Source organism: Pinus tabuliformis, chromosome J (genome assembly GCF_031772625.1).
Source record: "Pinus tabuliformis cultivar Carrire ecotype Pingquan chromosome J, CPIR1, whole genome shotgun sequence".
Classification (NCBI taxonomy): Eukaryota; Viridiplantae; Streptophyta; class Pinopsida; order Pinales; family Pinaceae; genus Pinus; species Pinus tabuliformis.
Window position 1 is genome coordinate 93,547,423 of NC_142295.1, and position 72,089 is coordinate 93,619,511.

The 72,089-nt window shown below is 37.7% G+C and overlaps 1 protein-coding gene across 3 annotated transcripts; it reads right to left on the minus strand.

Annotated features, from left to right (window-relative positions):
* Positions 1-26,945: 26,945 nt before the first annotated feature.
* Positions 26,946-31,886, minus strand: LOC149225675 (uncharacterized). 3 transcript variants are annotated; one of them, XM_089377259.1, is made up of 3 exons: positions 31,724-31,882; positions 28,870-29,143; positions 26,946-28,351 (listed from the first exon to the last, which is right to left on the minus strand). In XM_089377259.1, the coding sequence occupies exon 3, from the start codon at positions 28,336-28,338 to the stop codon at positions 27,100-27,102; it is 1,239 nt and encodes a 412-aa protein (XP_089233385.1). In that variant the 5' UTR covers positions 28,339-28,351; positions 28,870-29,143; positions 31,724-31,882; the 3' UTR covers positions 26,946-27,099. The 3 variants fall into 3 exon arrangements, with proteins under 3 accessions (XP_089233385.1, XP_089233384.1, XP_089233386.1); XM_089377258.1 differs by having other exon boundaries at positions 28,870-31,886; XM_089377260.1 differs by lacking the exon at positions 28,870-29,143 and having other exon boundaries at positions 31,724-31,875.
* Positions 31,887-72,089: the final 40,203 nt, after the last annotated feature.

The following is a 72,089-nucleotide window of genomic DNA, read 5'->3' on the forward strand; positions in this document are numbered from 1 at the left end:
CCAGCATTATATATATCTTTGCATTTCCTTGCCCTAATCCACACCAATCTTCTCAAGAAATCTAAGCGTTCAGCACCAATCTTCTCAAGATTCCAAAACATTTTTTCAACTATTATTATTATTACTATGGTATTCGAACAATTTATGTAAGTTTTATATCGAAATATTTATAAAAGAACGAACGTTGGTTTAAAAACTTATTCCAAAACATTTTTTCAAAATTATTATTATTATTATTATGGATATTCAGCGAATTGATGTAAGTTCTATACTGAAATATTTATAAAAGAAAAAAAAAAAAAAAAAAAAATTAAATCGCTTTATCTCCGTAAAATTATATAAAATTATATTATTTAACATAATGAAATATTTTATTTTTTCACTGAAATGGTGAGAGTGAAATATCAACTAACAAGTGAACCCAATAAGAATGTAATTATTAATGTTTTATAATACTTTTAATTAAAGCTAACCAAATATGTATACTTATTTATGTTTTATTATAGTTGTCATTACATTGTATTATTATTATTATTATTTATTATTATTATGGATATTCAAACAATTTATGTAAGTTCTATATTGAAATATTTATAAAAGCAAAAGAAGGTTTTTTTTTCAAATCACTTTATCTCCGTAAAGTTATAAATTATATTATTTAACAAAGCCAAATATTTTATTTTTTATTGGAAAAGGACAAGTGAGCTCAATGAGAATGTAATTATTAAAGTTTTATAATGCTTTTAATTAAAACTAACCAAATATGTATATTTATTTATGTTTTTATTATAGTTGTCATTGTTTTTTCATTCAAATTATTTTTGAAGGGGTAGATGTCAACTTCAAATTAAGCACAGACATAATTACACATCATCTTCATATTGGATTGTAGAATAAGCCTCTCAACTTAACAAATACTCTTTCCAATTAAAAGAAAAGAAAATAAACCACTCCTGCCCCCATAATTATAGTATTTTAAATGCTATTTTTTAAATTAAATTAATTTGAGAATATTTTTTTGTTAATTTTATTTAAAATTAGACTAAAAATCTTAAAAAAATACTAGAACTATAAATATTTATTAAAACCACACCATGAAAATATAATACAAATTTTTCAAAACACTAAATCCCATTTATACATGTAAAATACAATTCTTGCAATTTCAATAACAATTATATTTCAAATTTAACATTAAAAAATAAAATATTGAAAACTTACTCTATATAATCAAATTCTATTTTTTTTTTAAATAAGATATTATGTATTACTGAAAAAACTTGAAAATTACATTGTTTGGGTTGTGCGGGGGAGAGAGCCCGACACAAGGACCAACAGAAAAGCCTGATGTGGCCTTAGTATTATCTTTTTTACATAGCAGCCATGGCAAAAATGGGTTTTGTGTTCTTTGATGGAAACAGAGGAGAACCCTTTTTACAACATCCTCAAAAAGGAGAGTATTACTTATAACCGAAGCGGAGCAGACTAGGCCTAAGTCTAATATTTCTGAGACTAAGAAGTTTGCAGTAGTCAGACCTCCGCAGAGGAGAAGAGACAAAAGAGAGTTGGCCGAAGTCATTCTTGGTTGGTGGTCACCAGATCATCATCCAGGCTAATGGGGGTCTCTTGGGTGCTCCCCTCTTGCTGCGCAATAGAGTTTAGGCGACTGGTGGAGGCTCCCTTCTTGATGCTTGGGGTGCCTTCAACTGCAGAATGGACCTTCGTTGTCGCCTTCCTCCTGATGACGTATATTGCGGTGAATCCTGAGTTATGAACTGACAGTGGTGGATGACTTCAACATAGATGACAAACTTCTCAGTAAGGCTGTCAATCTTTGTTTCGAGTACCTTGGTGCGCTCCTCCTGCTCCTGCATTGCAAGCCCCATGATGGTTTTCATCTGCCACCCTGTTTCTATGGTTCGCACATAAAGGTTCTCGTGTGCTCTGGTGAGGGCGGGATCAAGGATTCATGTGAAGTCGGTGTCAACTTCCTCAGTCGTGACCTCTCTGTGAATAACATTTGCTTGGACTTCCAAATTTTCTATGCGTTATTGAGATTTCGGATTAACAGTGTCGCGTAGCGCAGAGTTGCACGCCCCGTGGAGGACTTCGCGCGAGTAGTAGGGGTTGAACCCAAAGAATTCCATCGGGGCCCTCCTCCCCGACTGGAACCAGGGATGGAGCTATTCTTTGGAGCCATGAGAAAAACAGAGGGGTTGGGGAGCGAGAGGAACCAGAGAGTGAATGACGAGCGAGGAGGAAAGAGAGCAGAGGAGAAGATGAGGGGGAGAAAGGGGAGGGGGATATATATAGAGGCCAGGGGATGAAGGGAGGCATGGGGCGGGGAAGAGGGGCGGGAAGGGGAAGCATGCGAAGAACGGATGCTAGGTGGTGGAGGAAGAGCCAAGCAGAAAGGATGTGACGGGGAGGCGGCGTCTGCACAAGGGAGAAGGGAGGTGGCAGTAAGGGCCATGACATCTGGCGAGCCAAGGATGGGTCTGGGCAAGTGCGCCACTATGATGTCCTTCCTCCTATACTTGGAATCGACCTTGAAATGATGAAGGGTATGCGAACAGTTATTGTTCGGTAGATTGGATATCTTTGTCATTAATGGATGCGCAGTGCTAATGGAGGTCACCATCCTCCAGATCCTTCCATGCTCTGGAGTTCAGCCGAAGGGTCCTAGTTGTACCCTCATTTGCAAGTCTATCCACGAGCTTATTACCACTCCTTCTGATGGCCTGAAAGTGGAGGCCTGCCATTCTGTCTATTCTGTTTTTGATCCGTTGTATAATTTTGTTTAGTCGCCAGTTGTCAGAGACTTTTTCCACGTCGATGCCCTGCTGTAACTTTTTGCCTATCTGGGTGGCCAACGTGGAATCTCCTTCCACGATCAAAGGACTGAGCTTTAAGTTGTGTGCGATGGTGATACCATTTTCTAGAGCGTGAAGTTCAGCAACATTGTTTGTGGTTGAACCTATGTTGCCCTCATATATCCAAATTATTTCACCTTTTGAGTTCCTGAAGACCCCTCCAAAACCTGCTTGGCCCGGATTACCTTTTGCTGCGCCATCGTAGTTGAGCTTTAAGGTGCCCAACTCTGGCGGCCTCCAAATGTCTTTTTGATTGTCATGCCTGGAGAAGGAGGTGACTTCGTTAACCTTGATTTGAAGAAGGCCCAACATTGAGAGAATTCTCGCTTCGGAGTTGGTGGGAGGGGCTTTGGAAGTCTGAGTGGGTAAAGAAGTCACAGTTTCCCGGATTTCTCTTTTGATCTTCGATAATATAATTTCCTCCTGAGTGGAGATGCCCCGGAAGATTCTTGCATTGCACTCCTTCCAAAGTGCCCAGCAGACCAGACCAGGAATTAGATTCCATGCGCGATTAACCAGCGGATGTGAGGAGAAGGATGATCTCCAATTCGCGATGGTGTTCTGTATGGAGGAGGGATCCCGATCTAAGTTGTTGAATACCAGTAATATCCAGTCCCAAAATTTGGACGCGTATGGGCATTCATTCAGAAGGTGATTGGGGGTTTCCTCTTCTTGCTGACAGAGATGGCATCTGGAGGGACTGATGAAGCCTTTTCTCCTTAAGTTGTCCCACGTTAAGATCTTCCTGTGCATCACTAGCCATAGAAATATAGATATTTTAGGCCAATGCTTCGTGTCCCAGATGGAATTCCATTTCGAGTCTGGTTGTAGTTGATCCAGCTTGGAATGTATCTATAGGCTTATTTTAAATTTAAAAGACTCGCTGAATTTTTGCCCCATCTGATTTTGTCCTCAGCGGAGTCAAGGAGGATTTGTCTTTTTTGAAGTTCTGAAGAAAGATCAGACCAGGCTTGAGGATTATTATGGGGAGCCTAGTCCTTTTGATCCAACCAGATTCTCCATCTGTCCTCTTCCTCACTCGGTTTCCAATACTAGCTTACTTTAGTCTTCCCTCTGTTTTGCATGTCGGTCTTGATTTGATGGTATTGATCTTGATCAAGTTTTGACCTTTGTTGCCAAGCGTCTTCCCAGAAGAGAACCTTGTTTCCATTGCCAATCTCCCAGAAACTATGTTTTTGAATGATATCCCTATTCTCCCACGCTTGATTCCAGATAACTGATCCTTTGATATTTCCATTTAGCCTCATGATTTTCTCCTACAAAAGGGAAGGGATGTACTTAGATTTCCAAAGGATTCCCCAAGGGGAGTTGGGATTTGCAATCCATCTCCATAAGGTTTTGGCACCCAGGGCCTTCCCCAGAAGGTCTATGTCTCTTAGACCAAGGCCTCCATCTTTTTTAGGCTTGCAAATTTTTTCCCATGCAACGAGAGCCCATTTTTGCTTAACCTCTGCACCTCTCCATAATAAATTCCTTTGCACGTTTCTGATTTTGTTTGAGATCACTTTAGGGGCAGCCAAAGCCGAATATAAGTAGAGTGGGATGGCCTGAAGAAAAGATTTAACAAGGACAAGACGGCCTGCCAGATTGAGGGATCTGAAGGTCCAATTGGAAATTATTTTCTCCAACTTATTGATCGGGTCTTCCCAAGTAGCCTTGGAGAGTGCTATGCCTGTCAAGGGAACCCCTAGGTAGTTGGAGGGGAGGGTGCTAATGGGGAAGTCTAGAAGTTTAGAAGTCTCATATATTCCTAGACGATTTTGTCGAAGGCTTTGGACATGTCCAATTGAATCATCATACCAGGGTTTTTTTTTAGTTTTGAGAGTGGATGAGCTCGTGAGAAAAGATGATACTATCCAGGATTTGCCTACCTTCCACGTAGCCGGATTGGTGATGGGAGATAAGGAGAGGCAGGATGGATTTTATCCGATTGGCGAGGACTTTGGAGATGATTTTGTAAATGACATTGCAGAGGGCTATAGGCCTGAATTTGTCTAGGGAGTCAACAGATTTTCCTTTGGGAATCAAGGTAAGGAAAGTGGAGTTCAGGGCTTTGAGGACAAACTTCTGAATGCGGGACTCTTCCACAAGGGCATGGACTTCCAGTTTGAGGATGGGCCAGCAAGCTTTGTAGAAGTCAATGGTGAAACCATTCGGACCAGGGGCTTTTCCATTAGGCATTCCCATTATCACATCTTCCACTTCCTGGAGGGACACTTTTCTTAGGAGCATTTTGTTATGCTCTTCAGTGAGGATTTTGGGGATATGGTTGGTGATTTTTTTAATTTCCTGAACTTGGTCATTCCTTGGATCTTTGAGAAGAGAGCTAAAGTAATGAGTGAGCTCAACTTCCAACTCCTCTTGAGAGTGAATGAGATGACCCTCTCGGTTCTTCAGAGCCAAAATTCTATTGTTCCTCCTGTGTTGTATCATTGATTTATGGAAAAAAGCAGTATTCTTTTCCCCACATTTCAGCCAATTGATTCTAGATTTTTGTTGCCACAACTTCTCTTCCTGGATGGCTCTTTCCTCCCAGCTTTGTTGTAATCTTTGTTCCTCTTGCTTTCTGCTCTCCATGAGCCCTTCTTCAATTATATTTTGTTGGAGAAGTTCCAATTTGTGCTCCAATTTTTATTTTTTCGGTGATGATGTTGCCGAATGATTCTCTGTTCCATTTTTTTATTTCCTCTTTGATATATTTTATCTTTTGTTGGAATTTGTACATTTTGTTGCCTAATATGGTGGGAGGATTCGACCACCATTGTTTCATTTTTTCCATGAAGTCCAGGTGATCCAACCAGAAGGCTTTGAATCTAAAAGGTTTATTTTTTTGGCCATTGGAAATTTGAATCTTGAGAGAGATAGGCCAATGATCTGAGCCTGCTTGCGGGAGGATTCTCGCCTTTGTTTCCGAAGAGGTGAGATAAGTTGCCTCTGATAAAAGGAAGAGGTCTAACCGTGAGGCTATTTGACGGTCTCCTCCTCTTCTGTTATTCCACGTAAAAATGCCATTGCTGGTAGGTATGTCTATGAGGTTGAGGTTTTCTATGGTAGTAAGGAAAGCCTTAGAGTCCTTATCGAGCTTCTGGATACCACCTCTCTTCTCAGCCAGATTAGTTATCATATTAAAGTCACCTGCTATGATATTGAAAGGAAGGTTTATAGGATCAAGGAGGTTGGAGATGCATTGGAGCATTTTTATTCGGTCTATAACCTTGTGTGGGGCGTAGACATTTGTTATGTTGATACTCTCATTGGTGCCAATAATTCTAAGGACCACTGTTATGGAATGATGAGTGGCCAAGGAGGATATGAGGTCGAACTTGGAGTTTTTCCATAGGGTCATTATTCCTCCCGCTGAACCTCTTGCCGAGTTGGCTAAGAAGTTGTAAGGCTTGAAACAAGAGTTGAGAAGGAGAGGGGGGTGTACCGACTCGAGTTTGGTTTCTTGAATTAGAAGGATATCTGGATTATCAGACAGAATTTTGTTTTTCAAGATTCGTTTCTTCCCAGGACTGTTCAGTCCTCTAATATTCCAAGAAATGCAATTCATTGACATGGAGAGGGATTAAGGGCTAGAGATTTTACCTTCCTTCATTGATTAGCTTAGCTCCCAGTTCTTGGAGGAGCTTACTAGTGGTCTTTCTGTCTCTTTTCCAGCTTGGGCCTTTGAGGTTGAGTCCTCCTACTGGAATATTTTCTAAGATTCCCTTTGAGGTCATACTTTTTTGAATGGGGTGGAGTGCTCTGAGTTTTAAATCTTCTTGGAGGAGATAAGCACCTTCAATTTTTTGTAGTTGGTGTTATGGTATGGATTTAATTCCATTTAATTTCCATGCCTCTGCAATTGTTGCTAAATCTACCCCTTCCAGAGCTTCTTCTATGGCACTTTCCTCTGGTGTTTCTTTTGTCACTATTTTCTCCATTTCTGTATCCTCTTGTGAGTGCTCCTTCCCACTATTTGTATAGATTATGTCCCTATCTTCGTATTCTTTGTCTGCTTGGTTCAGTCCATCTTCTCCTGCTTCATCTCCTGTCAAGTAGTTGGGATCCGTTTGCTCCTGAGTGATGTTCAGTGCCTCGAACTGGTTTTGACTTGCCTCTTTGTATTGATTCTTCTTGGGGATTGCCTTTTTCCTGTTGTTCTTGTTCCTGGAGATGACTTTAGTGAAGCCTTCACTGTCTTTTTTTTTTGCTTTCTTGCTCTGGAGATTGAGGGGTTTTGTTAAGAGGACAGTCTCAAAAGAGATGCCCGTGCTCATGGCACTTCCTACATCTAAAGGGGATATGTTTGTAGTCTATACTTTGAAGCCAGACTTCATCCCTGAATATTAATTTGATTGCTTCTGGAAGGGCTCCAGAGACATCAATATATACACAGATATGGGCATAGGAAACGTAGTGTCTAGTTCTGGTACCTTCAAACATTTTGATATACTCCCCCAGCTAGTCTCCTATACCTTTTAAGACCGAAGGAGCCCAGTAATCAGTTGGTAAGGAGTAAAGGCGAACCCAGACTGGAACTCTTGTGAAATCCTCCTTTTCCGGTGTGAAGTTGTCCTTCCAAAATCTTATGTATAATCCGGCTGAGTTGTAGAAATAGGGTCCTCCTTCAAATATTCTATCTCTATCTTCTAGGAGGTCAAAGATGACTGTGAAGAATCCTTTGGATCCCAACTGAAGTCTTATCTCTCCCTTGGGTGCCCATTTGCTTTGAATCCACCAGTTCAAGGCTCTTTCAGTTGGCCAGATGCCCATAAACTTGCATATTACTGCATGTTCTTGCATGTATTCTCTGTAGACTGCTACTCCTGGGTCCTGGATTTCCAGTTCCGGTATTTTCTTTGCTATGGGGTTGCAGTTGTTCTTTGTTTTTTTCCTATGTTCTTGCATCTGCTCCTGAGATTTTGTTGGATTTGTGTCTGCTAGGGAAGGCATGTCTGAGGCCTTTCCATTTGTTGTTCGAATATCTTTGCTTTTCCCTTTCTCTATTCCTTTATTCCTCTAAGGTGGTTCCTTTTGCTAAGAGTGTATTGTTCCTTCGTTATCCGAGTTTCCTCCAGTCGAGCAGAAGGCCGAGCTGGAGGCAAACTTGATGAAAAATGAATCTGGTCTAGAGGCCTACCATTGACCATGTCATTGAAAGATTGGGCGCCAAGGTTTTAAATCAGTTCCACCATGACGGCCAGGGGACAACGTGGCCCTGACCAGCCGTGCCAAGGGAGGTCGCAAAGAGTGCGAACACAGATTAGGTCACCTTCATCGCGGATGCTTGTAGAGCTCTCTAGAACAAGTATATAATCAAACTCTGTTAATATTACTTTAAAATTTTCAGAAGATAAAACACAAACTTTTTTCTATATTATTATGTTCTTTTTTCTTTTTTTCAAGAGAAAAAAACATAACATCTTTATTAATAAAAATGTTTGATACAATAAATGGAAAATACCAGTGTTCTACATTTTGCATACAGCCATGCACCTTACAATAAACATCCAATAAAATTCTCAAATTTTTCCTTATTTCAATTGAAAGTGCAAATATAAACACAATGGTAGCATACTCCGGATTCAAACAACCATCATATAAAATCTTCAAATTGAAACTTGATATGGGAATGGTTGTGGATGAGAGTTGAAGATAGATGTGGCTATTTCAAGAAATTCATCAATACAAAGCAAATGATTATATGTTTTAAAAAAAAAAGCAAATGATAATATGGTATTTTTTCAGACAAAAAAACGTTGGTTTATATTATGTACTTGTGCATAAGTTTAAAAAGTGTATTTGTACACAAAAACACTTACATAAGTCTTCCAAAAAGCTAAGAATTAAGAAATAGGAAAAGGAGAAGGGTACATATCTGCGATAGTTTTTAGAAAGATCTACCAATGCTTACAATGCACAGAGTGGATTGTGCATATATGCTCTAACATGAGGAAATGAAAGAATTTATGGATTTATATATATCACTGATTGTTACTCATTAAAACTTTATAGTTACCAACTTATAGTTATGATACATATTTTTTAGCATAATATAGTTATGACATATCTTTGTTTATCATTATATAGATAGATTAGAATTGCTTATTTTATATGTGTGTGTGTGTTTTGTTTGTATATTAATTAAATTTATTTTGGGTGATTTGGAGAAATGAATGTTATCTTTTCCAGTGACTCATTTTAAGTATATTGGTGTAATAGTTTTGTGTTTTGTTCTTGTATGGCCTTGGCCTTGGCCCTGGCCTGAGTTTTGCATGTATTTGCTTCATTTACCCATGTGTATACATGTTTTACCCAATATTGTCCCTCATGTTTTACCTAATATTCCCCTCACCCCCATCCTCATGGAAATATTAGGGTACATCTACATGTTTTACCCAATATTTCCATGAGGGCAGCGGCTAAAAATTGGGTAAAACATGCCCAGCCCCCATCATCATGGAAATATTGGGTACAAAACATGGGGTGGAAGGGAAATTTTGGATAAAACAATGTATAGTATTGGAGCATGATGTAGTAGCATCCCCAACATAATAAAGAGGCCCCTTGGAAATGTTGGTAGCATGGCATGAAGGCAATCCACTCCACTACAAGAAGATAATGGACAAAGGTTGCAAGAATCTTAGAGAAGAAAATCAATGTGAACAAGATGGTTGCATGCACATTGCATGTAACCAATAACAACGATATTATGAATGATGAGGTTGAAGAGTGAAGATTTACAAAAGTAGAAATCCATGACGAAAAGAATTGAATCAGTGCAAAGAGATCTCTCAAAAAGATAAGGAATTACTTGTGCTTACTAATGATGAGGTTGTTGAAGTGGGATTATTTGGACATAGAAGATTGAAGTTAAACTATTTTGAATCTTTTAATAAGACTCAAGGAATCCACAGTAACGTGATTGAGTGGAGGCATACAAAAGTGGAACATAGAGCTATGTCAAGGAAAAGTGTAATAGGGAATGTAAGGACTTGGTCTTTAACAACGTTGGACACATTCACTACATGATCACTTCGGTGGTCATTAGCCGACATAGTATGGACAAACTCAAAGATAGATTGGCCAATGGACAAAATAGCTTTGGCACCCTTACACAATGGCAAGTGTTAGGTCCCTATACTACTAGTGTAACCCCTTATTGTTATTAGTGCAACCCCCTTATTATATTGTTGTGCCCATGTAGTACCCATATTGTTAATATTGTGTCCCATAGAAGCCCACTATTGTTGTTGTTGTGCCCTTACATTATTATTTTTATGTCACCTTTGATTATATTATGACCCCTTAGACTTCTATATATAGAAAGGAGGTATTGTCATTTGTATCATCCAAGAATTGTTCATTCGTGTAATGTAAAAGAGGTTGCCTCTCGAAGAGGCTTATTTTGAAGGTGTTTATCTATCTTTTCTATCTTTTTGTGAGCTGGTTTCATAACATTTTGCATCAGAGCTTTGGATTCTAGGGTTTCGCTGGTCCAAACAGGTCATCGTGGAATTTTCGCTATAACTTTTTCACTACGAAGTTTCAGAAGCTAAAAAAAAAACCCATTTGAGAAGACATCAGTCTGAACCTTGGGTCAAAATTTCAGATCTTGTCTCACTATATTTTCGGAGATATGGTATGCGGAAGTTAGGGTTTTTTCAAGCTCCATTTCATCTCAAACAGGGCATTGTGGAATTTTCCCTATAATTGTTTTTCTACGAAGGCTCAGACTCTGAAATTACAACCCATTTGAGCCGCAATCTTGGTGAAGCTCAGGTCCGAATTTCAGATATTGTCTTGCTATATTTTCGAAGATATAATATGAGGAAGTTAGGGTTTTTGTAGACTCCGGAATTACATTCTAAACAGGTGAATCATAACTTTCTCTCTGAGCATCAGATTGAAATTTCGTAAGAAGTTACAAAAAGAAGATGAACTATAGTTTTATGTGTATATTTTTCAAATCCGAATATCGAAACAGCAACACATAGCACGTCGTACACATTCACTCTACTGAAACATTATATAATCAAGTCATCTTAGGAGATTCAACATAACTTTTCCTTGCAGAATCCAATCTTGATCAAACTTGCGGGGTTCGAAAGAGGGCTCAGAGGGTTATTGCAAGACGTAATTTCAGAACTTGGAGATCTGAAATTATGTAGTTACAGTGGTTTCAAGATCAAGCTCCTAAAATCAAGAAAAGGAAATATGAGGAATTTTGATGGCAAGGATCCGGTAAATTGGATACTACAGATGGAACAATATTTTGATCTACATGAAGTGCAACTATTACAAAAGGTACGTATTGCATCTTCATATTTAGAACCGGATCAATTTTTATGGTGTAAAGGGCTTTGTTCTCATAAACCACTTGTTACATGATCAATTTTCACAGAGGAAATGATAGCACATTATGAGGATACAAAGAGAAACACCTTCTTTAGCCAATTGATAAATCTCAAACAAAAGTGTTCAATGGTATAGCACATTGAGGACTTTCAAAAATTGAATATAAGGGAAAATAATATTCCAGAGAAGCAGAGGATTGATGTCTCCAAAGGGACTTTAAAGGATAAAATTCAACATGAGGCTTGTCTTTGGGAACATGATTCATTGGAAAAGGCATTCAGGTTGGCAAAAAAAGTGGAAAGCAAAATTATGGCAACAAGGAAGTCTACCCCTCACAACTATAAAGATGGAAGTGTTGTTTCTCCTAGCCTTCTACAACCTACAAAGTTGACACCAAAACAATTGGAAGAAAAAAAAAAGAGCAAAAGAGCTTTGTTACAATTGTGATAACAAATACATTAAAGGTTATAAGTGTGCTGAGAAGAAATTATTTTACATTGATTGTGAAGAGGAGGAAGAAAAGAATCAAGAAGCGTCAAAAGAAGAGGATATACACCAGGAACCAACCCCAGAAAAATAAGAAATGAATCCGACCATATCTTGTAAAGTATTGGCAAGAATTACCACTCCTCAAACTCTCAATATAGAATGACATATCAAGAAGAAAAATGTTCAAGAAGTGAAAGATCAAATCGAGCATCAAGAAATGAATTCGACCATATCTTGTAATGCATTGGCAAAGATTACCATTCCTCAAACTTTCAAAATAGAAAAACATATCAAGAAGAAAAAAGTTCAAGTAGTGAAATATCACATCGAGCATCAACAACAAGTTCTCCAACTTTTAAAGGATAACGCCACTTCGGTGCAAAATCGAATGAAACAACAAGCAGATCAACATCGCAGTGAAAAAAGTTTTGATGTAGGCAATTGGGTATTTTTACGGGTAAATCCATACAAACAAATGTCCCTCAAGCAAGATATTTATGAAAAGAAAATGTTGGCAATACTACATGCACTTAAGAAATGGCAACCTTACCTAATGGGAAGACACTTCAAGGTAAAAAATGGATCATGAGTCTTAAATACTTTTTAAAACAAATATCGTCTTTGGAAGAAGAGAAACAATGGGTCACAAATATGTTGGGTTATGACTTTGAAATCATCTACAAAAAAGGGAAGCAAAATGTTGTTGCAGATGCACTCACAAGAAAGGATGAGAATGTGGAAGCATTGTTTTGTGCTATTTCTATTATCCAACCAAATTGGATAAACGAAGCAAGGGATGAATGGAAGAAGGACGAAGAAGTGTGGTCGCTCATTCAAAAGTTGCAGAAGATCCTAGTTCAAATAATATTGCTAGAACTTGACGAGGAAGGAAAAATCATATTGGAAACTGAGAAGTCACAAAAACAAAAAATCGACAGCGGCGAAACCGATCAATTTGAGAGTATCTCATCAAGTGGAAGAACTTACCCGCTGAAGATTCCACATGGAAGGATTATAATTTTATACAGAAGCATCCAAAACTACTCAAGCATTGAGGACAACACTTTTTTGAAGGAGGGGCATGTTAGGTCCCTATACTACTAGTGTAACCCCTTATTGTTATTATTGCTACCCCCTTATTATATTGTTGTGCCCATGTAGTACCCATATTGTTAATAGTGTGCTCCATAGAAGCCCACTATTATTATTGTTGTGCCCTTACATTATTATTGTTATGTCAGCTATGATTATATTATGACCCCTTAGACTTCTATATACAGAAAGGAGGTCTTGTCATTTGCATCATCCAAGAATTGTTCATTTGTGTAATGTAAAGGAGGTTGCCCCCCTCGAAGAGTCTTATTTTGAAGGCGTTTATGTATCTTTTCTATCTTTTTGTGAGTTGGTTTCATAACAGCAAGGCACATAACAACTTACCACATGCACTTGCATAACAACAAGGTGCACTGCATACAAGGGAAGCCTCACAGAATGGTTAGAGACACCATGGGAACCCTGGAAAAGAGACCTGTTAAGGTAAGCGAAGTTAGGATTACTACAAGTGACCTTACCCATATTTGTCAAGAGACTTGGGTATCTTGAGTAGTGTGCAGGCGCTTATTGGCAGAAGTTGCTATTAATAAAATGCAATAGGAAATAATCAATAACTAGCAATAATATAACACAACAAGAAAACACCATGATTATCTTAGAAACTCCAAATGGGGAAAACCATATCGTAATAGATCTATTACTCTTGACCAAAAGGAACCTTACAATGGGGGATTCCTAGGCTATTTATAGGCTTCAGTATATGCAATATTATGGGTCACTAATACCATGTGCCCAAAACCCATGTATTATAGATCCCTAACAACTTTGAATCTGACCAAGACAAGTTTACCTAACAATCTCTCTTTCTTCACCAATCCAAGAAACATGCATGCCCCCTTATCACTTCACCAAAGATATGCATGCCTCACCAAGTCATACAATTGTATGCCCATTACATGTAGTTAAAAATTCATCTCCTCATGCTATAAAAAAATCCTTGGTCATATGTAAAATTCCAAGTTGGCCTCAATATCCAATTCAAGCTCTAACAATTACTCTCTATGTACTTTGAACTTCCTATGACATACTCTTACGCTTTCAAAACTACTATGTGTGGGCCTTCTTCCATTGAAACCATAGCTATATACTACATACCAAAGATATGCATGCCTCACCAAGTCATACAATTGTATGCCCATTACATGTAGTTAAAAATTCATCTCCTCATGCTATAAAAAAATCCTTGGTCATATGTAAAATTCCAAGTTGGCCTCAATATCCAATTTAGGCTCTAACAATTACTCTCTATGTACTTTGAACTTCCTATGACATACTCTTACGCTTTCAAAACTACTATGTGTGGGCCTTCTTCCATTGAAACCATAGCTATTTATAGGCTTCAGTATATGCAATATTATGGGTCACTAATACCATGTGCCCAAAACCCATGTATTATAGATCCCTAACAACTTTGAATCTGACCAAGACAAGTTTACCTAAAAATCTCTCTTTCTTCACCAATCCAAGAAACATGCATGCCCCCTTATCACTTTACCAAAGATATGCATGCATCACCAAGTCATACAATTGTATGCCCATTACATGCAGTTAAAAATTCATCTCCTCATGCTATAAAAAAATCCTTGGTCATATGTAAAATTCCAAGTTGGCCTCAATATCCAATTCAGGGTCTAACAATTACTCTCTATGTACTTTGAACTTCCTATGACATACTCTTACGCTTTCAAAACTACTATGTGTGGGCCTTCTTCCATTGAAACCATAGCTATATACTACAACCACTGTGTCACAAGGCACTCCATCATTCTTCAACACCAACATTAGACCACCCCCCTCAAAGAGTCTAGAATAACCCTAGCTTTAATACCAATGTTAAAAATAAAATGCAACAGAAAATAATCAATAATCAACAATAATAAAGCACAACAATAAAACTGACTGTAATTATCTTGGAAACCCTAAATTAGGAAAACCATATCATAATGGATATATTACCCTTGACCAAAAGGCACCTTACGATAGAGGATTCTTAGCCCATCTATTGGCTTCATTACACGCAATATCATGGGTCACCAATACCAACTCGAAAACCATGTATTGTAGATCTAACAACTATGGCTCTATGGTCGAGTCAATTTTTCCCAACAAAAATCACTAAAGGGCATGGAAGCACCATCAAGCACGTGTGGTAAAAGTCTATGTAGTGGCACTTGGATCCACTTTGGAAAGGTGTGGGTTGCAAGGCACCTAGCCTTGAGAAAAGGCATTGACTCCTATATAAAGAGGATGCCTCAAAGTGTTAAATCATCCAACCTTGCTCATTCACACAAGGGTGGACAAAGGGCTCCGCAATGGTTGTAACTCTAGGGTTGGAAAAGAGTTCTTGGACACTATTGGAGTGAATAAAGGAAGAGTCAAAAGGCATGTAGGTATCAAGCCTATAGTGCTTCAAGAATTGGATTGTACAAGTCTATTGAGCATTAAGCAATAAGAAAATTGCCTTAGATTTATTGTATATATATATATAATAGTTGCAAGCAAGGGGTTGTACTCCCTTGTTGAATCTTTGTAACATTATTCATACAGATAAATTTAAGGCCCCCACCTTGGGTGCCATACATACCTTTGTGTTGTGGTCTCTTTGATATTGTTACATGTTGCTCTTTGTTGCATTCTAGTGAATGGCTAAGTGCTAATGAATATTGGCTACATAATAGGTATGGGACGCTTTAAGGTCATAGTTGGAGATGTGCCTATCATGAACTTTGTTGTATTTAACTTAGTTAAAAATCTAATCAATTGTAGCTTAAGGGGTATCTATAGGATAAGAGGTATATTCTGGTTATAGTAGATGTAGATTGACCATGCCCCTTAATCTAGGAAACGTAGTCTTGCACAACATCAAGGGTCAAAAGTGAATAAAAATTGAGCAACATTATAGTCACATAATCATTGGTATCAAAGCAATCCCAATGGCAAACTCAAGGGGTGAAGAAGTCCCATTTAGCTTGTCTCATGAAAATTGTGACAAGAGTCATGCAAGAAAGTTCACAAACACTAGGAAGAGACATCGCATTGTTTTAGTGAGTTGAAGCCATCCAAAGACAACCTGGCTTAATTAGAGAAAGTGGGCGACACCAACACCAAGTCTTTGGAACAAAGGGTGAATCAGATCGATAAGAACTAAAGTAGTATGAGCATTCAGCGCCAAGGCAAGATATTTAGTCCAAGCAAGATAGTATTGCGTTAAAAGACCTATAATGGAGGCAGTAGATTAGACCATGACTTTTAGGCAATTGGTCTAGGATGACGTTGTACAATGCCATTAGATAGTCTTAAAACAAGTCAACTTAAATATTGACTCTTCATCTCATAGGTTCGAAGCATGGTCATAATGTGAGGAGATGTTTAGTAGCAAGATAGGAGATAATGCAACAATATAACAAAAGTTGCATTTCTTATGTGGCCAAAACCATTTCTTTGCCTTGGAAAGTTGTGGTCTTGGAAGAAGCAGAATTAGGTTAAAGAGTAAGCTTAGACATTCAAGTCCCCTAGAACACATATCTAAGGGACACTAAAAAGAAGGCAAAAGGGATAACCATATGGAAAGTAAGCAAGGAGACTAGGGCAACAAATGGTACCAAGAACAAAAATGGTAGTAAACCTTTTGTTTGTTGAGTGTGTGCGGTGAACTATTATGCTAAGCGTTATCCAATGAGAGAAGAGAAGAATGTCGTCGAGCAAGATGATCGACCATCAATGGAAACCTTGTAGGTTAAGCCATCCCTGACAAGACTTGACCATGTTTAAACAACATTGAACCATAAGTCTAAGGAAACTTCATGAGGGAGCCCTATGCAATGTTTGTTGGATAGTGGTTTGGTGAGGGCATTTGAATAGAAGTTTGGTAGGTCAAAGATCATAGTGGAGATGCAATGATTGGCAGTGGCCCTCTTAGCACTTGCCATCTTCCTTTCACTTGGCTTATTGCCTAAGAACAAGCAGTTACCCTAGGGCACCAATAAAAGTGTCCAATGTAGCGAAGGGTTGGACAAATGACAAAGCATGTCTATTAGGAGGACAAAACTTGCCATGGCCATTGTACATGTTGACCATCCTCTTCTTCACATTGAGGTATTTTTAGGCAATCAACTACCCAAGGACTAACATAGTATGCATGAGGCTTCAATGCATTTGTGCCATGGAAGATTCCATTACGTTGCAAAAGGGAAGGGTAGAGATACTTTCTTGTTCAACAAAGTTGCAGTGCAGCAAGTTCTAAAGGAAGTCATTGCTTTGAACACGAAGAAGTACACTCTCATGGGTTGGGCATGACAACTAGATTGGCTACCTAATCATTTCACGAACATGGGCATTGAAAATGTACAAAGACACGGAAGATTGGTTAAAAGTATTGAAGCAATAATAAGTCTCGAAAGTGTGATGTTCAGTAGTTGTACATCCTTAGTGAAGGATGAGCTATTGAGGGAATAAAACGCAGCGAAAATAGCACTCAACAAATGGAGACAGACCAACACACCAAGAGAGATTAGTCAATTCGATTTTCTAGGGCGAGGTTCGCTAAGGAAATCGAACAAGTGATCAGTTGCAATGAGGTTCAGTTCGGCAAGAGGCCGAAGAATACATATCATAGAGGCAGCAAAGCGCTGGAAGAGGTAGCGCATAGCCCAGGAGGGTTGGCACAAAGGCACCAAGGGCTGACGCAGAAGCTAAGGAGGCTAGCGCAGAGGACACAAAGGGCCAAAGACGCTGCTGCAAAGGCCGTAGAGGCTGACGCAGAGGATGCAAAGGGCCAAAGACACTGACGCAAAGGCCGTAGATGTTGACGTTGAGGAGGCAGAGGCCGTAGAGGTTGACGCAAAGGACGCAGAGAGCTTCAGAGGTTTTGCTGAGGTGATTTTGTAGGACAGACTGAGAGCTTATTGACTGACATTGAGCCAATGAGGGTGACACAGTTCCAGAGGAGTGCATGGAGCAGCTTTCGCTGTCCAACACAAGGAACAGCAAGAGTCACTGTGGGATTGTTCATCCAATTGTTGATCAGCGGAAATATCTGCCTCCAGATAGAGGTATTGTTGCCAAGGGTATTCTCTATAGGGTGAGCCATTTCTAGCACCCTAGTTGTATTCAGAATCCGCTTAATAATAAAACCCTCTATATGTTGCACCGATTTCCCAAATTGGGTTTTTCCGAAGACGATTGTGAAAAAATAATGATGTCCCTTGTGTTGTCTTAGTTTATTTTAGTTGTTGATATGTATATTTGTGAAGGTTGCAATTGTGTTTACTTCGATGTTTATGTTATTAAATAACTTGTTAATGTAAAGAACAAGTAGGAGATAGTAAACCAGATATTGCAGTAGGGGTTTCTGATGTGTTAGATTCAAAAATTTTCACATGGTATCAGAGCAATTGCAGATCAAGGAGCACTGAAAACACCAACAGAAGAAATATGAGGATTTGCAACAGAGAAGGAGTTGTCCCGAGAGACAACGTTGTTCCAAAGTTGAAGAGGCAAGAGGAGGAGTGACGCAATGCTAAGAGGGTGACGCAGAGGCTCATGCAAAGCCTATGTCATCGTTCTAAACCAAAAGAAAGGCCAGCACCGAGGCAAAGGGGGGGCATATCAAGGCTACGCAGTGCCCGATCATCTTTCTTAAGCTAGGAAGGATCGACACTGAGGCCAAGAGGAGTTGATCCAGCTCTCACTGTGATTGCGCAGAGCCAAAAAGGGTTCAGATTCTTCAGTTGTCGATGGCTGAGGGAGTTGTGCAAATTGTAATTTGAGGAGTTGGTGGGATGTTGTTTTTGTCTGTACAGAAGAGTGTCTAAGGAGACGAAACCAAGATAGAGGGAAGCACTACCTCGACAGATTTTTTAGCCAAGAAATCCAGATCCGAGTTGCAGCAGCATAGGAGGATTGGAGAGGAGTGATTCGACAGTTGGAAGAAAGATTTCCAGGAGGGAAGTCGAGACCCAGAGGGAGTCCAGAAGAGGAGCAGAGATGGCAGTAAACAGATTGAGGGATCAAGACAAATTGGACAAGGCTTCCAATTTTGTCATCTAGAAGGCCAAGATCCTAGCATTCTTAGATAAACATCACATCAAGGACTATGCCTTGAGAACCGTAGTTATCCCAGTTGACCCTGATGCTAATGAGAAGTATGAGGAGGCTCGGGCGAAGACAAAATGCATGATTCTAGACGGGGTCAAGGATCATGTTATACCACATATTGCTGAGAAGAACACAGCAAAAGAAATGTGGGAGACCCTGACCACCTTGTACCAGGGCTCTTCCATGCAGCGAAAGATATTGTTGGAGAATCAGATGAGGTCATATCAGAGGCAGAAATGAGAGGAGATAGATCACTTTCTCCTCACATTGCAAGGAATTCGCGACTAGCTTACTTCCGTGGGGTCTATATTGGATCCAGAGTTTATGGTCAATGCTGCTTTGAATGCAATCTTTGAGCACTGGGAGACGTTTGTCCAAAGCAGTTTGAGCAAAGCAACTCTCCCCAGTTGGGAAGAGATGTGAGCAGCGCTTCGACAGGAAGAGATCAGGAGGTTGACCAAGGTGGGGAGTAGTGGTAAAGGAGTTCAAGTCAAGAAAGAGGAGGAGGATGCACCTCAAGCCTCTACGGGACAACAAGGGAAGAAGAAGAAGAAGGACATCTCCAATGTCAAGTGGTTCAACTATGGGGAGCTAGGAAATTATGCATCTCAGTGCCCCAGGAAGAAAGGCAAGGGAGAAGCTTCTGACTCAAAGGCGGCTCTAGCAAAGGCGGAGAAGGATGTAGAGACTGATGACGATTGTGCCATGAGTGTTCATGCACCTCTAGAGAAGAGGTGGGGAGACATAGAGTTGTAGTCGAGAGGACTACATGCTAGAGCAAGATCCTTGAGGTGTCCAAACTCTTAGATCACATCTGGCTATGGAAGCCCTTAACAAAAGTAGCATGATGACAGGTGTCAAGTGGAGCAAGGTTTGATGGAGCAGCAAGGCAGTGCTAGAGTGCAGAAACCTGAGGCAACGCAATGGAGGTTGCAACAGTGCGAGAAACACAATGGTGTTTGCAACAACACAGTGGCAATAGAGGGAGCACAGGATAGCAGTAGAGGTAGCTTCAACATCACGAGGCTTCCAGACTGACCGGGATGTCAATGTTTGGGGAAAGTCAATTACTTTCTTCTCAATAACTAAGTTGCAATGCAACAGTTAGCAGTGGCAATGCTATGGGCAGCATGATGCAACATGTTGAGAGGGAGTTGCAATACAGAGGTGGCAATGGCAGTGGCAGTGTCATGAGCAGCAGTACAATAAGTAGCAGTGTTGTGATGTAAGGAAGCAAGCCAAGCATCAGCACAGGTACCGATGCGAAGGATCAGTGTGATGTTTCTATGGTGAAGCATTACTAGAGCACATTCCTCATTAAGCGGGAGTGTTGATTTTTGGTAGCATCGGATGTGCTCTAGCCATGAAAATTGGTGGAGAGGCTAAGGCACATGAGATCTCCAAGACCCAAAAATCGTTTGGGGGAATTCCACCCGAATGGATAGATATTAAAATAATTAATATTTTTAATGGGGTTCCTAAGTCCAAACTTAGAAAAAATAAAATATTAATGTGTATTAATATAATATGGGTGAAAAGCTCTAAATAACGAGGATCCAGCGAAATCTAATCTTAGCCATTGATTAGGACTTAATCTCGACCGTTCAATCGTCAACAGGAAAAGTATAAGAATAGGCTTGAGGGTCAGTTGGAGACAGACCAAGACACCAAGAGAGATTAGTCAATTCGATTTTCTGGGGCGAGGTTTGCTGAGGAAATCGAACAAGTGATTAGTTGCAGTGAGGGGCAGTTCAACAAAAGGCCAAAGAATACATATCAGAGAGGCAGTGGAGTGTCGGAAGAGGCAGCACAGAGCTTAGGAGGGCTGGCGCAGAGTCAACAAGGGTTGACGCAGAGGCTAAGGAGGTTAGCGCAAAGGATGCAGAGGGCTAAAAAGGCTGACGCAAAGGCTGTAAACGCTGACACAAAAGACGCAGAGAGCTTCAGAGGCTACGTTGAAGTGATTCTCTGGGACAGACTGAGAGTTGATTGGCTAACACCGAGCCTGTGAGGTTGACACAGTTCTAAAGAGGGTGATGCGGTTCCAGAGGAGTGCGTGGAGTAGCTTTTGTTGTCTAACACAAGGAACAGTGGTAGTCACTGTGGGATTGTTCATCCAATCGCTGATCAGCGGAAATATCTACCTCCGGATAGAGGTATTGCTACCAAGGATATTCTCTGAAGGGTGAGCCATTTCTGGCACCCTAATTGTATTCAGAATCTGCTTGTTAATAAAACCCTCTATGTTGCACCGGTTTTCCCGAATTGGGTTTTTCCGGGGACGATTGTCCAAAAATAACGATGTCCCTTGAGTTATCTCAATTTATTTCAGTGGTTGATCTATATATTTGTGAAAGTTGCAATTGTGTTTACTTCGATGTTTATGTTATTAAATAACTTGTTAATGTAAAGAACAAGTAAGAGATAATAAACTAGATAAGGCAATAGGGGTTTCTGATGTGTTAGATTCAGAAATTTTCACAATTACAAGGCATCTCACCTTACATGGCATCTCACAATTACATGGTCATTCACACAAGTTTGGACAAGGAGCTCTATAATTGTGCTAAGTCTTAGGTTGGCATAATGGAGTGCTTGGATGTTGGAGTGAACCAAGGAAGAGTCAAGATTTGAAGGAGGTAGGACTACAAACGCTTCAAGGGTTATATTGTACATGTCTATTGGGCAATATAATAGAGTTGCATGCAAAGCACCACAATATCTTGTTGTATCTTTGCAACATTCTTCATATGAATAAAGTTAAGGCAATCCCTTGGTGTTTGCTCATACATCTAAGTAGTGGTCTTTTTGTTATTGTTGGATGTTAATCTTCATTAAGTTATATTGAATCGCCAAGTATTAATAAACATTAACCAAGTATAAAAGATTTGGGATGTTTTAAGGCCACATTTGATTGTGGCACATTGTGAACTTTGATGTGTTGAACTTAGTCACATATCTAGGCAACTATAAGCTCAAGGCAAAATCACAAGAAAATCTCAAGTGGAGATACATAGTTTGTAGTAAGCACATGTTCGCCACACCCCTATGAACAAAGCACACAAATGTTGGCCACGCCTTGGGAGCAAAGCAAGTCAATGCCATGCAACCCCGAGAGAAAGAGAAGAAAATTTAGAGTAGGATTATGTATTCATGATAAGTAGCCTTTGGGGAAAAGCAAAAAGGGTGATGCCAAAGAGGGTGAAGCACATGGCATCCCCACCCTCCATATTTCCCTACATGCAGGTATGAGGATGCAATGAGCCTTTGGGGAAAAGCAAAAAGGGAGATACCAAAGACAGTTAGCACTTTGCATTCCTGCCCTCCATGTTTCCCTATATGAGGGTATGAGGATGCAATAAGCCTTTGCGGAAAAGCAAAAAGAAGGTTAGCACTTTGCATGCCCACCCTCCATGTTTCCCTACATGAGGGTATGAGGAAGCAATGAGCATGGCATGTAAATTGTGATGAGGAGCAAGTCTCGTCTATTGGCCCTCTAAGTTTTCGACAACAACACTATTAACACATGATGTGAGGTTGTAGAAGACATAACTTTTTATTAGACATTTTTCCTTACCATTCACTTGCTTCGGTTTATAACAATGCTATGTTAGACACAGACAAGTAAAAAGAGATGTGGAAAAATAAGAGAGCATTAATAAGGTTAGAAAAGCGAGGGTGCAACCCCACCCCAAAGCAATGACATACAAGAATGGCATAGGAGTTGGTAAAAATGTGGATGAGTACAACACCAGAAGGAGAGAAAGGAAATTGAGAAAGAAAATTAAACACCATATGTTGGAACACAATGTAGTAGTTGAAAAATGATAAGGTGGTCATGGAACCAAGTCATAGTTCTTAAAGGCAATTAAAGTGATAAGGATAATAAACATGACTTTTGACGAATGAGGAGACAGTGCTCCAAAGAAGAGAGTAATGAGAAAATGATGCCATGAACTTTGATCTCGTAACCCAATGAAATTTGTAATGTCAGTGGTTAGATTGAATAATGAGAAAATGATGCCATGACCTTTGATCTCGTAACCCAATGAAATTTGTAATGTCAGTGGTTAGATTTTGTTTCAATATAGTTGTTCATTGTATTATTGTTTGTTGTGGTTACAATTTTGTTTCATTGTAGTTGTTGGTGATGTATATTTCTTGCTGTTGTTGTATATTCTTCTTGTTGTGTTGTTTTCCATGTGTTTTCTTACATATTAACCAAACGTTCTACACAATAGTGCTCTATTTTGTTCTTTGATGTACATGGGATATTCTTCTCCACATCATTACAACCACTGTGGGATGAGAAAAGTGCCAAGAAGAGATGATAGCATGGAGAGAAATCTATAACAATATGCAGATAAAAAAGAAAGAAGATGTGTGTGAAGATGAAGAGAACAGGGGAAAAGAATGGATGCCAGAAGTTGATGACAAACTATGCTAGCATACAGTGCTAGAAAAGAGAGGGCAATGAAGATGAAGACGGTGTCACTAACAAAAGGCAAAGGAGATTCAAATCTTCTAGAGATGAGAGAAATCTGCATCGGAGACAGTAATGCAGAGAAGCTAATGTGCAGAAATATTGGGAGTCTTGAAATGTACACTTCTAAAAGGAAAGGTGAGTCTTTGTAAGAATTGTTGCATTAATGAAATAGAAAAGAAGTTGCTTCACCAATTGAGTTGATTTATATTGTAACGTCAGAGCCAGAGATCTTTGTGCTATGTAGTCGCGCAGAGAAGCTAGATACGCCCAAGCACTCGTGTAGACTGCATGAAGGAAAATAGTGGGAAATTTCTCCCAAGGGCATGACTCAATTCAGGTTGTGCGGGCAATGCATGGCTTGTGGGGATAATATCGAAACCAACAACAATGAAAAGAAGAGGCAAACGATAGATGGAGGTTGTAGGGCAGCAACAATGAAGAAAGACGACACAGAAAAAGATAGTGACAACAATGAAAGGCATGCAAGACAATATGCTTTTTATTAACCCACAGAGTTTAATGCAGAGCATAATGAAGAGACCTCTTAGAAGTGTTGGCAACGTGGCACAAGTGGAATCCAAATACCACCCTAGAGAAGATAGTGGATGAAGTTTGCAAGAATCTTCGAAAGGGTAATGACGAGAAGAACATGAGTTGCCGCAAAAGGATAACCGATAAAGATAAGGAATGACTCAACAGTATCAAATCCAAGGTATAACAGTACTACTATGGTGGACCCATCCATGTGGAAAGAATCCTGCAAGGCAAGTAAAGGGAGAATTGGACGAGTTTAGAATCCTGCAAGGCAAGAAAAGGGAGAATTGGATGAGGTTTGAATGCAGTGTCACTCCACCCCAAATCATAAGAAGAGGAAAAAGTTCTCTTTTTCCCAATACGGAATTTTACAACATTTTATCCAATTAAGAATTTTCTAACTCCATATTCGAGTTGTTACCTATTGCAACACTCGATTCTAATTGGATGAGTTTAAAGTCCTGCAAGGCAGGAAAAGGGAGAATTGGATGAGGTTTGAATGGAGTGTCACTCCACCCCAAATCATAAGAAGAGGAAAAAGTTCTCTTTTTCCCAATACGGAATTTTACAACATTTTTTCCAATTAAGAATTTTCTAACTTCATATTCGAGTTGTTACCTATTGCAACACTCAATTCTAATAACTTTATGTAAATAGCCATATTATTGTTATCTTATCTTCATGCAACCTTTTTATTCAGAATTTGTCCAGCCTGTTCATGCAACTTATTCTCTTTCAATTTGTAACCTATGCACATGCAACATATTTTCACCACTGAAATTTTCCCCCAGCGTCATTCTTCCTTGTTCAAACAATTTGAACGTCCACATTGAAAGACATTTGTAACATTCCATCTCTTCTAACATTAACACCTCGTTGGTCTTCCTTCATCATAGCTGGTTCGCTTTCCTGGAGAAGTCCAGATTCTATGAGTGCAACTCTTTGGTCTTGGATTTCTAACTCAAGAATATTACCATTCCTTCACTAGCTCTCCTAACATTAAACATTGGTCCTCCACCATAAACTTCCACTCCTCCATCTCTCATAACATTATCACCTTGTTGGTCTTCCTTCACCATCATATAATAGGTTCAATTTTTAGACACTTTCCAGATTATACAAGAGCATGACTCTTTGGTCTTGAATTTCTAAGTCACCAATATTACCATTGCCTTCCACTCCCACACATGAAATAGCCATCACAATCTCAAAGGAAGTCATTAATCCCTGTAGGTACTTCCATCGTTGGTGTTACTTCGATGGCACCTCATCAAATAGCCCCTCTTCTAGCATCCTCTCAACATGTGTTATGTTGCTCACAATATTTGTCTTCACCCTTTACATGGTTGCAAATCATATTTTCAGGGCACTTTTTTCTTCTCATTAGCCTGTGTGTCTAATGTCTTCTTTCACTTCTACAATGCTTTCTGTCGGGCTATTCACAGTGTTTGTCTTCACCCTTACATGATCGTGAAACATATCTTCCGGGCTTTCTTTTCTTTTTGCCCGTCTTAATCATCGTGTCCAATGCCTGCTTTAACTTCTAGAACACTCTTATTAGAGCTTTCTCAGTCAGCTTTTGCAATTTGGACAACTGTCACAACCTCAAATCATCATTTCTTTTTGGACAACTCTCAGACATACCTCAAGTCTTGATTTATTTTCATTGTACTCTTACTAAATACTGAAACACCTACGTGAAGGTAACAAACAACCAAGATTCTCCATTTACACAAACAATAAACTCTAAATACTAAATAGATCTTTAATTCAACTCAATTCAAAAATTTACAATCATGAACATGATCAGTCCACTCAATCTTCTTTGGATAAAGCACAAACAATGATACATCGATCTTAACAGATGACTTTTACTAGACCTGTATTCCACAATTTTGCAGGCGCTCATATAAACAATTCAACCCCTAACACTAACTCAAAAATCTTCATTGAGGAGCTCCAAGTAAGAGTGTCTCACACTTCTCTCATACATTTCTCTCACTATAGTCAATACGAAACCAACATACACAAAATATCTGTTTGCTTCTTTAAAAGAAAAAACAACATAATTGTCCCTAGTGTTAATAGCAAATTCTGCCCTAAGGTATCCCCTCTGATACCAATTGAGGCATGCAATGCAGTGTGTGCCCAAAAATCATCAATTTCCCGTAACTTGCAATATATAATTCTATAATCTCACACTATTCACTAACTTGCAACAATCAGAATTTTGTGTTCTCACAATATTAATCAACAGTCATAATAGAAAAGCTAATGATGATTCAAATTAAAATCAACTTTACAATCAACAAATTAAAAATTTGGAGGCATGTCCCTTACGACCAGCAGCTCAACTCTTCCAAACCTCCCAAGTTTTTCTCCTCTCTTAACCCTATGAGAAATCAGAGACACTGCTGGATGAAATCTAAATCACAAACTGATGTCATATTATCAGGTGTTGTTTCAAATCATTTCAAAAGAACCACTTATTACTTGACCAGGCACAAAATGTTGCACATTCAATTCAAAAGATGAGGCTGCCAAGAATCAGACTAGCTGTGTCATCGGATAAAATTCTGGTGAGACAATTATTTACGGAGCAAAAGGCACACTGTCCATAGAGGGAAGCTGGCAAAGCTCAGGGCTTAAAAATAACTATAGGCACTCACTTTCTCACCATGGCTTGGGAGGTCCACACCAGCTGCCAACAGAGCACTAGAGAACCAATGCAGAAGTTAGAACAGATCAGTAATAGTCAAGGTTCAGTTAGCAGCCACAAGAAAGCTATGCATGATGCATGTGAATTGGAGAAGCCTGTAAGTACAGAGCTGCAATTTAACCTCTCTTAATATTTATTAACTGTATAAATTGGCCACCATAAGGCCAAAAGTATCGTACTTTATGCAATACCTAAGGATGTTAAAACTCTACAACAAAAACCAACTGAAGCTCATATACAGGTTTGTTTTGATCATTATAACCATGAAAAATAACCAATTAACATTTTATTGCAAGAATCAGAAATGCAAATACTGAAAATAAATGGATTGTTATGTACAATAGATGAACAAGGCTTCCACCGGCCTGCAGCAGCAACCACATTATATGGCTATTTCAAACAATCTATTAAATCAGAAATAAACCTTATGGCATATCACCATCAGGCCTAGGTCGATTTAATCGCCTTCTCCTCCTCCGTCCAGAGTGACCATTACCAGATACATTATCAGTGTCTTGAGACACCAAAATGTCTTCACCCCACAAATTTGGATGGTTATTATGCATACCAGAAGATCCATGCTGTCTCCTTGAACCCCTCCATCTTGCTGGCAATCCTCTAGCATCTTCAATAGAAGCCATGGGACTGATCATATGAAATAAGAAGAAAGTCGTCCACCATGGTTCTTGTGCACCCAATGCTTCCCTTTCACTGTCCCGATCAAGATGGATATCATCTTCATTATCAATGACATAATCCCCAATAACAACTGCACTTGGCATGGCTGAACGAATGGTACTGAGCACATCCCCATAATCACATTGACGCTCTAATTGCCGCCACGCATGCAGGCGAGAAGGATCAATATCAGTTGGCCTTGTTGTCGGATGCACACTTCTTGCATGTTTTCGAAGTTCTTCATATGTACCAGTAAAAGAGCATGACTCTCTAGAACAGCTCCGCACCTTCAAATTGAGATAATGTCTAGCATCTTCTACAACTTTCCAACCATGCACTGAACCTCGACAAAGAGGGCATTTCAGCGCCACCACACCATTTGCAGTTGCTTCAATTTCATTGCCATGACCTGGTAAACTTTCCTGAATTTCTGTTTCTCCTATTGTTGCATTATCTCTTGATAATCTATCTTGCCTCGTATTAGAATGCAACTCAAACAAGCCATGTGTGACCCTCCTATTTCGTGTTTCTTGGAATCCCCGCGTTTCTTGGAATCCCCTTGAACGTGATCGCCAAGACCTTGTAATTACTGTACTCCTTCTTGGCCCACCCAACCTTGCATCGTCATGGAAGTTCTCTAGTGATCTCAATCCCAACGGTTCAACACTTTGAGTAGCATTGTTCCTGCAGTTTTCTCTTGGTTTTCTGTACTGATCAAGGCAATTTGAATGGCGATAGCTAGTGTCACACATGTATGATCGACAACCTTGGTCATGTGAACTACACATGATGAGGACAGCATTGTGTGGATGTTCCATACAGATGGGGCACCTAGCAGCATCCCACTCTTTCTTCTTAGCTTCCATCTCTCCATCTTCTGAAGTGCTTTCTTCAGGATTTTGGTTTCTTGGACTATCATAGGGATGATGACACTTCCTAGCCTTACGTGGAATGAAGATGTTGCACTGCTCCATATCCTCTGGCATATTTATTTATTAACTGAACAAGTGTAAAAATACAATCAAGCAATTTGATTTGTGGGAAGAGCTGTGAAATATTTTATGAACAACATATTACAACTTTATGAACAACATATCCTTTAGTTGTGAGACTTTATAGTTCCGAGTCTAGAACTAGGAGTCAAATGGTCCTGCAGGAGCTTAATCAAGTTAAATTTATCTTCTTCTTAACTGATATGTACATGTTTGGAAACCTGAACTACTTAATTAGTCCTCAGAACCCTTTAACTACCCTTACCATTCTACACCCTGCCCACTTTTCTTTGAACAGATCTACACAAGAAAATTATGCAGTGGTGTTTTAAAGTCCACTACTTTGTGTGACGCTGATATTCCAAATCAACAGACATTCATATTTCAAAAGCAATAGAGAAAGAATACCATTTTGAAACAACAGCTGGAAAGTCTAGACTTGAAATGACTAAAATTCTATTGCTGCACTAAACCACTAGATTTCCTTAAAAATCAAGACCATTTAACTTTAGGTAGATGGCTTACCAAGAAAAAGGTCACCCAGAATTTATTCTTTAACTTTAAGCCGCTGAAGAAGATTGCAAAATCACTATCCGCTTCTACAGGAAAGTTAGTTGTAGCTTTAACTAAATTTCTTCAGTGACGGGATTTAGAAGCCAGATCCTCAAATAGTTTGCAAGACCTCAGATTCCGCAACAAATGAATTCAAGAATTTAGTTTGGAAATTCCATTCACTGACAAATACAATTCTGAGTCCTACTTACGCTCCATGGTAGATATATTTGAATGTCTTAAAAGCCTGCACTTGAGCCCGTGGAAGGAGTAGAGGCCAAGTACATGTTATCAAGCACACAATGCAACAAAGAAAGATGAGATTGAGAACTACTTCTAAAATTTTAACAGCAAACACAAACATGCAACACTATACTTCAAAATTTCAATGGAGAACAAACAAAACACGAATGATGTGGTAAAAGTGAACATCAAATTTGGAAGTACTCGTCCAGGCAGAAAAAAAAAAATCTAGTAAATGTTCACAGCATAGTGTTGCCAAGGAGCGTTTTCAAACCAAGGCCCTATGGACTGGTTTAAATAGCAAAAAGGAACATGTGACTTATAATGAATGGCAGATGTAACTGGCAGAAATAGGATTTACGACCTCGTGGTATCCAAAATAAGACTACATTATCTTTATACCAGGAAAAAGATGGAACATGATTTTGGTATCTTCTGGCATTATAATCCATGGCAAAAAATTAGCTAACGAGTACTGTTAGACCGTGAAGTTTCCTATAAGCCCAGTAGACATAATTTACAATGACAAGATTTAAAAAGCTGAACAATGTTCTGCAACAACAATCTCTAAAAATCGCTATCAGATTAAATGTGATCGAATGGTTAATCTGCTTTTGTGAAACAAAGGGTTGTTGGGATTTTATGCTTAATTCAATGGTTAGCTGATCCTTGTAAAATCCTAATTTATTCTGAACGCAAACTTTTGTCAGCAATTAGTTTTAAGGGGCAAGATCTTAACAAGAAACCCTGGCAAGTCATCAGAGTCATTCATCTCTTTTTATCAACATTCAAAATTTAGCAGGTGCTCTAGCGAGACATCATAGTAAGTCAGGCATTGTAAGCTTTACAAGAGATTAGTTTGGCTATAGTCTATAACCCTTTGAAATCCTGGCTGATAAGTGTTTAAATTCTAGACAGGAGAGACTTGTTGGGCTTTTACATGAAATCTTAAGGGTATACCCGGCTTATTTACTTGAATGATCAAATGATTGAACAGGGTGGAATGGATCAAACAAAACAAACAAAGAACAAAGTAGAAGAATCAACAACAATCGATCCTTTTGGTCGCAAATTGCAACCCCACAGTAACGATGCTTGACATGAAAACATCATGTAGCTAAATGGTATAATAACCCACTATGCGGGGGCATGTCATGAATTTGATTCCCAGACCGCCCAATTTTCAAAAAAGTATCAGGGTCGGGTGTTGAGGTTGACTGGCAATTACTAAAAGGCTTCAGCCAAACATGTGTCTCGAGGGAGGGGGGATAGCAATCCACACCTTGATACCAGCCCAGTTAAGGAACCCATCATGAAGAGGGCATACAGCACACCCACCGGCCACGTACGGATCTTGAGGGTTTGATTCTTAGCCTGCCCAAATTTCAACTCCTCTCACAATTTGATAAAAAATTAATCTGGTTTCACAGTAAGGAATTCTTGTGGGTGCATAGTTACCAAACAGGATGACAAAGTCGGAAATAGCTAGAATTTGTATTCTTCTGCAGGAAAAGAGCCAGAAATTTTGGAATCGGGGGAGCCCGCGCAAGAGGAAAACCCAATTGGCAGAAATAGCTAGAATTGGTATTTTACACAAGACAAATCAGAAAATCTGGGATTCTCTCCGTTTAAGAAAGGGTATTTCCTCGGTATCCAGTCGACAAAAGAGTGTAAGATAAATCAGCACGGCCCTCGCCACGGCAAAAACCCTGGTATTTCTCTACAAATTCAGACGTTCAAAATAGGGGTCGTTCTTGGGAGTTTTCTTGGTGCCCACTTATCAGGAATACTAAAGTGGATCAATACAGATATCGGAACAGAGAGATCGAAGTAAGCATCTCTGATCAGATTTGAAGAAAAACAAAATAGGGTAACATGGATCATGACATGCCAAATTTCAACTCCTCTCACAATTTGATAAAAAAATTAATCTGGTTTCACAGTAAGGAATTTTTGTGGGTTCATAGTTACCAAACAGGATGACAAAGTCGGAAAAGCTAGAATTTGTATTCTTGTACAGTAAAAGAGCCAGAAATTTTGGAATCAGGGGAGCACGCGCAAGAGAAAAACCCAATTGGCAGAAATAGCTAGAATTGGTATTTTACACAAGACAAATCAGAAAATCTGGGATTCTCTCCGTTTAAGAAAGGGTATTTCCTTGGTATCCAGTCGACGAAAGAGTGTAAGATAAATCAGCAGGGCCCTCGCCACCGCAAACACCCTGGTATTTCTCTACAAATTCAGACCTTCAAAATAGGGGTCGTTCTTGGGAGTTTTCTTGGTGCCCACTTATCAGGAAAGCTAAAGTGGATCAATACAGACATCGGAACAGAGAGATCGAAGTAAGCAAGCATCTCTGATCAGATTTGAAGAAAAACAAAATAGGGTAACATGGATCATGACATGCCAAAACCCAACGATAGTTTTTCTCCAACGAAACTTCGATAAGGTGTGAGAAAACGGATTGAGTTTCAGCCCCGGAACGACCCAACAAACAAACCCCAGAGCGTATAAAGGAGAAACGGAAACCCAATATAAAATTGAAAAAGAGGCTAACAGAGATGAAATGGCATGCAGAAAAGACCAGAAGCTCCTGCAATTAAAGTTGATGTTTGGGTCCAGGAAAGCTCGTATCCTATTGCTAGCTCCTCCTCGTCCTTGAATCCTTTGCTTCTCCTCTTCCTTGACCAAGCTCTTCTTTCTCACCTCCACTCTTCCTTCCCTTTAGATGCATTGTGAAAGGGTATTGCCCGAATGCTCTATTTATCCCTTAGGTGATCAACGAAGGTACCTCTTCCTTGTTTCGCTAAAATTCCTCAACGCTTTTTTTAATAATTATTTTATTTATGAAGGGAGTAATAACCGGAATGGTTAACAGGTAGTTTTCCTTAACCTTTAGAGGTTCCATGAGTGGGATGGTTATATGTTTAATAATTATTTTATTTATGAAGAGAGTAATAACAGGAATGGTTAAGTTAGAAAGGAATGGTTAAGTTAGAACTGCACTGTTTTTTTTTCCGAAAATTATGAAAATTTTGGTAATATTTTGATAAATTTTGATTAGGTTTTTTGTAAATTTAAATTAAAGTTGTTAAATTTCAAAATTTTGGGTATTTATAAATTTTTGATGGTGCTACATCTATTGACATCTTCAAAAACATGATTTGACATCTTCAAAAACATGATTTAAACATTACTTTTACCAAATTTATTAAAAAAAATTACCCTAACCCACCCAGGCAATTCCTCTTGTCCATGGTTAAGAGGTAGTTTTCCTCACTTTTAGATATTCTATTAGTGGAGGCAATTCCTCTTGTCCATGGTTAAGAGGCACTTTTCCTAACTTTTAGGTATTCTATTAGTGGAATGATATTGGAAAGTTTTTATTATTTAGGTAGGTGTGAAGTTACAATTGAGTTCACAGGTTGGGTAGTTGGGTGTATTTTTGGTTTTTCTTTAAAAGTTTTTGTTTTAAAAGATTTTGTTTTATTATAATAAAGTTAGAAAGGTAGATATATTTAAAGTGACATAATTTATTGATATATTCAATTCATGGGTTAAATATATTTTTGAATTAATATATTTTGAATTTTAAAATTAACTGAGATTACACTAATTAGTTATCCATTCTTATAAATTAAAAAAAAGTCTGGCTAAACACTAACTTGAATAATAATTTAAGATTTATGATAATAAAGTTAATTTAGAGATCACTCAAATAATTTTAATTTTAATTAATTTAATATTTTATAATAATAAAGTTAATTTAGACATCATTCAAATAATCTTAATTTTAACTAATTATTAGCATAGGTTTATTTTAATTCTAGATCTATCTACCAAGTTATGAGAGGGATCAAATCTTTCAAAATGCAATTTTTTTTAGTGAAAATCTCTTTTTGAGATTTAATTCTTCTTCAACCTTATTAGATCTATAATTAACATGTATTTGTGATGGTTTTTAATATTATTATTTATATTTACATAAATTTTACATCTCTATATCTCGAAGGTATGGAAGCATGTCATTTCTGATGAAGTTAATATCTACCCTTGTGCTAGGGGTTTCTTTATAGTAGATTTTGAAAATCCTGAAAGCAGACAATGTATTTTAGATTTCGGTCCTTGGTTTTGGGAAAACTCGGGCCTATTCATGAAGCCATGGAACCCACTATTCAATCCCTCAACAGCAGTCATAACCTCAGCACCAGTTTGGGTGAGATTGCCAAGCCTACCCTTGCGTCTCTGGAATCTCTCCTCGCTAAAAGCCATTGGAAATGCAATTGGGAAATTTTACTACAGGTGCCCAGAAACAGAGGAATATGCCAGAACCACCTATGCACGCATTTGTGTGGAAATGGACTTCAGCGCCATATTCCCAGCGAAAATAAATCTAACAAGTAAAGATTATGTGTGGAGCCAGAAACTCAGTTATGAAAGTGTCCTCTTCCGATGTTGATCCTGCTTTAAGACAGGCCATCTAGCCAAAAATTGCCCAAAAGCCTCCCAAAAAAATTCTGCTAGAAAAAACCACCACAGATCTACATGTTGGGAAGGAGCACAAAAAAAACACTACATTGTCATCAAAGAAGAATACTCTAGAGAAAACTCTTAATCACAAGAAATCGGATAAGAAAGAAACAACTCTCAAGACAAGCAGGGAGAAAGCCCCGCCCAACAACAAAAAAGTGAACTCGACAGCCCCTCAAGCATCAACCGTCATGAGGATTCGAATACCGCACAAAATAAATCTTCATTTAACAGCAAAACAGATCTCCTAGACCAAACTTCTTCTCCGACTATCTTCAAAAGGACGAACACAATAGATCGCGAAGCTAAGACACCAATGTCCCAAGAACCAGAAGAGATGAAGGAGACGCAAGATAAAGGAAATTGGAAGACCGTAGAGAAAAAAAAGAAAGTTATAGCACCAATCTCGCCAAGAAAGACAAGGACCCAAACAATTAAAAACTAGGAAAATTATAGGTCTGATAGACCAATTTGGTCTCAGTGGACAGTAACCACTATCATCATCATCATAGTAACATATATGTGAATATAATTTTATTTTTATAATTTAATATTTAACAAATATGCATAGCATTAATGATATATAAATAGAATCATAGAAGAATAAATAGATATCTTATCTTGTTTTAATTTTTATTTAATTTTTGTTTTTATTTTATTTTATTTTTATTAATTTATTTATATTACTATTTTAAAAAACTCAATATTTATTTATTATTTTTATATTTTTGGTTAATTTTTTTATTGATTTTTAATTTTAATTTTTGTTTTTATTTCTTTTATTTTAATTCTTTAATATTATTTCTTATTATTTTTATAATTTTTTTTTTATTTTTTATTGATTTTTTGATATTATTTTCTATTTTTAGATTTTTTTTATTTTTATTTTTTGATTTTTACGTTATTATTTCGATCTAAGGTTTTTAATTAAAAAATAGATAAATACATTATTTTGATTGTGTCTTGAAGATGAACCATACTTGTTGGTTCTAAACGCGTTGACCAAAATTTTCAATGTGATTTCTTCCCGAAAAAATATCAACCCCACCCTAGAAGATCAAAAGTATCTCTCTATTTTAACTAGCTCAAAGAAGAAAATTAATATAGCATAGATTATAACGAATTCTCATGAGCTCCATAGTGAAATAGGTCGTTGGGCAGTTCCTAAAACACCATGGATGAAAAGGATATGCCATATATGTGAGAATAGGAACATCGATGATGAAAACCACTTCCTCTTAGAGTGCCCCGCATACAACCACATTAGATCTCAGTTTCACAATCTTTGTTACAATACTAACCTTCCTAGCCTTTTACAATGTCAAAATTATAGTGAGCTCGGGAGGCTTCTCTCCAAGCTTTTTGAGCATAGGGATAAAATCTTAAATCAAAATAAATAATTTGTTTCTTTAGGTCCAATAGACCAATGTTTGGTCTCAATGGACGTTAACCATCATCATCATCATCATTTTATACATTATGATATGGATCTTAGAAGCTTGAATTCGAATAACATAAATAAAAACTTTGACAAGTCGTTGCATATCTATTATTTATTAGTTTAAGTGATCCATCTATGTCATGATGATGAACCATAGTAAGTAGTTCCAAAAACTACGATATTAAAATCTATATGAAAAATATTTGGTATCGAAAAAATTATTATAAATATTGAATTTTATATACTTATTAATTAAATTTAAATACAAAGTTATATTATAAAGATGAATCATTATTTTAATTATATGCTCAAATGGCTCTTAATGTATAGTTATTATTTATATTATATATATTTCACATTTATATATTTAGAAATATTTTTAATTTTAATTATGTGTTTGTTAATTAAATTTATTAAGTTTGTATATGTTTATTAATTATGTGTTCTAAAATACCCACATGGCGTAAAGTAGACAAAGACATGGTGTTATGTTAAGGCACTATGTGGTGTAAAGGTCATCGGTTTGAAACTCCGTGGAAAAAAATTCAGTCATGTTAAGGGCTAGTGTGGCCGGGGACAGGTGTAATCCCCATGTGATTTTGATGGCTTAGACACCCTTGGGTCATAGCGATTCGAGCCACAAGTTAGGCATGTCTGTCATCTCAGGAATCACATTACCTAGCAAACAAAAACAAAAAAATTATATGTCCTAAAATATTGTCAAAAGATCTTGGCTTAAGTAGCTTGGTGAACAATTTGTTTCTCCAAGTACATGGGTTCCAGTCTTTGGTGACATGTTGTAACTTGCCCATTATTAACATTTATAAATAGTTCTATCTACTGTAATTATAAGGGAGATGTTGTCTAGTAATGTTACATTTAAGTAATTGATAATATATAGAAATGTTGTATGGTAATGTTACATTATTTTTTTTCAACAGGAACGGTTAGACTGATATATTACTTCTTGGCTGAAATGCCTCAATTCAGGTTACAAAAAGGGAGGAAGGGCTCAGATTTCGCGTCATCCAGGAACCGTATAACTATCCTCCTCATGATCCTGCAAATTTTGCATTCTATATTTCTTGTTGATTTCTCTATCTTTCCTAATTTATAGATGCAAACAAACTGCTTTAATAGAAGACAGTAAAACATTTTTATCGGACAGCTAAGGGATGGGATCCCAACCTTCTTCTCTGTCTCTTATATAATTTCCGAGAGGAAGAAGAACCGCTTTATTGGCTTCGGCATCTGCTTCTTTGTTGTTATCCCTCTTTATGTGAAGAAATTCCAAATTCTGGAAGGAATATGTCAGAGAGTTAATTCTACTCAGCAATCTAGATAGTCTTAAATCTGAGGGATAAGAGTTGTCCACAATGGCCTTTATAATAGTCTGAGAGTCCCCAAAAACAACTGCATCTTTGATCCCCAAGGTCTTGAGCACCTTGAGTCCCTGGAGGAGAGCTAATGCTTCAGCTTGAATACTGGTATTAATGCCCACTCCCCAAGCGTATCTAACTTCCGTTCTGCCCTCTGCACTTTTGATAACACCACCAGCTCCAGATTTGCTTGGATTGCCTTTAGCTGCACCGTCAAAAAAGAGAGCTTTCCTCGCCTTTTTGATGCAAAATTCAGCAAATTCTGTGTCTTTAAGGCAGATTTGCCAAGGTTTTAGGGGGGGAGCGGGGGCCTTTACTTTATCTGAAAATTGGAGATCCAGGGAGGCTCCCCAAACTATTTCTTGTTCAGTGAGATCCGTCATGTCAATCTGGTCTCCCATGCAATCTTTGAGGTGGCTTTTAATTTTTACCTAGGTTATCTTAGAAGCGCTCTTCTTATCCTTAAAAATCCTTTGGTTTCTTTCCAGCCAGATATGCCAGCAGATTAATTTGGGCAGGGCAAGCCATGCATCTTTGATTTGGGGGTTCTGAGCAGTGCCACCAGGGTACATTCGCTTCCAATTAGAGAACAGTTCTGAGCAGTGATTGAGAGGGGCGAAATTCATGCTCCATGGGCCTAAAGCCTCCTTCCACAGATCTGCAGCAAATTTACAGGACAGCATCATGTGGGAGGCATTTTCCTCTTGTTCCTCACACAGCGAGCAGCGAGATGGCCCTAAATATCCTCTTTTCCTGAGCCTATCTTCTGTCAAAATTCTGTGATGACATAATAGCCAACAGAAGGAGTCAATTTTGGGCAGCGTTGTTGTTGACCAGATCCCCTACCAGGGCCTCGGATCGATCGAAACATTGGGATAGCGGGAGAGTTGGATATATCCCTGCGAGATAGTGTATTTACCAGGGATCGGGCCCCAACCTCGGCTGTCTGCTTTCCTTCTGTTCATTGGGGCTTTGCCTTTCAGATGGGAGAGAAAAACAGCATAGTCATTGACAAGGTTCGGTGGCACCTCTAAGTGTTTCCATCGCTGCCATTCATCGTTTTCCCAGTGGGATAAATCCCACAACGTTTTGATACCTACACTGTCCATCCAATCTTTCAGAGAGGCTAAAGATCAGTCTTCAGCAAGCGGCTCACTGCCCATGATACTGTCATCCCAAATTTGAATGCGCTGACCATTACCTGGAATCCAGTGCGCATATTGCTTGATCATGGTTGAGGTTTTTTCACACAGTTTATGTATCATCGAACCTGCAATTATCTTTGGATTGTTCAAGCAGCGTGTTCTCTGCCCACCATAATATTTTTTCCACAGTGCAAGTTGTGCCCAACCCAGTTTTGGAGCGATGATCCTCCATACCAATTTTGCACCCATGGCTATATTTTGATTGCTGAGATTTTTAAAATTTAAACCGCCTTCCATTCTGGGTAGAGAAATCGTGTTCCAGCTTATTAAGGGGATTCTCTTCTCGTTAGCTTTGCCACCTTTCTAGAAAAAGTTTTTTATGTAAGCCTCCATCTTCCTCATTATGCCAATGGGAGCCATCATCACTGTTGCCTGAAAAATGGGTAGACTGTTCAAAACTGCTTTTATTAGCACTGTCTTACCTGCTAGATTGAGCCAATTATATCCCCAGGATTGTATTTTAGTTTTGAATTTTTCCAATAAAGGCAGCCATTCTCTGTTGAGAGCCCTTTTTTGAAAGACAGGGAGCCCCAGGTACTTGAATGATGTCCAAGAAGAGGTGGTTGCGAAGCCAAAACAATTAGAAATGGCTTGGGGCGTTATGACAAAGGTATTCCAACAGAAGACATGGCATTTGCCTTTTTTGAGCTTGCTTCCTGAGTCTGCACAATAGGCGTCCACTACTTCTTTAAATCTTTTAGCCAAGACCAAAGAGGCAGCACCCAGCAACAGAGAGTCATCTGCGAACAGCGCATGATTTATGCTTTTAACTCCTCTTGCGATGTTTATTCCCATTATTTCTTGCTCTGACTGTTTTCTATTCAAGAGGAAGCTTAGAGCTGAGGCTTGGAGGACAAAGAGCAAAGGGGAGAGAGGACACCCTTGCCTCAGCCCTCTTGAGGCTTTGAAAAAGTCTGTGGCTCTCCCGTTCACCAGAGGGGCAATCCATGGCTCACTGATGCAAGCCTTGATCCATTTGATAAAGTTATGCCCAAACCCGAATTTGTGTAGGACATCCAGCAAGAATCTATGCCTCACCCTGTCAAACGCACTTTCAAGATCGAGTTTGACGACCATTCCTTTCTCTTTCCAGGCCAAGCTTGAATGAATCGCCTCTTGAGCCAGGATGTAGTTGTCCACAATCTGTCGTCCCTGAATGAAGCCTCCCTGATTCTCTGGAATAATGTCAGGGAGAATTGTTTTCAATCTATTCGCAATCACTTTTGTTATCAGTTTATAGCCTATATTGCAAAGGGATATAGGACGAAATCTGGAGAAGGAGTTGGCGCCTCTTTCCTTGTGGATAAGGGCCAGGAAAGCCGAGTTAGTGCTTCCCCCTACTTTCTGACAGGTTTGAGATTTCCGAACCATTCTGCATAAATCTTTTTCGAGTATCTGCCAACAGTTCTACAAGAATCTGGCAGTAAAGCCATCTGGGCCCGGGGCCTTGTTCGGCTCCATAGAGAAGAGGGCGGATTTGATTTCATTATTTGTGACTTCTACTTCCAAGAACTGATTCTTTCTGATAGATATCAGCGTGGGAACCTCATTTACAATCGATGGAATTTGACCCTGACCCTCTATTTCACTATATATATTTTTGAAATGGAGGAAGGCCGCATTTTTTATGCTTTGAATGTCTCTGTGGATGATGTTCTCTTCCTTGATTTCGGTGATGGAATTGAAATTTTTTCGTGCTTGGGCTTGCTTATGAAAGAAGGATGAATTCCTGTCGCCTGCCTTAAGCCAAAGCGTGTGAGATTTAGTCCTCCAGTACTCTTCCTCAGCCAGGCTTGCTTTAAGTAGCTTTTGCTGGAGGTCCGCCTCTTTTCCGAGAATTTCTTTTGTGATCTCTTCGTTTTCTGAAATAAGATGATGGATTTCTTGCTTTTCTTGTAACTTCTTCCTTTCCACTGCAGGATTTGGGAGAGATTTTACCCAAATTTTTAATGTAGCCTTCATTCTCCTGAGCTTTTCCTCCCATACAAAGAACATGGAGCCATTGACTGGTTGCTTCCAAGTATCTTTTACTAAATGCATAAAGGATTGTTCCCTTATCCATAGGGGATTGAATTTAAAAGGAATGGGGCCTTGATCCCAATGAGCCAAAAGATCGAGCTTGATGGGCCTGTGATCAGAGACACTACAGGGGAGAATATGCATTCTAGAATCTAGACCAAGAAGAAGAAAAGAACTTTGAACAAGAAATCTGTCTAACCTTGCAGCGATATGACCCGGACCAAGTCTTTTGTTGGACCAGGTGTATTTGCCCGACGAAGGTTTGATGTCGATCATGTCCCAGTCCTGGAGCAGATCCTCAACCCATTCTCGCACTGGATCCCTTACAATGCTCCCTCCACGTTTTTCAGCCATAGTTAAAGTGAGATTTAGATCCCCAGCGATGATGATATTTGCTAAATCTTCAGAGTCTGCCAGTTCTCTAATAGAATCCCAGCAATTCTTTTTTTCTCCTGCGCTGACTGGGACATACACATTGAAGAGACAAAGGGTCTCATTTGAGTCAATGTGCTTCAGTTTTGAGAACAACCAATGAGTGTTGGCGATCTCTTTCACCCTTGTGAACTTGTTTGCATTCCAGAGGGTGCCCAGGCCTTCTGAGGCACCCCTAGCTGAGACAGCTTGCCCTTCACTTCTTTTCCATAGATTTTTGCCAATATGGAGGAAGGCCTTGTCCTCCATTTTAGTCTCCTGGAAGAGGAGTATGTCAGGATATTAAGATCTTATCAAACTTTTGACAACTTCTTCTTTAATTTTGCTCCCCATATCCCTACAGTTCCAGGAGACGATCCTCATCACTTGTTTTTGGAATGGAGAGCTCCTTTAGAGCTCTGGGGCGAGTTTCTATTCATCATCGGAGTTTTAGCCAGGAGTTTCTCGAGGGTGGGTTGGCTTCCTTGCAGTTTGTCTTTGTAGGTCTCCTGCTCTCTTTTCTCACGGGCGGATTTTCGGCCCCTCAAAGATCTTTTGGTCAAGGTTTGCGATTCACCTATTTCACCTTCTTCTTCTTAGTCCTCTGAGCCTTGTACTTCCTCAGCCTCTTCTGAGGGTGTATCTTCCATTCTGTCTACTTTACTATCTGTTTGCTTTGGTCCCTGGGAGGGCTCTTTTTGGGGGCTATCCTTCCTTTTGTGTCTCCAGATCTTGGATTTCCTCTGTTGTTGAACTTAGCTGTATAAATTTATTTCCTTACTCTTCCATGTGCGGGTTTTGAAACCCTGATCCTGTTTGGAGAGCTTTCCCATTAGTATTTCTTGTTCTAGGGGCTTTGCTTTTGGACCTTTTAACCTGCATCCATCTGTCCTCTTTGCCTTTCTCCGCTTCAGTATATTTTGGGCATCCTCTAGCGAAGTGACCATAGACCTGGCACTTCCTGCACTTGAACGGAAGTTGTTCATAATCCAGCTTTTGAACATGCATCCAGCTTCCAACTCTGATCTTTATTGCCTCAGGTAGGCCAACCTCAAGGTCAACTTCAACACAAATTCTAGCACAGTCATATTGATCTTTGTTGTTTGCACGATCAATGAATTTACCCAGGGTATTTCCGATATGCTTAAGGGATTCCTAGTTCCAACAGTGCATTGGCAGGTTGGGTAATCTAACCCACACAGGGACAGCAGTGGGCACATCAACTGCTGGATCGAAGTCGGGCGTCCACTTGTTGAGGTACAGACCCTGGGGGCCCATGAAATAGGGTCCATTGCGGAAGATCATATCCTTATCTTCCTTTTCAGAAAATTCGAACAGGAAGAAACCCTTCCCCAGGAAGTATGAAGTGACCTTGCCCGATATCGGCGGCACCCAGTTCCTCGCGACCCAGCTTTCTGTGGATTTGGGGGAGGGCCAGAGTCCTGTGAACTGTCCCACCAAGGCACGCTCAGACAGAGAAAGGGCAACCTAGATCGGTTTCTCAGGAGGGAGCGAGATCTTTGGGATATCATCCAGGCGTTTCACAAATTTCGAAACCTCTGTTGCTTTCTTTTTTGGCAGAGAATTCAGAAGCTTAGCAAAGGCCTCAGCTTCGGCAGGGGAGGGCGATGAAGACTCCATGGGAGAAGCCTTAGCTCGACCGGATCGAGCTCACCCAAACCACGACGGGCATAGTCGATCTAGCCTGCTCGGTGATGCGATCTGTCTGCTTGCAGGGGGTGCGTATTCCTTGCTGGATGATGCACCACTCGGGAGAGCCTTCGGGTGGCCACAGGGCCGAGAAACCTCAGGCGCAGATGCAGAGCGGCGTTCGGCTCAACGTAGCGATAGTTTGTATGGTAATGTTACATTTAAGTAATCGATAATATATAGATAGAATCATAGAAAGATAAATAGATATCTTATCTATTTTTATTTTTTATTTTATTTTTATATTTTTATTTTTTGTTTTTATTTTTATTTTTATTTTTAATTTTTATTTATATTATTATTTTAAAATAAATCTCCCTATTTATTTATTATTTTTTTGCTTTTGGTTAATTTATTTTATTGATTTTAATTATAATTATTATTATTATTCTTTAATATTATTCCCTATTTTTAGAGTGTTTTCTTTTACTTTTATTTTTATTTTCTAATTTTGACTTTATTATTTCGATGTAATGTTCTTTTTGATTAAAAAATAGATAAATAAATAAATAAATAATTTCGTTGTTGGGATTGATTCCGTCTAGAAAACATTTGGTATATATATATATATATATATATATATATATATATATATATATATATATATATATATATATATATATTTATATTTATATTTATATTTATTGAATTTTTATATACTTATAATTAAATTTAAATACAAAGTTATGAAATATTATAAATATGAATCATTATTTTAATTTATATGGCGAAATGGATCTTAATTTATAGTTATTATTGGTATTATATATATTTCACATTTCTATATTTAGAAATATTTTTATATTCGATTATATGTTTGTTAATTAAATTTATTAAGTTTGTATATGTTTATTAATTATGTGTTCTAAAATGTCCAAGGGTGTTACGTTAAGGCACTCTGTGGTGTAAAGGTCATTGGTTTGAAACTCTGTGAGCAAAAATCAAGTCATGTTAAGGGCTAGTGTTTCCTAGGATGAGTGTAATCCCCATGTGATTTCAATGGCTTGACGCCTTGGGTCACAGCTATTCGAGCCACAAGTTAGGCGTGTCGGTCATCTCAATAATCACATTACCCAACAAACAAAAAAAGAAATTATATGTTCTAAAATATTGTCAAAGGATCTTGGCTTGAGTGGCTTGGTGAACAATTGTTTCTCCAAGTGCATGGGTTCAAGTCTCTGGTGACATGTTGTAACTTGCCCATTATTAGCATTTATAAATAGTTCTATCCGGTGTAATTATAAAGGAGATGTCGTATGTTAATGTTACATTTAAGTAATTGATATGAAGGAGATGTGTAATTCATTTTATGCTAGACATAGAGTTGACATGTGGTATTCTAAAAAACTATTAAGGACAAAATAATATTAACCATAAATAAAATCAATGTTCATATTAAATAATAAGATGTTCGCTGTTAATGTTACATTTAAGTAATTGATATGAAGGAGATGTGTAATTCATTTTATGCTAGACATAGAGTTGACATGTGGTATTCTAAAAAACTATTAAGGACAAAATAATATTAACCATAAATAAAATCAATGTTCATATTAAATAATAAGATGTTCGCTGTTAATGTTACATTTAAGTAATTGATATGAAGGAGATGTGTAATTCATTTTATGCTAGACATAGAGTTGACATGTCGTATTTTAAAAAAATATTAAGGACAAAATAATATCAACCATAAATAAAATCAATGTTTATATTAAATAATATAATTTTCTATCAGCTCATTGGGGCATAGAATAAAAAGTGATAAGGTCCTCTATTAAGACATTGGGGTCCTATAATAATATGATTCATAATTTTGAATTGGCTATGATTAGTCTTGTAATATTGTACATAATTTTGCTTTCTGCAAAATGTTTTCCCATATTAAAAATAAAAAATGTAAAGAGGGTAAGTCCTAAAAGAAAAATCAAAGGACTAAAAGAAAAGGATCAAAAAAGAAAATAAAATATGAACCCCACAAAAAAGAGATAAAAAATAGATTTTGAAAGTGATGCAAATTCAAATGCCACTACTTTTTACTTTGCCTTGCAAAATAAGATTGTGTGCAGCTTGTCAAAAATGCCACAATCCATGATGGTCAAATAGTTTAATCTTGATTCATTCATGCTTTAAATTTCATGTTGATAGATAGAGAATAAAGATCTAGCCAAATTGTTTAATCTTGGCAGATCAGTAGTTAGGTAGAAAATAATAATGAACTCATCAATTTAATCTGAGCCATTGGAAGTTATAAGATTCGAATAAGATAGTTTGTTTATCAAAGAAAAAGAAATAAAGGGTCAGCAAGCTCAAATGCACCCAATAAATGAAGAAAAAATGCTAGGGTAAATAAAGGGTAGGTAAAAGAGGTTTTGGAATGCATAAGGTTGCTAGCTCAAATGCACCTTCATCATGCTTAATCATATGTTTCATGTGCAGGAGGAATTATCAAAGAAAGAGGACATTCACAAAAGTTGTATATTACTTTAGGTATTTACCCTAAAAGTTCTATATAATTTTAGGCATGAATACTAAAGCTCATTCACTAAACCCCTTACATATCTAATTTATTAATTTTCCTTCATTACCCCTTCATTACTTTTCATTCCCTAATATTTTTCCCCTTCTTAATTCCAAAGGACCCTTCCCTCTTCTTCTCCCCTTGTAAAAATATCCCTTCCCCTTCATTTTAACCCTTTTTCCCTTTATTTCACTCCTCTCCTTAGACATTTCCCTTAAAAATCATTCTCCCCTTATAAATTTCCCTTTTCCATTTAAACCCAATCATGCTTAAATAACTAGCCTAAAATCAATTAACTCAACAAAGTTAAATCATAAAGAGAGTGCCCTCTCTGAGCATTAGGAAGGCTAAATCCTGATCTCAAAAGTAGGTTTGTGATTACCTCTATTATTTCTTTAAACACAACATGACAACCCTAGGGAAATTTTAGAGTGATAACATAGTGGTGACCATACTGGGGAAACGAGTCCTCAGTTTAATAAACCTTAAAAGGAAATCCTAAATTTCATCTTTGCACCGTAAGGCCATTTTAGGGTTGTCAAAGATTTCATTAAAAAATAAAAAATAAAAATTTTAAAATGTTGGCTTCCAAAAGAACATACTATACCAGGGCACATCCAGATCCAAACCCTACTATAATTGTTGATAATCTAGAAAAAATCTTGAGAAGAAACAATAAAGTAGAAAGTCAAGAAAGCATTAGTCGGCTAATCAAAGCAAATGCACTTCCTAAAGAGTTATCAAACTTAGAGGATCTTCAATTTGTTTTATCATTTGAGCATTCATTGTTTTGTACCAAATCTGAAACTTCAATCCATGATACTGTAATAGACCTTGCTTTTATTTAATTTATTGAATCAAAGAAGAATACTATACATCGTAATTTAGATCAACATGTTCTAGACACTTTTGACAAACTTGATGCTTTAACCTCAAACTTGATAAGACACATAAATGAAGCCTATTTTTAACAGTCAGTTGAATTAGCTGCCCTAATTGCTGCTACTCCTAAGCCTTCTACCATTCCTTCATAGTCTGTAAATTCATCATTATTTAGTACCACCTCACTTATTATTTCCACTACACTTCATTCCACATAATCATTCATCCCTAAGCTTCCTCTTCAACCCAGAGTTTTATTTCCATCTCCAAATACTTCAAGCTCATTTTCTAGCACTTCAACTACATTTTCTAGCACTTCAAGCTCATCTGTAAGCTCTTGAAGTTCATCTTCAATCACTACTACTTTACCTCCTCGCCAAGCTAGAATTTTAGCCATGGCTGCCAGATATGCTCTTTTGACCTTACGAGCTCAAGTACATGCCATGCCCCAAGACTACCAGAGTAAAATCTTTCAGTTTGATGGTACTGGTCAATATATTGCACAACAACATGTAAATAAAATGAATGATTATTTTGAATTACATGAAATTGATGAAGAAGATGTACAAATGATTATTTGCACAAACACTAGCAGGATATGTCAAGAAATGGTTTAAAGGTTTACCTGCTAGTCATATTGTTGATTTACCTACTTTCCAAAGATTGTTTATCAATAGATGGGAAAGAAAGAAAAATCTTTTAGAAATATTATCTGAATATGAAAACATTAGAAGAGCTCCTAATGAATCAGTTCAGGACTATTGTACTAGGTTTAACAATATTTATAATGCAATCCTTGCAAATATCAAACCTCCACCAGACTTCGCACTAATCAAATTTCCTGATGGTTTTGACACTGATATGTCTTACCAATTGAGAGAAAGAAACCCTCTAGCTTTAGAACAGATGCAGAGAGATGCAGTTAGTGTAGAAGCTAACTTGTTGGCTAAAAGAGCTAGAATGAGAAATGAGAGGAGAGTTACCATTAAGGAAGAACCATCCACTTCAGATGTTAAGATAGATACTTTGGCTAAAAGTTTAGAAAATTTAGTGGATAGATTAGAAATTATGGAAAGAAAACCACAATGGGATAATCAACAACAAGGTTCTCAAATAAGAAATCCAAACTTTAGGCAGAATCCCAACACTGGTAAACCTAGAGAAGGGCCACCTGAAAAATAGATTAAACCACCTTTCCAAGAAAACTATGTTGAAAGTTCTCACCAAATTGAAGAAGATGAAGACACTTAGATTAACTTAATGGGAATAAATGATGGTAATACCATTTTTCTTACCCAAGAAGAACAAGAATTATGCATGTTACAACAATTACAGTTACAATTTGGAAAGTCCTTTGATTATAGACAAGGTTATGAATTTGCCATTAATGAAGTTCATAAGCAATATAACCTTAGGAGTAATAAAAACACAGAAGCCCCTACTAATAAAATTGTCCAAATTCAGACCAAGAAAACAGTGGGAGCTCCTGCAACCAAAGTAATACAAATTCTCTCTAGGGAAACCCAAAAAACTTTCACTCCAAAGATTGCAGCCAGTCCAGATATTGTAGACATTACAGACACTGTTGTTAAAACTTCAGTTGATACTCAAAAATCAGCTGTTGTTAAAACTTCAAAGGATGTCCAAAAATCAACTGATACTCAACCTTCAAATGCTATTCAGATTTCAATTGCCTTCCAAACTATTCCAAATCAAAAAATTGAAAATAGTAAAACAGTGGACACCCAAATAGAAACTGAATTACCAACTGAAGATAAGAAAGAAAAGACTACACAAACTCCAATTTCCAAGGAGGAAATCATTTAGTTAGGCAAAACACAGACTCCATTTAATATCCAAACTGAAATTGCCAAATTGAAAATATCAGTTCCTTTAACAGAATTGATAAAAAATGATTCCTACAAAGCCCAAATCACTGAAACACTGAATATAGATGAAGGAGAAGACTCTGTTAATCTAAATGATGACCAACCAGAGTTAATATTTGGTCCTGAGGTAAATGGCAAACATGAACAAAGTGGTGTTCCTCCATTCTACATTAGCTTGACTACTCATGATCAAATCTTACACAATGCTATGTTAGATTCAAGAGCATCTCAGAATTTAATGCCGAAAGAAATCATGGAAACATTGGATTTAGATATAACCAGACCATACAAAGATCTTTTCTCTTTTGATTCTAGTAAAGTTAAATGCCTGGGCCTAATAAAAGACTTGTGTGTCACTCTAGTTCAATACCCAGGTAAGAGTATTGTCATGGACATTGTAGTTTTTGATATCCCTCCAAAATATGGAATGCTATTATCTTGCTCATGGGGAGCAAAATTGCAGGGATCTCTACAGTTAGACATGTATTATGCCACAATTTCAGTATTTGGTTAGCCCAAAAAGCTTTATAGAGAAACTTTAACGAAATATATGGTCAGTAGTACAGATAAACCACAGAACTATCCTATTTATTCTGTACATTCTGATATGGACTCTTTCATTTTATGTAATTCAAACACTGGAAAAGACAATAACACAATTGTAAAACAAGAACATAAAGAACTTGAAAGCCATAATATATTTCATGAATCTAGGTGGCACTTAGACTTTGATGGTTCAGTGAATAGATTAGGAGCAGGTGCAGGATTTTGATTCATAACATGGAAAATAATCATTATGAAGGTCATGCCTTTAGATTAAACTTTAAATGCACAAATAACATGGCAGAGTATGAAGCTTTGATCTTAGGATTGCAAATTGTAAGAAACCTTGGAGCCAAGAGAGTTTCTATCATGGGAGACTCAGAATTAATCATAAAACAAATTAAAGGAGAGTATTTTGTGAATAATCCTAGACTTAGCCAATACAGAGAAATTGTTCTAGATCTGATTAAAGAACTTCTTGAAATTGATTTTGTTGTTATTCCTAGGAAACAGAACATGCAAGCTCACAGTTTGGCTACTTTTGCTAGCACTTGCAGATTACCTTTTCAGCCCAATCACCAGTACACTGCAGAGGTAATACATAGGCCTGTTATACCTGATAATCTGAAATATTGGCAGATTTTTTCACAAGATTCTCAAATCTATGATTTTATGAATGTTGAGGGAGAATTCCAAAATTGTAACATAGATACTGATTGTACAGTAGAAGACATCATAGATAGTGAGATAGATATAAATGTTGTAGATGTAAATAAACCCACTAAATTCACTAAAGTAGAAGTAGATAACTTAGAAAAAGTAGAAATAGAAGAAATAATCAAAGATAATTCTGAGATTTTAAACCTTAAAAATAACTTTTTGCCTAAGGGATTAGTCCCATTAGAAGATTTGTTTGGTTCAAATGATGTAGCTAGAAAACCAAAAATGGAGCCTTTAAGATCAGACATAGAAGAATGTAACCTAGGAAGAGAAGAAAAACATAAGCTTATTAAATTATCTAAAGCATTACCTCCAGCTGAAAAGCTCAAATACATAAGTCTATTTAAAGAGTTTCAAGATGTCATTGCTTGGAGTTATGAAGACCTCAAGTCTTTTGACACCAACATTATTCAACATAAAGTACACATCAAAGAAGATCAAAAATCCTTCAAACAAATGCTTAGGAGAAATAATCCAGTTCTTATGCAATTGATTGAAAAAGAAGTAAAAAAGATGTATGAGGCACAAATCATAGCACCTATTAGATATTCAGATTGGGTCTCTAATTTAGTCACCACTAGAAATAAAACAAGAGAAATCAGACTTTGTGTTGATTTCAGAAACTTGAACAAAGTATCACTGGAGGATAACTATCCCCTCCCTAAAATGGACCACATTCTCATCCAGAATTTTATTACTTGATGGATTCTCTAGATACAACCAAATCTTAGTTCAACTAGAGGATCAAGCAAAGACTGCATTTACCACTCCCTGGGGTACTTTCATGTATTTGAAAATGCCTTTTGGATTGATGAATGCTAGAGCAACATTCCAAAGAGCAATGGACATAGCTTTTGCAAAAGAAATCCATGACTTTTTAGTTGTTTACCAAGATGATATCACAATGTTTTCCAAATCAGATAATGAACATCTAGATCATTTGAGAAGAGTTTTTATTAAATGTAGAAAATTTGGCATTTCTTTGAATCCCAAAAAGACACTCTTTGGGCTAGAAGAAGGTAAACTCTTAGGACACATAATTTCAAAAGAGGGCATTAGAATTGATCCAGCTAGAATAGAGGCAATCCTAAATATCAGTCACCCTAGGAACATTAAAGAATTGCAATCATTCTTAGGTAAAATAATTTTTCTTAGAAGATTCATTTCTAACTTAGCAGAACTAATCAGAGAATTGAATAACATGTTAAAGAAAGATTCAACACTTAAGTGGACAGTAGAGGCTAAGCAGTCTTTTGAGGAAATCAAAGAAGCCCTTACTAAAACACCTGTCCTCATAAGTCCTGATTTCAAAAAAGATTTTATAATTTTTTCTTTTGCTTCAGAACACACTATTGCAACAGTCTTGTTGCAAAGGAATGATCAGGGTTATGAGCAGCCTATTGCATTTTTCAGCAAATCTTTGAGAGATGCTACACTAAAGTATAATATAATGGAAAAACAAGCTCTTTCTTTAGTAAAAGCCATAAAGGATTTCAGAGTGTACATTTTATACTCACACATTATTGCATATGTTCCAAATTCAGTAGTAAAGGACATTCTAACACAAAATGGGCTTGATGGAAAGAGAGGCAAATGGATTGCCACTATTTTGGAATATGATATTGAAATAAAGCCCACAAAACTAATCAAAGGCCAAGGTTTAGCTAAACTCATGGCTGAATCGAACTGTCAAGCCTTAGATATAAATTTCATTGGTGCTCTAGATGATCAGGAAGAGATGGCGACTCCACAGATCAGTGAAGCTTTTTTAGATTCACCTTGGTATACAGATATCATATTTGTTTTACTAAATTTACAAGCTCCTCCTAGTTTATCTAGAACTAAAGGTAGATTCTTGAAAATGAAATCAATGAAATATTGTGTCATAGATAATGTTTTATTTTGGAAAGATAATGGTGGCATTTTGTTAAATTTTTTATTAAAAGACGAAGTCGACAAAGTCATGCAAGAATTTCATGCAGGAGATTGTGGAGGACACCTATACTGGAAAATAATCGTTGATAAGATTTTAAGGGCAGGTTTTTACTGGCCCACCCTTTTTGCAGATGTCAGAAAATATGTGACCTCCTGTCACAAGTGCCAAATATTTGAAGGCAAGAAGAAACTCTTACCATTACCCCTCAAACCCATCTCCACAAAAATGCCATTTCAGCAATGGGGTTTAGACTTCATTGGGGAAATTCACCCATCCTCCTTAGCCGAACATAAATGGATTTGGATAGCCACTGACTACTTTACTAAATGGATAGAAGCCATCCCTTCTAGACAAGCCACTGATTCTGTCATCATCTCATTCCTTGAAAACAATATCCTTTCAAGATTTGGATGCCCACAAAAGCTCATTACTGATAATGCAGTTGCTTTCAAATCTAAAAAGATGGTAGACTTTTGTAACAGATATCACATTACCCTTGGTCATTCCACTACCTATTACCCTCAAGGAAATGGGCTTGCAGAATCCTCAAACAAAAGCCTTGTTAATATCATCAAGAAACTGTTAGAAGACAATAAGAAGACCTGGAACAAAAAGTTGGTTAATGCCTTATGGGCAGACAGACTCACTACAAAAAATTCCATTGGTACATCTCCTTATCAACTAGTATATGGAATGGATGTTGTTTTTCCATCCTCTTTAAGAGTACTAGTGATGAAAATAGTTGCAGGTAGAATCCAATGATATCCAAAGGAGGATAAATCAGACAATACATTTGCAGCAAACCAGGGAAGAAGTCTATGTCAAATCTCAAGTCATCCAAGATAAAATCAAAAAGATTTTTGACAAGAAAACCAAATTTGATGATTTTTACATAGGTGACAAAGTATTCAGATGGGATTCCAGAAGAGAAGAAAAGGGGAAACATGGTAAATTTGATTTTCTATGGCAAGGCCCTTATACCATTTATGGTTACAGAGGTAACAATGCATTTTTCTTAAAGCAGTTAGATGGAATAGATCTTCTAGGTGGAAAAATCAATGGTAGAATGTTGAAGCATTACTTATCCCCAGATTAACATTAGTTCAGTTGATTACGTTGCTCATTGTACATAACATTGCAAAGTTTGGATTAGATTGGATGATTACCTTTTGAGGTTGAAGCCTGAAGAGAAGGCTCTAAGCTTTGAAAGGTGTACCATCATATGTATGAATAAAGTAGATCACATAGAAGCAATTACAAGGCAACCAAATTCAAAGTTTCAAATGCTATTGATCTTACAGTTCTTGACATTTCACCAGGAAATGCCATCCCCATGTGGAGCCACTGTTAGGGTTCTATAATAATAGGATTCATAATTTTGAATTGGCTATGATTAGTCTTGTAATATTGTACATACTTTTGCTTTCTGCAAAATGTTTTCCCATATTAAAAATAAAAAATGTAAAGAGGGTAAGTCTTAAAAGAAAAGGATCAAAAAAGAAAATAAAATATGAACCCCACCAAAAAGAGATAAATAATAGATTCTGAAAGTGATGCAAATTCAAATGCCACTACTTTTTATTTTGCCTTGCAAAATAAGATTGTGTGCAGCTTGTCAAAAATGGCACAATCAATGATGGTCAAATAGTTTAATCTTGATTAATTCATGCTTTAAATTTCATGTTGATAGATAGAGAATAAAGATCTAGCCAAACTGTGTAATCTTGGAAGATCAGTAGTTAGGTAGAAAATAATAATGAGCTCATCAATTTAATTTGAGCCATTGGAAGTTATAAGATTCAAATAAGATAGTTTGCTTATCAAAGAAAAAGAAATAAAGGGTCAACAAGCTCAAATGCACCCAATAAATGAAGAAAAAATGCTAGGGTAAATAAAGGGTAGGTAAAAGAGGTTTTGGAATGCATAAGGTTGCTAGCTCAAATGCACCTTCATCATGCTTAATCCTATGTTTCATATGCAGGAGGAATTATCAAAGAAAGAGGACATTCACAAAAGTTGTATATTACTTTGGGTATTTACCCTAAAAGTTCTATATAATTTTAGGCCTGAATACTAAAGCTCATTCACTAATTTCCTCTCATTTCACTAAACTCCTTACATATCTAATTTATTAATTTCCCTTCATTACCCTTCATCACTTTTCATTCCCTAATATTTTTCCCCTTCTTGATTCCAAAGGACCCTTACCTCTTCTTCTCCACTTGTAAAAATATCCCTTCCCCTTCATTTTAACCCTTTTCCCCTTTATTTCACTCCTCTCCGTAGACATTTCCATTTAAAAATCATTCTCCCCTTATCAATTTCCCTTTTCCATTTAAACCCAATCAAGCTTAAATAACTAGCCTAAAATCAATTAACTCAACAAAGTTAAATCATAAAGAGAGAGCCCTCTCTGAGCATTAGGAAGGCTAGATCCTGATCTCAAAAGTAGGTTTGTGGTTACCTCTATTATTTCTTTAAACACAACATGACAACCCTAGGGAAATTTTAGAGTGATAAAACACTCCATGGTGAAAAAGGTCATCGGTTGGAAACTTCGTGGGAAAAAATCCAGCCATGCTAAGGGTTAGAGTGGCCTAGTTTGGGTGCAATCCCCGAGTGATTTTAATAGCTTAGATACCCCTGGTCTATTCAAGTCACAAGTTAGGCATGTTCGTCATCTTAGGACTCACATTACCTAACAAACAAACAAACAAAAACATAATTTTATATCGGAGTAGTCTTTAAGTGTGACTTTTTCTAGTTTCTGGCAGATTTCTAGCTGGAATCCGGCGAAAAAAATTATGGTCAAATCTTGCTTTGTGTTGTTTAAACTAGGTTTTTGACTGCATATATGGATTTGGCACCTTCAAAAACCCTAGGGCACTTCGATTGTGAAGAGTTCACTTGTCAAACTTGTGATTTCAGTGAATCCCTGTCGGATTCTAGACAAATTAGACCAAAAAATAAACTGAAAAACTTTCCAAAAAGTCTCACTTAAAAATTGCTTATTTTATATCAACTTGTTGTGGCCACCAACAACCCCCCTCCTTATTTAGTATTAGCAGTAACACTAGGTAAGTGGGGACCCTTAGTAAAAATTCAAAAAATCAATTAAAACTCATGTATTATACTCCTTAAGAAAATATCGCATCGCACGAAGAAGATAGGACATTTCCTTGTGAGTAAAATGATAAACTGTGAGAATGCGACGCGAAATCCATCGCATCGCATGCATTAAGAAACGCTTATAAACGAAAACTTTAAGAAATCGCCGATGGCCGATATGCGACATTGCATATCGCAACATCGCAAAAAAAGCACATAACTATTTAACGAATTGTAACAATCTGCGATCTTGCGATCGGCGATCTTGTGATCGCATGAAACAACAATCTGCGATTCTGCGATAAATGTGATCGGTTAACCCTGCGATAACACATCTTGATAAAATGCGATAACGCGATGATACGATGCTGCAATGCGAATCGCAGAGATCGTCCATCGCAGATTTTCCCCGGCTCAACATTCAAGAAAAATCGAATACGCGCGTTAATGAAAATTAATGAATGTACACCAAGTGTTAATGAAAGACAGTTTTGTAGAGTTAGTTCATGTCAGGTGGCATGTTTTTGTACATCCGTAGAGCTTAGAGCTTTCTTGTCAATTTTTATTATCATTATGCTCTCCTTATGTGTGAACTGTAGGAAGGAAAGACAGAAACAATATGAAGCAATGTGTAGGGAGCGATTAAGGAAAAAGGTAAAGCTTCAATGCTCGGAAGCAGAGAAGAAATGCCCTCATGAACGGATACCGCATACAACAGAGCCGCAAATTTCAGAGCGTTGCTAAGCTATTCATTACAGATCTATCAGTCAGAGCCATGGTTTAATGAATGGTTGAACAATGCTGATATCAACAGGCGATTTAACGCTCAAGGGTAGAAGTTCACAAAAGCAGCATGTTTGCAAAATTTTAAAGCTTATACCCGGTGAAGGAAAGGCACTAAAGGCGAAAAATGCACCAGAAAGACCCGGATCAAAGAATAGAGGCAGTTTTCGATACGCGATTAGCGCCTAACGCTAATCGTGCATCGCTGAGAAAATTGCTCAAAAAGCAAAGTCCTTAATTGCTTAGTCACTCATAAGCCCGGAAACGCAAGAAAGCAAAGGCATAGGCAATTTAAGGGTTAACCAAGTGGAATTTGGGTTATTACTAAGCATACACAGTAAATCCACATAGCCAGAGATGATTCTAAAGCATATCTACTATTTTGCTGGAAAAAATGGTGCTAGCGCTTGCCATTTCTGTTTGCTTAGCTCAACCAAAAGCGGAAGAGAGTCAACCGACTCTACCCAGGCAAATCTTGAATGCTTGCAACATTAAGGAGCAAATGTAGAAATAGTTAGATATTAGATTTAATTTTAGAAATAATTTTGCTTAGAAAAAGGGCGGTCATTTAAACCGTATCCTGAATATGTGTAATTAAGTTATTTAGTTAGTAGTATTTAAACCCTTCTCATGCATTTAGAGAAGGGTCCAGAAATTTATAAAAAACTTGTCCTCAAAACATGCACTTTTTCACCCTCAGAGGAGATTTTGGTGAATGAATGGATCAAGATTTGTTGATGTTTGCATTTGATATCTGCTACTAATGTTGCACTTCTGTACTCTTAGTAGATGTTAGAGCAAGGAGAAATAAATCATTATTGCTTGAAGCTTATGAGTAGGACCAGTCATAAATGGTACTTTTATCTCTTGACCATTTCTGCTTATATGTTAAAGTGATATATAGTTTTTAGTTGTTTATATGTTATTGCATGAATGCTTGAGTTACCATTTGGCACTTTTGTACGGTGGTAGCTATTTATTTATGTTTAATGTATGAATAGCTTATTATGCGATATGCTGTTCATAATTGTTTTGCCTAACTTTTTATGCGAAATAGTTCATCTTAATTGATTTCCTTTCTTATAATCACTGAATGATATTTATTACCAGTTGTTATATGAAATCTCTTTAGATCGCATAATAGAAGAATTACATCCTGGGTTAGCATAGATTATATGTGTTATTTTATTAGATTACCATAGTATAGAATTAGATTAAAGTTTGAATTAGAATAGCTTAGATAGTTATTGTTAGATCAGCAACATCCAATTCTACACACACACACCCATAGATTGGGAAACCGGTCCCATTATCCCCAGTCAGACCCGCTATACCAAACGGATAAGGAGTTGCCAACCAAGGTCCGGACCGGGCGGGTATCCCCCTTGTTTTCGACCCGATTTTCGGGGCTTCAACATATTTGGCGCTAGAAGGAGGGCCTGGACTATGAATGGAAAGTAAATCCAAATTTGAATACCATTATGAGAGTAAATCGCCCTCATCATCTCCCTCGAATTCCCCATTACATTTAAATCCAGAGTCAGAAGTCGCTCGAGTATCAACCGCTGCTACACACCCTGATATTTTAGACCAATCTACCATTGAACCTCCTGAAGTCGAATCCCTGATTCACAAACTTCAGCGATTTTCCATCTCCCCTTAGAGGTCTGATAAATCTCAAGGCAGCGTGACTTCGCAGTACAACCCTGCTCATCCCCTGACCAGGTTAAAGAGTGAAAAGTTTGGCGTTCAGCCAACCGAATTACCTCTTCCCACCAGGAAAAGAGCAAGGAAATCACCGCAAGAGTCTGATAGTGAGACTCTTTCGTCCGCATCATCCATCTCAACTACTTCACTTCGAAGTCAACCATCCACACCTACACTCCAGATCATCATTCATCCGTCCACTGGAACTCCCACAACCCCTCTTCAATCATCTACGATCATAGTATCCTCATCCTTCTAGCCACAGGCATCATCTTCTGCACTTTCCTCTGTTAGCAGTTCAACGATGGCCCAGTCTCCATGGAACAACCCTAGGGCAGTCTTAATGCCTGCACCCTTGAGTCAAATACTGGCCCATCCTGAGAAATGGCTGCCCAAATTCAATCCCGAGGCAGGTATGCTAGCAGAAGAGCACATAAATAACTTCATGCTTTCCATTAATCTCAATGGGGTTACTAAAGAAGATGCTGTTGTTCGGCTTTTTCCCTATACACTACAAGGGATAGCCGGGTCATGGTACTTTTCATTACCCTCCGGATCCATTACAAGTTGGGATATCTTCCAGGACCAATTCCTAACCAAGTTTGGTGATGACAGATCAACAGCAACGTTAATCAATGACCTATCCAATCTTAAAGCCGAAGCTAGAGAACCTATTAAGGATTTCAATTTACGGTTCAACAAAATTCCTACTGCTTCTCAGCCCAGCGAATAAGTACGATGCGAATGATATATTACCGCTCTGCCATCGAACATAGCCATCTTCGTGGACAGGGCAAATAAAACAACCTTAGCTGAAAACATGAAAGAGGCGATAGCAATAGAAAAACGAATAATAGACCTTGAAAAGAGATCCGCGATAGAGGAACGTAAGTCCAAAAAAGTCACCTTCAAGGAAGACTCCAAGAAGAAGCAGCCGAAAGATCCTTTTGATTTAGAAGGATTGCAGAAAGTTCTAAAGACCATGTCCAATGAGATGGTCGACATAAAAAAGCAAGTAGCGGAAACTTCTTCGAAAAAACCCTACAGAGCTTTTAAAAGAGGTCCTTCAACGGATGCAAAGCCACCCAATGCCATTTCAAACGCTAAATCTGAGGAAGAGGAAGAGGAAATTGCCACTGAAGGGCAGACCGATGACGAAGAAGTTGTGGAATTACAAGGAATGTGGGATTTCATCCTCCCACAAGAGGAAGATCAAGAAGTATTTCTAGTTAGCACACGAAGTAAAAATCAGCTTGATCCTCCCCAAACTACCCCTAAACAGAAGAGCGCAAGCTCTGCAACAAAAGATAAAGTCACAACAAAGAAAATGACATCCAAAGCGACTCAAACTAGCCCAGTCCAAGCAGATGAAACGATTCCATCGAAAACACTGATAGTGTCGGATGAAATGGAGTACAATATTATTGATGACATGAAAAAGACTAGGGCTAATATCACCCTTTACGAACTGAGCAAATTAAAACATCAACAGAAGATAATGATGAAAGAATTACATGCCGTGCCAGTTGCACCTTTGCCTACCGCTGTACTTTCTCAAGCTTCCCACAACATGGGAAGACCTCCAACGAACGCGATCAGTAAGATTGATCCAAATGACATCACCTTGATTGGAGGAAGATCAAGATCTCACACTCCCCCGTTTCTCCTTACTTATGAAATCTTCAATAAAAATGTGCACAATTGTTTAGTAGATTCTGGTGCTTCATCGAATATTTTACCCAAATCTATATGTGCCAAATTAAATGTTCAACCACAGAAATCTGCAGTGTGCATAGTTCAGCTCGATCGATCTCAAGTCGAAGTGATCGACGAACTAAATCAAGTAACCATAAGATTGTCATCCAACCCGAAGGTATGTCAGGTTATTGACATTCTAGTTGCTAACATCCCAGAATTCTGTGGCTTAATCCTTAGCAGGGATTGGTCAGAGAAACTCCATGGATACTTCGCAATTGATTGGTCGCACATGTGGCTACCCTACAACGGTAAACTGAATCAAATAAAAGTTGAACGAGAGCTACACCAGAAGTACATAGTAACGGAGTTAGAGGGAGAAAATGAACCGGTAGCGTATAACAACAGTATCATTGGCAATTACTCGGTAGATTCCTTCCTCGGCAATTTCAATGCTCATGCGTCACCTTATTTAGAAAATTCTATTTTGTCCCAAGTTGAGAATTTTTCTCGAACTGATAGTTCGAAATGTATTAATTTTTTAGATAAACCTGTAAATACATCTTTTTTTTGGAAATTATTTTTTGATGGCTCTAGATCTAACGAAGGAGCAGGAGCAGGATGCGTTCTGATTAGTCCAGAAGGAGAAAAGATCATGCTTACATGTAGACTCGAATTTGATTGTACAAACAATACAACAGAATACGAGGCTTTGGTTCAAGGCCTGTACAAGGCAATCGGGTTAGATGTCAAGTATCTTCAAGTCTTTGGAGACTCTGAGATTGTGGTTAAGCAGGTACGTAACACTATACATTACTTATCAGGTCACTTAAAACACTATCAATCTTTCGTACAAGATTTGACTAAGCATTTCATAGCGTTTAATATTTCTTCAATTCCCAGACTCCAAAACGCAAGTGCAGACCTTTTGGCTAATGTAGCTTCTAAGCTTATTCCCTCCAAAGATTTTAGTCCAGATAGATTCTCAATAGAATTAATCTTTAGACCGTCCATTCCTGACAACATCACAAACTGAAGAGTATTCAATGATGATCCAGATATCGTAAATTTCCTTACATCTGAAGGATCCTACTCCAATCAAATAATTGACGAAGACCAGCACGATCGACAATTGCAACAAGATAGCACTAATAATGCTATACCAAATTCGGTGGTCAAGTTAGAAGACTTATATGATTTGAAAGATCGGTTTAAGAGGTCTACCAATTCAAAACTCTATAGTTAAAATTTGAACTACAAATTAGTAAACCTAGGGACCGATGCTAAACCAAAAAACATTAATCTAGGTCTCGGCCTAGCCCCTGAAGAGAAACTAGCGTATATTCGTCTTTTGAGACAATATAAAAATGTTTTTTCCTGGAATTATGATGAGCTGAAAACATACGACACTTCTATCATCCAGCATACTATTCCTATGATTGATAACGAAAAACCTGTCCAACAAAAACTGAGAAAGATCCACCCCAATTTAGAATATCAGATAAAAACTGAGCTCAACAAGTTACTGAAAGCCAGGATAATCTTTCCCGTCAGACATTCCAAATGGGTCTCCAATATGGTACCCGTTAGAAAGAAAAACGGAGATATTAGGATTTGCATTGAGTTTCAGAATCTTAACAAAGCCTGTCAAAAAGACAATTTTCCTCTTCCACCTATGGAGCAAATACTGCAGGCGGTGGCAGGTTCATAACTAATGTCTTTCTTGGATGGATTTTCAGGGTACAATCAAGTGTGGGTACATCCTGATGATCAGTTGAAAACCACATTCAGAACTAAATGGGGCACATATGCATATCGGAAGATGCCATTTGGTTTGATTAATGCTCGTGCTACATTTCAGAGAGACATGGACATCGCATTCAAAGTTTTAGTCAATAAATCTATAGTAATTTATTTGGATGATATAACAGTGTACTCCAAGAAGCAAAGCGACCATCTCAAAGACCTGAAACAAATCTTTCAACAGTGTTTAAGGTATGGAATTTCACTTAACCCAAAGAAATCTTTTTTCGCATTAAGTGAAGGGAAACTTCTAGGATTCATAGTGTCAAAGTCCGGTATTCACATTGATCCCGACAGAATCAAAGAAATTTATGAAATATCCCTACCTCATAACAAAAAAGCCATGCAATCTTTCCTTGGTCAAATCAATTTTGTAAAGAGATTCGCTCCAGATTTTTCGCGAATCATGTCTCCTTTGCAGACCATGATTAAAAAGAATTCAAATTTTAAATGGGGTCAAGATGAACATGAAACATTCAACCTAATTAAGCAAGCTATTATTAATGCTCCATCTTTAGCAACCCCGATTTTTTCAGAATCTTTTATTTTATACACATTTGCCTCAGATAAGTCATATGCCGCGATACTAAATCAAGCGAATCAAGAAAAAGCGGAAGCTCCAATTGCGTTTTTTAGCTCAAATTTACAAGGTGCTGAAGTCAATTATTCTGACGTGGAGAAACAGGCTTATGCTGTTTTCAAAGCGGTCAAATACTTCAGACCTTTCTTACTTAAAACCCATACTAAGATCATAGTACCGTTTCCAGCGGTAAGGAATCTTCTAGTGCAGAAGGATGTGGGTGAGAAAATGGCCAATTGGGTTACTGCCTGACAGGAATACGACCTTGAGATCAAACCAGCAAACATTGTAAGAGGTCAAGGCTTCTGCAAAATGCTGGCCGGAGCATCGCAAATTTCTGAAACTCCATCTGAAGAGGTAAAAATGGGTGAGGTAAGCCTAAACGATGCAGAATCATTATATGCTGATATCATTTATTATCTTAGGAACGTGTATGCTCCTTCACACCTTGATCATACTAAGAAAAGAGCTCTAAGATTGAAAGCTAAACAATATCAGCTGATAAATGATATTCTTTTCAGAAAAAATTATGATTCTGTTCTTCTTAGGTGTCTTGAAAAAACTGAAGCTGAAAAAGTTTTGCAGGAATTCCATGATGGGCCAGCAGACGGAGACTATGCTGGAGATGCTACTGCACATAAAATCTTACGCGCAGGATATTACTGGCCCACGCTGTTCAAAGACTCGCACAGTTACGTGAGAAGATGTCAAGTCTGCCAAACTACTGCTGGGAGACAAAAGAAGTCGTCCCTGCCACTACAGCCGGTAAACATCGAGCAACCTTTCAGCGAGTGGGGCTTAGACATAATAGGTGAGATTGTTCCTCACTCTTCTAAGCAGCGTAGATACATCCTCATGGCAACAGATTATTTCACAAAATGGGTAGAAGCAGTTCCACTCAAGACAGCTAATTCTGAAAATATTATAGAGTTCATTGATCAATTTATAATTACTAGGTTTGGATTGCCATCTACTTTAATGTTTGACAATGCATCATACTTTTCTGGAAATGCAATGACTGATTTTGCACTTAAAAGAGGATTCAAACTTAAATATTCGACCAATTACTATCCGCAAGGTAATGGGTTAGCTGAGTCAACAAATAAAAACCTAATTAGGATTATTAAAAGAACAATTGACCAGAATCAAAATAATTGGCACAAAGCTTTGGTATATGCTTTATGGGCAGATAGGATAACGCAAAAAGCTTCAATCGACACTTCTCCCTTTAATTTAGTTTATGGGAAAGAAGTGGTTCTTCCAACCCACTTAGCCATTCCCTCTTTGTCTTTAGTACAATACATTGATGAAGTAACCACTTCCTCCTTACAGCTGAGACAAATGGAAATAATTAAATTAGAAGAACAACAAGAACAAGCTAAGAAAACGCATGCTCATCATCAAGCGCTTGTAAAATCCTCTTTTGATTCAAACATAATGACCAGAAAAGATTTTCAGATGGGAGATTTAGTTTTAAAGAGGGATAAGGCTCATGAAGAAAAGGGCAAACACACAAAATTTCAAAGGATGTGGCTTGGTCCTTTTCAGATTGTTGAAGTCATAGGTCCATCAACATTTGTGTTACACGATTTAGCAAGTAGGAGAGATCCTTTGCCTGTTAATGGAAAAATTCTCAAGAAATATTTTCCATAGAAGATTATTCTTCTATTTTTGTAGAATAGTTTTTCTTTTCATAATAAAACCAGTTGTGAGTGGTTACATTAGGTATTTACGAAAAAGACACCTATTCTCTTTCAGATTTTGAGCTTTTCGCTTGTATAAATAGCAAATATTTTGGAAAATTGACCTTTATTATTGACAGATACAGTTAAAAACTTTAGCCTAGATATGTTACGAGTTTCAACTTCAAGGAATTTGATGAAAACAACCTTTAGTGAAGAAATTGTTTTATATCAGCACAATGAAAGGTATCAATAACAAAATGAAGATTCTCTGTAGAACAGCTGTTTCCAAAAAACTCTATTATTGTCATCCACAGCTATCTTAAGGAAACAATGACTTCCTCCCTGCTAAAGGAAAATCGCAGCTTTCAGAGGGATAATCCAAGGATACACTATATCTTGAAGAATAAGAGGTCTCATCACGAGCCGGCTTATCATGATCACAGATATCATAACTTGCTGACTTTGCCAATACTGTCTACCACAACAGGGCAATGACTCAAGATTGTTGCAATCAAAAGACAAGGGGTCTCATCACGAGCCAGCTTGTTCAGCAAAGTTATGAATCAAGTGAGTGACTGTGTCATAATTTGGCTACCAAACCAAGACATTGTTCTTTAAGAATAAAAAGAAAATCAAAGCAATAATTGTAAATATGGATTTTTCTTTAAAATTTGTAGGTCACCTTAAGTAGGATACAGGATCATTGTTGGGTAACAGGTAACCCTGTCGAGGCTATAAATGCCTGCTGGCAGTAGAGGCTCTACCTACGACAAATGAGCATATTTAAAACTGTTATACAGAGGAGACTTTATTTTATCTTTACAAGACCAAGTAATGATTGATGTAAATACAAGGACTAGCCTAAGGAAGCAAATAATTAGAATGAAAAGAGGTTGAAACAAAATATCATTAACAATTTAAATAATAATGTACTCTATCTGTCCATAACAAAGTAAAATTTTCTGTTTTGGAAGTTTGAAAAATTCAATAAAAAAACAGAGATAACTGGTTCTTCCAAGTGAATCGCCCATTGTTGTGGCCACCAACAACCCCCCTCCTTATTTAGTATTAGCAATAACACTAGGTAAGTGGGGACCCTTAGTAAAAAGTTCAAAAAATTCAATTAAAACTCATGTATTATACTCCTTAAGAAAATATCGCATCGCGCGAAGAAGATAGGACATTTCCTTGTGAGTAAAATGATAAACTGCGAGAATGCGACATGAAATCCATCGCATCGCATGCATTAAGAAACGCTCATAAACGAAAACTTTAAGAAATCACCGACGGCCGATATGCGACATCGCATATCGCAACATCGCAAAAACAACACATAACTATTTAACGAATTGTAACAATTTGCGATCTTGCGATAATGCGATACTGTGATCGGCGATCTTGCGATCGCACGAAACAACAATCTGCGATTCTGCGATAAACGTGATCGGTTAACCCTGCGATAACACATCTTGATAAAATGCGATAACGCGATGATACGATGCTGCGATGCGAATCGCAGAGATCGTCCATCGCAGATTTTCCCGGCTCAACATTCAAGAAAAATCGAATACTCACGTTAATGAAAATTAATGAATGTACGCCAAGTGTTAATGAAAGACAATTTTGTAGAGTTAGTTCACGTCAGGTGGCATGTTTTTGTACATCCGTAGAGCTCAGAGCTTTCTTGTCAATTTTTATTATCATTACGCTCTCCTTATGTGTGAACTGCAGGAAGGAAAGACAGAAACAATATGAAGCAATGTGCAGGGAGCGATTAAGGAAAAAGGTAAAGCTCCAATGCTCGGAAGTAGAGAAGAAATGCCCTCATGAACGGATACTGCATGCAACAGAGCCGCAAATTTCAGAGCGCTGCTAAGCTATTCATTACAGATCTATCAGTCAGAGCCATGGTTCAATGAATGGTTGAACAATGCTGATATCAACAGGCAATTTAACGCTCAAGGGTAGAAGTTCACAAAAGCAGTATGTTTGCAAAATTTTAAAGCTTATACCCAGTGAAGGAAAGGTGCTAAAGGCGAAAAATGCACCAGAAAGACCCGGATCAAAGAACGGAGGCAGTTTTCGATGCGCGATTAGCGCCTAGCGCTAATCGCGCATCGCTGAGAAAATTGCTCAAAAAGCAAAGTCCTTAACTGCTTAGTCACTCGTAAGCCCGGAAACGCAAGAAAGCAAAGGCGAAGGCAATTTAAGGGTTAACCAAGTGGAATTTGGGTTATTAGTGAGCATACACAGTAAATCCACATAGCCAGAGATGATTCTAAAGCATATCTGCTATTTTGCTGGAAAAAATGGTGCCAACGCTTGCCATTTTTGTTTGCTTAGCTCAACCAAAAGCGGAAGATAGTCAGCCGACTCTACCCAAGCAAATATTGAATGCTCGCAACATTAAGGAGAAAATGCAGAAGTAGTTAGATATTAGATTTAATTTTTAGAAATAATTTTGCTTAGAAAAAGGGCGGTCATTTAAACCGTATCCTGAATATGTGTAATTAAGTTATTTAGTTAGTAGTATTTAAACCCTTCTCATGCATTTAGAGGAGGGTCCAAAAATTTATCAAAAACTTGTCCTCAGAACATGCACTTTTGCACCCTCTGAGGAGGTTTTGGTGAATGAATGGATCAAGATTTGTTGATGTTTGCATTTGATATCTGCTACTGATGTTGCACTTCTGTACTCTTAGTAGATGTTAGAGCAAGGAGAAATAAATCATTATTGCTTGAAGCTTATGAGTAGGACCAGTCATAAATGGTACTTTTATCTCTTGACCATTTCTGCTTATATGTTAAAGTGATATACAGTTTTTAGTTGTTTATATTTTATTGCATGAATGCTTGAGTTACCATTTGGCACTTTTGTACGGTGGTAGCTATTTATTTATGTTTAGTGTATGAATAGCTTATTATGCGATATGTTGTTCATAACTGTTTTGCCTAACTTTTTATGCGAAATAGTTCATCTTAATTGATTTCCTTTCTTATAATCACTGAATGATCTTTATTACCAGTTGTTATATGAAATCTCTTTAGATCGCATAATAGAAGAATTACATCCCGGGTTAGCATAGATTAGATGTGCTGTTTTATTAGATTACCATAGTATAGAATTAGATTAAAGTTTGAATTAGAATAGCTTAGATAGTTACTGTGAGATCAGCAACATCCAATTCTACACACACACACCCATAGATTGGGAAACTGGTCCCATTATCCCCAGTCGGATCCGCTATACCAAACGGATAAGGAGCTGCCAACCAAGGTCCGGACCGGGTGGGTATCCCCCTTGTTGTCGACCCGATTTTTGGGGCTTCAACACAACTTTATATAAAGAGAGATAAAGTATATATATACACTTTTCATTATGACAAAGATGTGTAATTTCTTTATTGTTTAAAAATATTTTAATATCCATATTGTTTAATATACTTTAAATCAACTCCATATATACTTATATATAGAGATAAAGAGAAAGTAAAATAAAAATATTTTAATATTAACTTATTTAATTTCTAATATGGAGTTGATATGCAACATTTAAAAAAATATTAATAATAGAACTCGATATGCATATTAAGTAAAATATTTCAATATCTCTTTTACACACATATAAAAGAGAGATATATATTTCTTATTCCATTTATAGGTGTTTTCCAATTGAGGGTATGAGGGAGATGTATAATTTCTTCAATGCTTAATATGAACTTGATATGTATCATTAAAAACAATCACTGCAAATAAATAAATAAATAAATAAATAAATAATATATATATATATATATAAAGAGAGTAATATATCATCTTCTAGGGGTATATGTTTTCTACTTCTCAATATAAGGGATATATGTATTTAAAATAATACTAATAACAAAAAATCATTTTAATGTCAACCATGTAGTTGTAAACAAAATATTTCAATGCCCATGTTGAGTAAAATATTTCAATGTCAACTATACGTATAATATATAAAGCAATTGAAGGGGTAGCAGGAGGGGGAGTGGTTCTCTACAATCCCGAAGGAATAATAGTGGATAAGTACGCCTAGGGTCTAGGTAAAAGGACCAATAATCAAGTTGAGGTTTATGGCTTCTATATGGTGCTCCTTCTAGCCCAAAAGAGGGAAGCTAACAACATTAACATTTTGGGAGACTCCTTCCTTGTAATTAGAAATTTAAGATCCTCCTCCCCTGCTTAAGACCATCATCTAAACTAGACTCTCCAACGTGCTCAAAGTATTCTCCTCACCTATGAAAGTTTGTGTGTCTGGCATATCCTCAAAAACCTCAACATAGAGGCAGGCTCGATGGAAAACATATTTGGTCATTTAAATGAAGGACATTTGGAAATCAATGGGGTCCCTAGCTCTTTTCCCATTCCCTAGCTACCCCCATGCTTTGTCCCTTATTGTACCCCACTCATCCAAAGCATTTATGGCATATACCCCATGATCCCAAGGCATCTAATTATTCCCCTCTTGTCCGGCTAGATAATATTATTGTGAAGTCATCCCATCCCTGCCCACTTTCCTACATGATGAAGAACTTCCTCTCTCTCCTAACCCATGACCCTCATTCTCCCCTCCACATGATGCTACTTGGGTCAAATCTACAATTAAGCATGGGAGTCTTCTTGTCTGGTTCTTGGTTCAAGGCTTATCGTAGGAATTTGAAGTTGGTCACCATGCGATCTCTCTCATCCTTTGTGTTGCATTTACTCCTCTCGGCTCAGAGTAGGCAGTCCAAGTGCTCGAGCTCCTAGCTGCAAGTAATGGAAGCTCTCTTTCCACTCAGGGAAATGATGGCGTCGCATTGGGGTCCTCGAGGCTCTAATTCATCTCTACTCCATCACACGAGGTATCTACATGGTAACTGCTATAAATTTCATTTGAGTTGTCTGCAATTTCCCATTTTTCTTATCGTTTGCAGTTCAGGTTGGACTAGGTTTCATCCACTAGGTGATAAGAACCCAAGAGAGTCTCAAAGGTGTGTGTTTGTAGCTTTATTTTTGGACCCTGTCTCCTGGCTTGGGTGTTATAGCTTGCCCTAGCGGGCTCTATGGGTTTCAATACAGGACAAGCCACATTGTAAGTTGAATTTCCTTGGCTTCGCCTTTTGTTTTCACTTTGCATTATAGTGGCGCTCTAAGAGGATGGCTACAGGGACCTGGGCAACTGACGGGCATGGTCAGGCCAGGTGGTGGAAAATGATGTGAAGAATCTAGCAATGGACCGAAAACAACATATCTTAGTGCCCCAAACTCATGCGATGTGTGTCCAATGTGCCCAGGAGGTCTCAGATATTAAAGCAGAGCTCTTCGACCTTAAGGTTTTTTTTTTGCACCGACAAAATGTGGTGGCCTGTGAAAACTCTAATGTAATATAAGCCAAAGGAAAGCAGGATGCCAAGATTGAGGATGAGGTTGGAGTGTTGCACAACATGATCGAGGATCTCCAGCTCCAGGTGGCCAAGTTGGGTTCCCTCCCAAAAGAACAGAGCAGCCCTTCAAAAGTCCAGAACTTGGGCATTGATTTAAATCACCCTACTGATTTTAATGCTTAGACTTCAATTGTAATGGTTGGTTTTTTCTGTGTTTTCCTTCCGTCTCAATTTTGTCAGGTATACCCTAGTAAAATAAATAAGAGTATTGTGTCTTTTTGTAATGAACACGGACAATTGGACATGGATTATCTATCTGTAAATGACAAATTGAAGCCCATGGATGTATATGAATTGTAAATCATTTGTGTATTTTTCCGCTACTAGACGCGAAATTAATACAACAAGTACCCATTTTTGTTAAAAGATATATATATATATATATATATATAAAAAGCAATTGAAAATGAAAAATTTCCTAAGGTTTGAACATTTCATTTGTATGTTGCTTAAAATGAATGAAAAGTGTAATTCTTTTTGTGTTCAACATGGAGTTGAAATATGGTGTGTGTGTGTGTAAGGATAGATCCTTCATGTACCAAATAAAAGCTTTCAAGGTGTAAACATGTCTTCACATGTTTGCATTCCAAATAATATTTGATCCCTCTGAGCTTAGCATTAAGATGGATCTATGCTAGTTAATTCTTTATTTAGTTGACATGTAATATTTAAAACAAAAAATATTAATAACATAACCAAAAAAAACATGTGAGCCATAAATAAAATATTTCAATGTCCATATTAAATAACATAATTTTCTACGAACTTAAAGTAAATTTGTAATTCCTTCAATGTTTAATATGGAGTTGACATGTAACACATAAGTGGATTACAACCCACCGCCATGTCCTCACTTTAATTCAAGTCAAAGGATCTTAACCTGAGTGGTTTGGTGAACAATTATTTTTCTTGACTGTGTGAATTCAAATCTCTAGAGACATGTTGTATCTGGCCTATTTGTGGCATTTACATGGCATTTATAAAATAGTTATGTTGGTGTAATAATGGTCATCAATCCTTTTGAAGTTATTGAATATGTGTGTGTAGAGAGCGAGAGAGAGAGAGAGAGAGAGAGAGAGAGAATCATGTGGATATATGTTTTCTACATCCGAATATGAACTATAAATAAAATATTTCAATTTCAACTATATATATATTTTTCTGATGATGTGTCCCATTAAACTCAACAATTTAGGTGGTGTGTGTACTTAGGGATCAATGGCGAACACCAATGGTGCTAGGGTTTTCTTTGGTTCTCTTTTGGTAGCGACCTTTGAACCATGAATTTTAGTTGTTTCCCCTTGCATGGAGCTATGGCCTAGGGAAGACATGCACACGAGGATGGGGTGGATCGAAGGGGATTTTTCTCTGTGCAGGTCGATCAAATCATCGATAAACATACTTTCGATAGAGGAACCAAAGATAACAGTCGTTGTGGAATGTTTTACTTAAGGTGATATATACGATTGGCTTTGGAACATGCATGTGGAGGAAAGACAACCTATCCATCACGATGCAAATCCAAATCTGCTTATCCACGTCAAATATGGTCAGTGTCAATGACGGGAGATATGGGCAGTGAGACTGTTTTTTCCCTCCCCATATCTCTAAAATAATTTCGATGCTGGTATGATGGGAGCCCATATGAATATATAGGGGTTGTTCAAATGTTTTCATTTTTGTGCTAAAGTTTTTTTTTGTTCGACCACTCTTAGATCGAAGTTGATTAGAATGACATCAACTCTTTTCTTCCTCTATTAGGACTTATGGGAAAGTTCAAAGAACCGAGCCACTCTTTGCATGTGTTCAAGAGTGATTTTGGGTCTGAATTCCCAGATCCACATTTCTTCTCATTCTCCACACCGCAGACGAGTGCAAATCTAATAAAAAATTAAAAACAGAACAAGGTTGTATGCATAAAAGAAAATAGGTCTTACCAAATATTTGTAAACACATTTAATGGAAAATCCTTATTGATTTGGGTCAAGGACGAGGACACAATGAAGAGCATTAAAATAAAGATACAACAACAAGTGGGGCTCCCAACAGTGGATCAAAGATCAATCAAAAGGGAAATTCCTGCAAGACAAGAATGATCTGAATAGTAAACTTGAAGTTTTTTAACAATTTTGCAAGTGAAAATTATATGTGTTTTTGGTAGAGGATCAATTTACTAAACACATAAAGAAAGTGAATTTAACCACAAATTACAACCAAGCAAAGACAAAATAATCATATCTAAAACACATAACACAAAACATGATAAAAGAGTTCACCCCTCTCCTGGGCTACATCTCTTGGTCCAGCTTCCAATGCAGGGCCTCTTTCATTAAGTGCTCAAAAGTGTGTTTACCTACTTTTACATAGCTCAAAAAAATAAAAATAAAAATAAAATAAAAATCATATCTTCATTGGATCCATCACTGTCAAAAACCCCAAAAATTATATCTTCATTGGATCCATCACTGTCAAAAACCCCCATTTTGGTTCTTTTTGCACCTCATTTGGCCAAAAAATGAGAAAGTTATGCATGTTTCCAATTTTTGCTCCATTACCCAACTAATCATCCTCCAATTCGGCCCATACCTGGCTTGAGTGCCCCAAACCTAGAACCAGTGCACAAATCTGACCTACAATCCTGCATGACAGGTGAAATTGTTGGACAGTTGGTTCACCCATTAAGCCTCCTATCCTGAAAATTACGGTCATGTGGTGTATATACAACTACATAGGGGGGTGAGATTCTAGGGCCTAACTCTGACATCTGTTTAGCCCCTCCAAATAGGTCGTGCTCATGGTTGCATTGGTTCCCGGTGACCTGGAGGGACCCCTTATCCACGCGCTCCTAGTCTATGGTTGTCATGTGACCTTGGGGCTGCCCCACTCCCCTTTTTCACGCACCGAGTTACATTGGCCCGTCACGTGGCCTTATGGTTGGCCCCCCTTCGATTTTCCATGCCCGTTTCTTTGCGACTCTGACTGTGTTATGTGTATGGGGTTGCGATCGTGGTCGGGTTAAGGCCTAGCCCCTTGTCCCCTCTGCCTCCAGTCCCGTGGGTGCTAGGGTGGCCAAGGGCTAGGTTTTAGCTCGATTCCCTCCCCTAATGTGCATTACCATCAACTTTAAATATAGTTTTTTCGCTATGCATAATAAGAAACATGTGGTGGTCTAGTGGTTAGGCCTATGGTTGCTTGGTGGGAGGTCACGAGTTCGACTCCTGTGGGCTGCTCGACCTCCATAATAAATTTTTGAACCAACCTTCGAAGGCCACGTGGCAACCCCTGGTTGGTCCACGTGGCCCTCCACTATTGGCCCCAATCAAAAACACCGATAGCCAATCAAAAACCATAAAATTTTGACCAATCATTGGAGGAAACTTGGCGAGCCACCACTCGCCTGAAATGCACAATCGTCTTGTCCAGTCACATGCCTGGTCAGCATACAGATTGCTGACTAGGCGTACCTGCAACTCAACTTTCAAAATTTTAGATGTTTGGCAATTTGACCAAAACACGATATCGGGAGCCTACAATATAAGTTTTGAGTGAAACGAATTGCATTGGATTCAAATCACCGAGATCTATCTAGTAGTCCAGGTTTCAAGCTCTTTCGCACACTTTGAATTTTGAGTAGTAATTTGATCTCCTGGATCACTCCTCCCCATTGGAAGCTTTTGTACCTCCAAAAGCTCATTTTCAATCAACAATTAGATGAGGGTACAGTTCCATCACCCTTCCAGTCTTAATCCACCTAGCTCTGCTTGGATTTTTTGCTTTGAGCTTTTCATTAATGTACTTCACTTTTGAAGTCTTTGTCTTTCTGTCAAAGATAGGACCTTGCTACAATTCTTCAAGATGTTTAGAAGAGAAAACTTTTGTTCAATAAATATGAAAATTCTCTCCTCGACCTTCAATCAAAGGAAACTTATCCAATTTCAAATTTGCTTCACCTTGAACACTCTCGCCATAACAATGCCTAACATGTCTAGCCTTGCACTTGGCTCGACTCTTTACCAATTATGATCGCCATCGCCATGCACCATCCTTATTCAAAGCCAAAACATTATGAAACCCACAAGAAGATGTTTTGGGACCAATGCCCTCTTTGTCAAATAGTCTTTTCATTTGCTTTTTTGCCTCTGCATGTTTTAACACTGTCATCATTAGGGGAAATTTCAGGTCAAAAATGGGCCTCCTAAGAAAAAAGTACAACCAAAATAAAATTTATAAGAACCAATAGGATTTAATATGATGAATAACCATGGGGGATGATTCACCATTTTTGGAGTAAAAAAGTAAAAAGATTATAAAATAATAAAATAATAAAACTACTTTTTGAACTTGTATTTTCAAGTTATCTCCCTAAGGTTTTACTCAAATTTCAAGCGAGAGTACTCGTTGGATGATAAATTTAATTCAACATCCAAGTAGTACCCATGTTTCATATTTTATATACACTCTGCTACACGAGAAATGAGAAATACATGAAAAAATGTGATTGCAATCACGTTTTTCATGTATTTCTCATTTATCTTTTAACAGGGTCCATCGAAAGTATGCAACATGGGTACTCCTTGCATGAGGAATCAAATTTTGCATCCAACGAGTGTTTCTGCTCAAAATTTGAGTAAACCCATAGGGAGATAAGTTGAAAATACGAGTTGAAAAAATAAATTTGTTTTCCCTCTAAAATTTGATGATGTAATCTAATATTATTATATTATTTCCACTATTATTTTAAAATTTCCTTAGGAAGCCCATTTTGGACCTCAAAACTCCCCTAATGCTCGTTCACACCAATGTTCAATAATGAAGCATCCTGCTGCAATTGCATTTCATTTTGTTTATCTCTTTTAGGAGGAAACTTGTTAGATTCCCGAAACCTCTTATCACATGAATTAGAAACCTCAATAAAATCAGATTTCAAACTCAATTCATATCTTGGAAAGGCTTTAG

Coding starts and splice junctions, on each gene's coding strand:
- LOC149225675 (XM_089377258.1), bottom strand. CDS start 28,338: ATGCCAGAGGATATGGAGCAGTGCAACATCTTCATTCCACGTAAGGCT.